Raw genomic sequence first — 71840 nt, 5'->3', positions numbered from 1 at the left:
AGTGTTTGAATGAATCTGTGTAAAATATTTTCTGTTGGTTAGTAGATTTCTTAAAAATATTTCATAAAAGTTGTTTTTAATGAAACAAACATACATTTGAGATTGTCTTATTTTTTTATTATTTAATTGAATTTATTTGTATCTATAATTTCATATTTTACATTGTTTTTGCTTATATTAAAAATATTATGTTAAATTCAGGTTCACTACAATGTAAATTTTTAATTACATGACTACCAAATGAATATTTTTTTATTTAAAAATGTGACATCAACAAAATTGACAAAAAAATTTAACGATATCAACAATTGGACTTGATTTTTAAATTTGAAAAGTAAAATGACTAAATTCTTGAAAATAAAAGTACAAAAACTAAATTGCAAATCTGTGAAATGTACGTAGACTTATGACATATTTTAACTTTAATACTACAAAACATTTATTATTAATATATGTATAATTGTAATGAATATTTATTATTAAAATATTAATATTGAATATTTTTAATAATATGTGAATAATATTATTTAAAATTATTATTAAAATAAAATTGAAATATTAAATAATTTATTAAATAATAAATTATATTTATTATATTAATAATTTATTATGTGACTAAAAATAAATAATTAAATATGTATGTTAATAATATTGAAAAATATAATATTTTAATAATTTTAAATATTTTAAATATAAAAATAAAATTTATTATAAATATAATAATATTAAGCTTGATTTAAGTTCATTTTTATATAAAAATAAAATTATCTATAGATGAGCTCTTTTTCGGAGAATGACTTACGCTTTTCAAAAGGGTAAGTCATTTTACAAGAAAAAAGACTTATTTTATATTGACCTGTAAGTCATTTTTCATTGACCAAGTTGTTTTCTGTGAAACAAACATAGAAAAATAAAAAAAATATTTTCAGTGAAACATTTTACATGTAAACAAATGGGCCTTAAATTTTGGAGAAGCATTGTAAACATATTTATTGATCAATAAAAATTCATTCCTTTTTGCTTTCCTATCTTTTGTTCTCTTTTGCTTTTCTCTTTTCTTATTTTTTACTATTTTTATTATTTATTTCATAACAAATAATAATTTTTATTTATTGAATTATTAATTGTGTTAAAAGAGATTTAAGGTTATCTTGGGTTTCACGATCCCTACTAAGTATTTTAGTATAGCTAAAAGGAGGGGTTTTTTACCCCAATATTCTAAAAAAATAAAATAATATCTTAAATGGTATCTCAAACTAATTAATTGTGAAAATGGTATGCTGGCTACAGTAACCAGGGGTGGTGTCTGACAAAGTGGCAGCACCACCCTAATTTTTGGCTACCATCATCAGTCAATCATTAGTCTGTTATCAATTTTAAAAAAAATATATTTTTATTGGTAGTGCCTTTGAATACAACGGCACCTGTATAGGACTTATACCAGGTGAAATACGAGTTTATTATTTTTTAATGGGTGGAGGAGGGGTGCTAGGCGACACTGGTTGGAAAAGGGATGTCAAGTGGCACCTATGTGGCAGATGTGACCGGACAATCAGATTTTTTTTCTAACGGCTTTTTTAGTTTCTCAACCAGATTTTTAGGGCCTTTGATGGGTAAATATTTTACCCTATATAAGGACCAAGTTGGTCCCCAACCATGGTTGTGGCTGTGAAAAGAAGAAAAGAAAGAGAAGTTTGGGGAGAAAAGAAAAGAGTATGGAAGATAAGAAGATTTTGTGGTGTTTGAAGAAGAGGAGGCAGGAACAACATTGGGACTCAAAGGTAATTTTTTTAATTATCTTTTACTTGTTTAGGATTTAGGGTTACTTTGTGGTGTTACAAGTAATGGTTTTGTTATATTTTGTGGCTTAGGGTTCAGAGGAGGCAACAATATATTTGAGTCTGGTAAACTTTTTATAACTATCATTTATTTGTTTAGGGTTTAAGATTATTTGTGGTGTTATAACTAATATTTTTGTTATGTTTTGTGGTTTAAGGTTTATAGGAGGCAACAATAGATTAAGCTTTAAAGGTGTATTTTTAATTAATTTTTTGCAAATATTATTTATTTATTTTATAATTCTTACTATTTGTCTTATTTTGCGATTTTGTAAGGAGAGGAGTAGCAGTAGATTAAGGTTTAAAGGTACATTTTTTATTTTTTTTTGTAATTACGCTATTATTTATTTGTTTTGTAATCCGTATTATTTGTCTGGATTTATTAGTTATGTTATGTTTTGTTGTGTTATTTTACATTTAAATTTTTTATTTCTTCAGCATTAATTTTTTATAATTATTATTTATTTGTTTGAATGCATTAAAAGAGAAGAAACTGTGTGTGACCCCCTATATGCCCCAAATATGGCCTTTTTACCTCAATAATCTAAAAAATAATTAAATACCAAAATGGGTCACCCTACAAATTAATTACCGAAATGAATCGTTTGCTACAATATTAAATACCGAAATAGACCGTTTGCTACAAATTTGTAAGGTGATCCATTTTGGTATTTTATTATGTTTTTTAGATTATTGGGGTGAAATGGACGAAAAACACACTAAATTAGTTGTCTTCAAGTAGAGAAATTATCATAATACTTTTAATTTTTTTATAAGAAAAATAAATGATTGATGCGATTTTTATAAGAAAAAAACATGTTACATTAAATTGATTGAATACTAATTAATTGAACTCAATTGACTTTACAAATTTTTACAATCTATATACGTTGAATATTTGTTATGTACATCTACATGCGGATGCATATATATTTTTTTGGTTGAGCGAGTTACATTAGATAGTTTCTAAAAAATAAATGATCGACTTATATTAGAGTTAGTGTATCCAAAATGATATTGTTTTCAATTTGTTTATATGGGTAAAAATATTAGTAATACTTCCAAAAAATAACAAATTGTACAAAATTCATTTTTGTTATTTGTATATTGTTTATTTGTTCAGGTGATGATTATTATTATTTTTTAAATTGCAGATATCCAAATGAGTTCTTTGATTAGAAAAAATGATCACGCAACAAATATGGTTAATGTGTCAGTAATAAAATTGTTATTTGTTATTCAAAGGTCCCCTTATAAAGTTGCACGTCATTTTTTATTTATTTGGGATATTTTAACTAATGCCGTAATTTAATATGATCAGGGTGAGTATTGCGTATTAAGGGCCCGTGTTAACGATCCGAATGAATGTATTATGCCATACTTGGAGGCATCCGGATTCAGGTTAGCGGCATTGATCTGCATGTTTGATTTGAAGGCTGACTTGATATCTGCTTTGGTCGAGCGGCGACGCTCAGAAACCCACACATTTCATTTGCCGTGTGGGGAGTGCACCATCACTCTAGAAGATGTTGAACTACAACTTGGGCTCCCAATTGACAATAGTACGGTCACAGATACAAGTATAGTGTCTGAACTAACGGCACTTTGCTATCACTTACTAGGACACTCGCCCGGTGATAATGGAGATAAATTTACAAGTTTGAGATTTTCATGGTTGAAGGGAAATTTCAAAACTTTACCAAGTAGTGCCATTGAGCGGGAGATGATGTACGTTGTTCGAGCATATATAATGTATCTTACAGGGGGTGTACTTATGCTAGATGCAAATAACAACAAGGTCTACTTGATGTACCTGCCCTTGTTATCTGATTTGACAACTGCTCATTCGTACAATTGGGGTTTAACAGTACTAGCAACATTGTATCATGAGCTTTATCGGGTGACAAAGTACGATACACAAGACATAGGCGGGTGCATGATATTGTTACTGTCCTGGGCGTTGTATAGGATACAATTTTTGGCATTAGTTAGTCATCAAACACGTCTTTTGTAATAGCCCAAATTTCAGCGATGTCGGAAATAGTGGTTCAAGACCACCAAATTCGAAAAATGAACTCGTAGATTATATTATTTAATATTTATGAGCCAAATGTAGCTTTTAAAAGATTTTTGAAATAGTAAATTATGTTTTATAAATACTTATTTGGTCAAGAAATTAAGAAAACAAGTATCGATATCTCGGTGTTATAAAATGAACCATAAATATTTTTAAAAAGTATCGATATCTCGGTGTTATAAAATGAACCATGAATATTTTTATAAATATTTAAAAAGTGTCAATAAGGTAGTATTAAAATTTCGTTAGAAAATTTTGACGTTTGGGTGATTAATTAAATAAAAAGGACTAAATTGAAGAAGGTGTAAAAGTTGCTAGAAGGATTAAATAGCTTAATTTTCAAATGAAGAAGGACCTAAAGTGAAAATAAGCCCAAAAGAGATATTTTGGGCAGCAATAGCTGAGAACAATTAGGAAATGGGTGAAATAAGGGTAAAATTCGAAAATTGCCAAAATTAGTTAAATAAGAATGTGACCAAATTGGAATATCTAGAATTCTCTTTATTTTCATCAGCTGAAAAACAGCCATGGAAAAGGGCTCAAACTGGTTTTCATACTCTAGCTTCATGTAAGTTTAATTCTTGCTTTCTACTTGAAATTTCTAAGATTTTGGACTTTTACAATTGGGTCCAACTTACTATGTCATTAGTTTTTGATTCCATGGCTAATTTTTAAAGTTGCTATGGATGAGTGCTGGAAGCATATCATGAATAAATATAAAATTTAAGCTTTAGTTTTGATATATGATGATCTTATCAAGTAAAATTGATGGAAATTGATTTTAGGACCTAATTATGAAAGAGTTTGGAATTACGGTCTAGTGCTAAAGTTCTGATTTTCAAGGGTTATAAAGTAGTTTAAAATGATAGACTAATGTATTAATTGAGAAAAATTAGCTCAATTGAGGGGTTAATTGAGCAAGGACTGAATATGAACTGTGAAATTTAGGGTAAAATGGAAATCAACATTTTGCATTAAAACTGTTTTGGACAGCAGTAGTAGTCTCATTTTGAAAAATCACAAAAAATTGTATAAATTGAATGAGAGGATGAATAAAACATGAAATTAAAGCTTTTTGAGTCTAGTTTCTTATAGAAGAAAAGATGTAAGCAATGGAATTTTAAATCATGAGATATAATAAATTTTGTGAGACAAGTCAAAATGATTTCAGGTTCCCCTGTTCTGACTTTGGAAAATCATCAAAAATTGAAAAAAATAATTAAGGTCTTAAATTTATATGTTTAGAATCCTGATTGAGCCTATTTTCAAGAGAAACAAATGGGAACATTATTCAAATATCGTACGATGAGATAATTAATTTTTAGTGAAGAAGGGCCGGAATTGTCAGACAGCAAAATAGAGGTGACTTTAAAGAATAAACTGTACTTATTGGCTAAACCAAAAATTTTGAAAATTTTATGGTAAGAAGATATGTAAGTCTAGTTTCAGGGAAAATTAACAGATCTTAATTTAGAGCTCCATAGCTCAAGTTAAAAATAATTTAGTGACTATGACACAGGTAGACAACTTTTGAATATAAATATAAGTAAATAGTGAAATTATATATAATGTTACTTATAAGCGTGTTATATACATTAAGGATGTGGAATGGAGAGGATGAGGAGGAAAATATGTGAGTGACTTATGCATAAATTGATCACATGCTTGATTATATTTGGTAAATGTTAAACTTTGTTAAAATGAAAAATGTTATAAATTTATGTTTGAATTAAATGTTATATATGTTAAAGAATAATTTGAATATTTGATATTGTCTAATAAATGAATATCCAATATTGCTTAGTAAATGTCAAGCCAAATATAAAAAACTATGTTATAAGTGGAACATGTGTGAAAGAATGTGGTAAGTATTTTCATGGTTATTATTGAGCTCATTCACATGAATCTGTCATTTGAAATTGTGATAGACAGGAAGAAATAGTGAATTGCATGCTTATGTATGGTTATATGTATTTATCTAAAACACAAGAAAATGATGGTTATATATTTGATATAAGGAAATATGAGACTACGATATATGAACATGGCATATATTTTACAAATGTGTTCGTTCATAATTATAGAATTGTGCAACTCAGGTGTACTATTTGTATAAAGATAGTATTTCAAATGATTGATGAGTAAAGCTCCAATGTGAGATAATTTGAAATCAAGACAAATTGTTATGAAAGCGTATTTAAAATATATAGATATGATTGTTATAAGTTATGTGAATAAATGATGTGTAAAAGTATATGTATATGAGAAATTTAATGAAAGTTGAGCTCATACATGTTTCTTAATATTTCTATGAATTATATGACTAACAATGTGATAAGAATAGGTATTAGGACTCATGATCAATTCGAATAATTATGATTTGCATAATTATGTTGAATATAGAGAAGCGGTAAGTTAATTACCATGTTATACGAATTTATTAAATATTACATGTTTACTTTGTTTTACTTTTTCCCCTAATTAATAATGATTCGGTAAGCTTCGGTAATTCCTCGTACCCTGTTCCAATGACGGATACGGGTAGGGGGTGTTACATCTTCCCACTTGTAAATAGATGATAAAATTTACGCATTACATCAAGAATCTTGCTTTTTATGAAAATTTGTTTTAACAAGTTTAAGTTTTTCGTAGATAGTATACTTGTTCGAGTATCGGGAGGTCCTATACGTTTGCGATTTACAGACAGATGATTGAGACACACGCCAGGGAGGGGGTAATTTTTTTTCTAAATTCATGATATGTAATTATTTTATTTATGTTATTTGACTCGTGTTACTATAATCATATTATTAATTGTGCAATTCTTCTGGATGCCATATTTCACCTCAAACATTGCGACTATTATTTCCCCGTCTGCTCACATCCATTCACACTTGTGGTGCATTAATGCACCCCTGCTAAATTTCACAACAGTCGACTGGTGGAATAGGGATCGAGTTCTGTAACAATTCGGGTGCAAACAAAATATTCTAGATGTTCCACAAAGTTTTGACAATGTCCACGGAATTAACAAAAGGGGGAAACAATGAAATAATTGGGCATTAGAACATCAACAATATTTTGTATTGAGGAACGTCTGGATGGGGTAGAGGCCTCGAATGTATTTTGATTTTGATTTTGATTTGTGGCTTTCGGTTGAGTACTAATATTGGTACATCGAGAATTGGAAATCATATTTATTTGGTGGGAAATTAATGCTAGTCCCTTTACGTATGCATCGATGAGGCCACCAACACCATTGACGAGGACATCTGCCTTCTGTAGCCCAACCCAAGCCTGAGCCCAAACCTGAGCGGTCTTATACACAATCTGGAGGTAGTTCTTATCATCTGAATTTAGGGGTAGATTTTTCGGGCTTGTCAAGTTACGCATATTAGTTAGAGATTCCAGGTTCTAGTTCTGATTATCCGGATCCAAGATCATCAATGACGTTTGATATCTTCAACCTATTACCACCACAATACTCCACCCCTCCTAGGTAAACCTTTGGGACATACAATTTTTTAAGTATGTTTAACACACCCCAATGTTTGCTGATGGATGTCGTGAACGATGCTCCGAATGAGGATAACAATGACCATCACGAGCACCCTTCAACGCCAACGCCAGACACCACAATGGTTTATCCCACGGACAATACCATCGAACCATCAATTTTAGCACGTGTAACATTATCTTTATTACATGCATTTTGTAATTGTAATTCAAATTTTCAAGTTTGTATAATATATAGTTTAGACATTTTCTCTGTATTTTAATGTAATATTAACTAAAGTGCAATCTTTTCATTTTATAGTTGAACATGTTTAAGCAATATCAAAATTCCATTATAATCAAATAAATTTTAATAAACCTAAAAGTATACACAAATTTTATGTAAAATAAAGTATTACTTCAACTGATAACAACATTTCACATACATTTGAATATGGAGTACATTAATTCATATTCCACTCGATCGAGATGATTGTCCAATATGGCAAGTTCGATGCGGGCATTTAGTCTGAGTATGACCATGTAACGACCTAATTTTCAGTGGTGTCGGAAATGGTGATTTGAGATCACTAAATTCGACAAATAAGATTGAACAAGATAGTAATTTAATATTTATGAGTCAAGTAAGAATTTAGAAGAATTTGTGAAATGGTGAAATTAGTGAATTAAAAGAATTTATTAGGTCAAACGGGTCAAAGATGAGGTATCGAGACCTCAAAGTTGAAAATTGAGCTATAAATATTTTTATAAATATTTATGGAGTGTCATTGAGTTAGTATTAAAGTTTCGTTAGAAAATTTTAACGTTTGGATGGATAATTAATTAAAAAGGACTAAATTGAAAATAGCGCAAAATTTGTTAAATTGTGAGTAAATAGCTTAAGTATTTAAAAAGATGGATTTAAAGAGCAATTATACCCAAAGGTTAATGGCTGGACGGTTTGGGTATGAAATAAGCAAGAAAACAATGTGAACAAGGGGCAAAATTGGAAATAGCATAAAAGTTAATAGTTAAATAATGATGTAATTGAAAAATCTAGACATTTCTTCATATTTTCTCAGCCAAAACGCCATAGAAGGTCTGGAGAAAGCTGGTTTTTCATATTTTTACATCATGTGAGTTTAATTCTTACTTTTCTTGATAATTTTTTATGTTTTTATGACTTTTACAATTAGGTCCACTTGTAGAATTCATTAGTTTTTGATTTTATGGGTGAAATTGGAAGTTACCCTGGATGGATAAGGGAATTTTATGATGAATTATTATGAAATTTAAGTTCTAATTTCATATTAAGGTGGTTTTATTAAGTGATTTTGATAGGAAATGATATTTAGGACCTAATTGTGAAAAAGTTGTGAATTGAAGGTTTCTGTTGAAATTAAGAATATAAAAGGTTTTTACATAGTTTATAATGATAAAATAAAGTGTTAATTGAGAAAAATTAGTTCAATTGATGGGTGAATTGAGCAGGGACTAAATTGTGAAAACTGTAAATTTTGGGGTAAAAGTGCAATTTCGAAATTTGAACAGCATAAATTGTGAAGTGAAATAGAATTGAAATGGATGCTAATGAAGGAATGATTTTATAATTATAGATCAAGAAAACGAACTGAATCGTGGAAAGGAGAAAATTCAAGAATAGTCCCTGAATTTCTACGACTTTTGCAAATTAGTCCAGGTAAGTTCATATGGAAAAGTTCAATGTTTTGATATGAAAATCTTATGATTGTTAAAGTATTTTATTGTTGATGAATACTATCAATTTGCATTAACTAATGAATAATGTGTAACTAAAAGTACAAATTAGTAGGAACAATGGATTTGAGTGCTTCTATTCTGTGACCCTGATGAATTGACGAAAAATATGTGATAAGTGTGCCCGTTTAAGACCATAGCTGGGCTATGGCATCGGTGCAATGTGATAATGTGACTCCGTATAAGACCATAGCTGGGCTATGGCATCGGTATAATGTGATAATGTGATTCCGTATAAGACCATGTCTGGGATATGGCTTCGGTATGATATGTGAACCGTGTAAGACCATGGCAAGGCTATGGCTTCGGTGTGTGATGCGTAATAATGTGAAAGTCCATAGTTTACTATGGCAATGTGATAATGAAGCACTTAATTCCCTTATTGTTCCTTAAATTGACAATGAAGTAAATGAGAAATGAGCCTAAGGGAGTTAAATTGTGAGTAGCCATATGGAAATTATTCCAATGAGTTATTAATGAAATTGTGATTTGGAGGATGAAATAGTTAAACTAATAGATATAAGATTGTGTACGATATTTGATATGATTTGTGTTTATATGCCTATGAGCTTACTAAGCTTCAATAAGCTTACTTGTGTGTGTTTAATATTTTTATGTAGATTGACTTGAAGTGAAGTGGGTAGATCGGATCAACACAACAGGGCACACTATTCAGATCAATTCTGGTAGTTTTTGTTTTATGTTTAAAGATTTATATGGCATGTATAGAGTTTGAATGAATTGAAGTAAAGATGTTATGAACTAGTTAACAATATTTGTACTAAAACAGTTTTTGGTAAGTAGCAGTAGTTTGACTTTGAAAATTCACCATAAATTGTGGAAATTGAGTTAAGGGCTGGAAAAAAAATGAGATTAAATCCTAATGAGTCTAGTTTCATATAGAGGAAACGGTGCATGCAATTGGATTTTATGTTATGAGATATTTAAATTGTGGTGAGACAGAGTCTGAATGACTTTGAGTTCCCCTGTTCTGATTTTAGAAAATCATTAAAAATTGCAAAAAAATAATTATGAGTCATACTATATATGTATGGATTTCTCATTGGGTCTATTTTTAAGAGAAAGAAATGGCATGGTTATTTGAATTTTTTACAGAGAGAAATTTGGTTCGAAGTGCACAGGGGTCAAAGTAGCCAAACCCTGAAATAGGGGAGGATTTAACTAATAAACTGTACTAATTGGACCAACCAAAAAATTATAAAAAAAATTGGTAAGTAGATATATGAGTATAAATTCGGGGAAAATTTACGGATTTGGGTTTTGAGTTTTATAACTCGAGATATGAATTATTTAGCAACTATGACGCAGTTGGACAGCTTGTCTGAAAAGTATGATATAAATTATCTAAATTTGGTTAAGTGCTCAAATAAGTTTAGTAGTGCCTTGTGCTCGACTCCGGCAACGGTCTCGGGTAAGGGGCGTTACAGACCAACTGTTCTACACACATTGTAATGTTTAGGGTCAGTTTTCTCCCTCAAGTCCATTTTCACCTTGAATCCGGATGACATGTGGGTTTCCTTTCGGCTTTCTACGTAACCCCTTATTTGGGACAAGCTTGAAAGTCGACAAAGGCACTTCCCACATTGATACATCACACAAGATAGAGAACTCATTTCCCCAAGTACGCAATTTGCGTTCCAGAATGTATACATCATCGATATATTGTTCAACATTAATCGAGGCGTGAGCACAAGCTGCAACGACATGCGTACAAGGGAAATAAAATGTTTGAAACTTTCTGCAGTCGAACCGTCTATTTTGGAGATCAACTCCGTAGGACCTAGGTAGGACGTCGGGTCGATGGTTGATGTATTCTGCAACTTAAAAAGTTTCTAACTGTCGAGAATATATTTCTACATTCATCGACCTTACTTTTTGACGGTTTGCATCCATTGCCTTCTTGACCTCTACGGCAAACACGTGTCCCGCCTCCATTTGCTTTACTTGTTTCAGCCCCATTCTTGGCATTAAGGTTGCCAGCCTGTAGAATGTAAGTAGGAAAGCAGATGAAATTGAAAGATGTCGTGTTTGCTTAAAGAAGGAGTTAACCACCTTTGTCAGGTTGGTAGTCATATGACCATATCAAGACCCATCATTGAAACTTTGAGCCTATTGCCACGGCTCTATGGTATTCAACCACTCTCGGAAAGGAGTATTCGTTTCACTGTGCATATCACCCTCAAGTCTGGTTAGCCTTTACCTGAAACAGTGTTGTTCTAGCTTGTACGTTTCGTATGTATTTCGAAAAGACATGTTACCTTTTCGAATTAAAAGTATTAAGAATATTTAAAAAATATGTTGAAATATATGTCAAACCCGTGTACATACAATTGCCTATCAACAGAAGCTCTTGGAACATTCGTACATGGATCTTGCACTCTATTTTCTTCACCTAATGAAGTGAAATCTTCAACTGGCTCCACATCAGCTAACTCAGAAAACAACTGAATCGGTTCGCTGTGGCCACTCTTAGTCCAACAATAAAGTGCGACCATTGCTTCCACGTCTTTATCGTCTATGAGTTCCATATCAATGAATTTAATGAGATTTGACAAAATTGAGAATTTGTAGAATAGTTTCAATATCTTCCTCCCACAACGTCTAATAATTTTTGCATTGATCCTTTTCTTCATATCATCAACTGTCACATTTCTATTAAGTCTCATTCTATTTGTTGGCGACATTCAAATATACAACCAACTGTTGTTGTTAAAAATACTTCATCGAAATAAACGCATGCGAAGAATTAATTATCCATCTTCAATATTAAATCTATAAAAATAATAAAATTTCTCAATATATATTTGAAAAACAATATTCAACTATAAAAAATATAAGAAAATAAAGTTAATATTGTACTAAGTTTACAAATTCTTCTTTGTTTTCTCCTCTTCTACAATTTTTTTTCTCCTTTCTTCTTATCAGTTAATTGCTAAACCGTTCAAGAAAGCATTGTTTAAATAGGGCCTAGTGCCGCCTAACACATCTCTTCCATCTGAGTGTTGCCTAACACATCTCCTTCACCGCTCCAAGATGTTTCAAACTCGTATTTTACTAGATAATACCAGTGTCGCCATATGTCTACCCTCCACCAATAAAATATTATTTTAAACCAATTACGGCTTAATGATGGCATGATGATTGTTGGGAAATTTTGGGTGGTGCCGCTACCTTATCAGGCACTACCCATAGCCACTGTTCCAAACACGATAAAAAAAACCCAAAAAGAAGTCTTTTAATTTTATTTTTTTTAAGTTTTTCTTTTTCTTTTTATTTGATTTTTGGTGTGGAACTTCTGGATGGACATAATTACACATAAAAGTAAATGTCAAAGATTAAAATGTTATTAATGTTACGGTTTATCTTAAAATTTGAACATTGTTTAATTAATTCCATTTTCTGGCTAATGTATTTTTTTAAAAGAATGTTATAAATAAAGAATTAGTTGAGAATAATTATTTTGATAACTATAATTACATTTTTAAATAAGAATTTATTTGATAAATTATTAAAAAATTAAATCTATAAGAATATTTTTAATTAATTTTATTTTATTTTATTTATTTTAATATTATATTATCATATAGAAACTTTACGTTTTAGAATATGAAGAAATGTTTAAAAATTAAGAGTAAAATGTAGAATATAAAATTTTTAATTTTTAATTTTTAATTTATATTTATCAAATAATTTATTTATCTTTCGATTAATTTTAAGTAATATAGCAAATAAATTTCATAACTTTAATTTAACATTTAAAGCTTCAATACTTAATTTTGTTTTTCTCAGTACTTAATTTTTTAATTTATCAAAAATATCCGAAAATTTTGATATTCTTAAATGGTGTTACTAAATACATAAAACTAAAAAATTGTATTTAAAAAATAATTTAATATTTATTAAAAATAATAAATTACAAAATAAAAAGAAAAGTTGAGCGAACGTGATATGTATAATATAGTAAGGATCAAATTGTATAAAATGTCATATATTAATATATAAAAAATATCTGCTAAAAATGCATAATACAAGGAGCTATTTTAGAAATTGACCTACATTAATATATAAAAAAATATTGGCCTACCTGGTCTCTGTTTGAAAGTTGAAAACTCTGATGCCTCGTTTTTCTGATCTATTCTCTACAGATTAATCAAATAGAAAATCCTTCTTCGTAATCAAAAGGCAGCAATTTCGCATTCTTCTGAGGATACCCATTTATCCAACATTCAAAGCAATATATCTTTATTTTTTGGGGGGTTTTTTGTTCTTGTATGTGTGTTTCTTCTGATACAGAAATGGGGGTTCCGGTGATCAAATTTCCAATCTTTATGGTGGTTAGAGGATTGGGAATAGTAATAACAGCTATTCTTTTCATATGGACTGTTCATTACAGAGGAGGATTGGCTCTCATCTCTGATAACAAAGATCTCATCTTTAATGTAATCTCTTCCCTCTTTTGCTTTTAGTTTGTTTTGTGTGTGTGTGTGTTTGGGTAAAGTAGAGAAGCAATAAATTTCATTTTAATTGATTTACCAGTTACTTGGTTTTGTTTTTGTTTAATGGGCTGTTTCCATTTCTTTGGTTTTTATTAGTTTACATATGGTGATTCTATGATTTTGTTGCCATTTTGCTTTATAATTTGTGATAATTTATAAGTTGAAAATTGTGGATACATTAAACATCAATGTTTCATTTGTTTTGACATCAAGACATATTGCCATTCTTCACACTGTTTAATTGTACAAGTAGTTTACAAGAAAGTGAAAAAAAAAATATTGATGATCAGCTTTAGTTTTTAGGTAAATTTTGTTGTTGCTATTGAGAATTGAACCATGTTTTTGAGCAAGTAAAAATGAAAAATTTGATTTCTATTGATATTATATCTTAGCATTTCAACCAATGAAGAGGAGTATCTTCTTTTTTCCATTTCAGAAAAGTAATCTTTGTTGTGTACTTATTGCAGGTCCATCCTGTTTTAATGGTCATTGGATTAGTGCTCTTAAATGGTGAAGGTGAATGCCATTTTCTTATTGTTATAAGCATGTTCTTGATGCTGCTGATTTCTATTATTCAGATTAAATTATGTCAATTCGACGAGATGAAAGAATAAATACGTATTGAGTGAAAAAAAGGAACTGTTGCATATCTAGAAATTGGTTGTTTTCTGAGAACTTATCCCTTTTTTGTCACTGATAGGTTTATTGAGGTTTTCTTGGGACTTGAGAAGTGACTTGCCTATAAATTATTAGTAGAGCTACTCTAATATTTTTATGTACCTCTAAGATTCTGCAGTTTCTTTAATTTTTCATGACATGATTTTGCTTGAAAATTTGGATTTGGATTTCATTTTCCATATAAATTTTAATAATGGAATGCATTCCTTGTGAATAAAATTAGTTCAGTTTCAATATAATATATATTTGAAAAGCATAAAAAGTATGAATTTGTCAAATTTATAAATTTCTTAGGAATTTCAAATTATGAATTTGTCAAATTTATAAATTTCTTAGGAATTTCAAATTCTCTACTAAAAAGGCATTTAGCAAATCTATGTATTTGAGAAATAAGCATGGATGTTACATTTTTATGTATGTTATCCCTTACTTTATACTATTTTTGAAATCCGAGTTCCAAATTGCTACCTAAGGGGATTGTCATGGTTTCTTGGAAGGATTTTGATATGAAAGTATATATTATGCCTTTTGTTTTATCTTTTGAGATATCATTGCTATTATGGAGGACTGTGGCTTAAATATTTTAAGAGTTTGTGGATGTTTTACATGGTACATTGATGTGAGTGGTTGTTTTTCAAGCCAAATACATTAACTATGATACATGCATAAGCTAATAAGCACAAGTTTGTTTTCCCCCTTCCTGTCTCTATACCTCTCCAGAAGCTGTTATACCTATTAGATTGATATTTTCAGATACTATATTCTTCGATTTGCTGGCTTCAAAACAAGTATAGATTTTCTTCATCTTCCATGCAGGGAAGAAAATAAACCAAGTTCCATTCAATTTCTCCCTTGGGTTTGTAGGGTTTTGTTTTCCCCTTTGTTGCTTCAATATTTTATCATCAAGTGTAACTCAACAGTCCATTTCTCGAAGGAAATCATCTTATAGTGACACTTAGAAGGATAGTTGCATCTGTTTTTTATTTTTCTTTATCCCTTTTTTTTTTGTCCTTTAGGAGGTATGATGTTGGGTCTAGTGGGAGAACATAAGGGATGGTTCTGTCAGTTTTTGGAGTCGAAAAGAGAATAATACGAGGTTGTACTTCCGATATTCTTTTCTCTACTGTTCTACAGCATTGAATCTCAACTGTTTATTTATGGCGGTCCACTTGGAATCCAAATTCATGGATGGCCTAGATTCTTTAATCATCTACAATTAGATGGTGCAAAGTCTCTACAGAGCCTTAACCCTGATTTGAAGTCGCTTTAGTTTAGTCACACATTAGTCATACTCACAACTGATTGTGCCAGATGCTCTTTGGATAATTAAATACTATTTTGGTTCTTTTACCCTTTTCCCTGGTTCTAGGACTTGTCAGCAAATTCATTATAAATTTATCTGTTCACACATATATCTCCTTTGATCTGCCATAGCATGGTGAAACTGCGACTTGTCTAAAAATATTTTGTTCATGAACAATATAACTTAATTCTACATTTGATCTGCCATCCTGCGTTGTTTAACTCGTTTGATATTTGTTTAATGCAGCCATGCTGGCATACAAGACTGTTCCTGGGACAAAAAGCTTCAAAAAGTTAGTTCATCTTACAGTTCAGTGTCTTGCTTTTATTCTGAGTACTATTGGTGTATGGGCTGCTTTGAAGTTTCACAATGATAAGGGCATTGAAAACTTTTACAGTCTACACTCATGGTTGGGCATAGCTTGCCTTTTCTTATTTGGCATCCAGGTTCTATTTTCTGCTCCTTTCCAGTGCATTTTGGCTTCATTTTGTGAAGTTACGGACCTTAATGATGTCTCGTATTTTACTTTATAATTTCTTCTCCACCAGTGGGCTGCTGGATTCGCAACTTTTTGGTACCCAGGTGGCTCAAGAAACAGCAGAGCTGCATTGTTGCCCTGGCATGTGTTCTTCGGGATGTATACGTATGCACTTGCTGTTGCTACTGCTACTACGGGTATCTTAGAAAAGCTTACATTTCTCCAAACAAACCGGGTAATATCACGCTACTCTACGGAGGCATTGCTAGTGAACTCATTGGGTATTTTGATTGTTGTGCTGGGTGGGTTAGTGATTCTGGCCACACTCACTCCTGTGAATGGCAAAAGTCATGTCCACAGGGGACTAGTGGAATGAATAGGTTATAGGTACAATCTGTGTTTGTATTTCCAGGGGATTAATGGAACCAGTAATGAAACCTTAAAAACGACTAGTACATGTTAATCCTCTAAGGACTTTTGAGGTGTCGATGGTTTAATATTTACTCTCTTTTCTCATCGATTTTCATTTTCAATTTAACTAGTTCCTCTTCTTTACCAACCATAAAGTTAGTTTGCTGTAAGTCGAGTTACATTGATGATTAAGGAGATGGCAAATGGTTCTTTCTTTGCAAACCATTTTTTGCAACTGAAAAAACTGAACTTGATTGGCTGGTTGAAGCAGTTCATCTAGGTCTACATAACCAAGAACAGAAACCCCAAACTAAATCCTAAAAGAAAAAAAGGGTAAAATAATAATATTGATATCATAAATTTTTCTTGAACCTTGATAGTTTACATTCGTGTTATCTAGATGTAGGTGTAACCACTGTTGAACGCAAATATTAAGCAGGACACTTATCGATTAACCAAAAGTCTATGATGTCGTAGGATAGTAATCATGAGATATGAAAAACTGGGTCAGCCCAAGAAACTGATAGGTTACGAGTGGTGGTATTGGTCAAAGTTGTGAGGTACTTAAACACATGATTACAAGAGTTTACCAAGTTTCCTATGGACCTTCAAGTCCTCAGTGCCGCACCTCGTCAACCGCCACTTGGACCTTAGCATGACAATGACGCAACACTAATATTGCCGCATTATGATGCAACACTTACAAGGCCATAACAGTAATTTCGCATTTTAATTCTTTGAGAAACAATTGTAGAAAACAAATTATGCCATGTAGTAAGCTGTTTCGATGCCCATTTTTTTTTTAATTCAGTTGTTGGCTGTTATTTATTTAGTAGGGGGGCGGGGGTTTCTAGATGGAAGTGGTATTTTTCTTTGGGCAAATTTGGTTAGTTTTGGGGTAAGATGGGGGTCGAATTAGTCTTCTCTCTTAACTTTACAAGTTTTGTCCCTGTCTTAACGGATTCAACTTTATGGTGCTACTTAGTCTACGGTTTTGACTTTTGTTCTACCTCTGTAGGGACTTTACTCCTGATTCTCTTCCTTTCCTTTTTCATATATCACGGATCAAATATTATCCCCAATTTCAATAAAATTTATGGGTAAAGTTTAATCGGATTCTCATTAATTTTACATATCACATATGTCTATTTAAACCCCACTTCACTTCATTTTTTTGAATTTTTATTTAATACTTAATTTTTTTAATTTTATTAAAATTTTTAATATAAATAAGCTTTAGGCGTGTGGACGTTTTGGCTGCTTGATTGAAGGTTTTGGGAAAGCATTGGTTCTCCCTTATTCAACTTTATCTTTTTCCTTTTTAATAGCTTTATCTTCCCTTTGAAAAAAAAACCCCTTTATCTGCTATTGCCAAAAATTGAAAAAAAAACTGTCTTTTATGTTAAAAAGAGAACACTCGTTTATCTTGTTGCTTCAAATGGTTTCACGAGAGATGAAGTCAATTTTTTTAAAAAAGTAACTTTTTAATAAATAAATTTTATATATACAATTCATATAATTAATTTTTATAAAAAAAATATAAACCAATAGTTTTATAAAAATCATTTAAGTTATAAATAATTAATATAATTACCAATATACTAAAATTCTTAAAAAAAATTTCATCTAAAATTATTAATAATTTTTCCAAAAGTAAAAAAAAATCTTCTACTATTATATACGACATGAAAGAATACATATAATATGGATGCATTATATTCATGTTTAAGTAAAATAATATCACGATCCTTTTTATCCTCTCTTGCACATCTTACTAATAGATATTTTATTTAAAGCAAATAGTTAATGGTAGAAAGTCTTGCAAATTTCAAAAAAAAAATAACAACAATAATAATATTCAAAATGCATGTGTATATAAAGATAATAAAGAACTAAAAGGAAATAGTATATAATATGATTGAATAGTTAATAGATTTTAAACTACTAACATAATATAATCTCAATTGATAAACATGTACATATTACTCTCTTTTTTTAACATTAATTTAATTATAAGTTCTTATATCATATTTGCTCTTTTAGATATAATGTTTAAAATTATTCATAACCCCTCTCAAACTTTAGGGTACTCAAACTCACGTCCTCCTATATTGGTAATAATGTCGATGCTAATCCACATTCAAATTAAAATAAATAACTATTTTTTAATTAGAGACTTTGGTTTAATATTACTTTGTTAATTGCCTGTTGGTTCCTTCATGGAAAATCTAGGTGTGTTCTATCTTGATCCATTATATTACCTTAGTTGATTGTCTGGAAAACTAGGTAGTTTTTTTTTTATTGGATCCATTATATCATGAGCGTTGATCCGTTCAACCCTTTAGTGCATTATTATTATTATTATTATTATTTTGATTAAATTTTGTTATTAGTTATTGTACTTTGTGAAAGTTGTGAATTTAGTCCTTATACTTTGATTTGATCAATTTTGATTTTTGCACTTTTTAAATTTTGAAATTTTAATCCTAATCCAATTAATAATAGTTAAATTTGTTCAAATAAGTTAACTATTAGTCATGTACTATGTGTACAATTGTAGATTTATTCAATTGGATTATTTTAATTCTCTATACTTTTTGGATTTTAAAATTTTTAGTCTTAACACAAATAACATTCGTTAATAAATTAACTGAATTTTCAGTGAGTAATATACAAAAATAACAAGTTGATATGATATTACACGTGATAATATGTTTATCACATTATATTTTAAAAATAACCTAACTTAATAAATTTAACAATTACCATTTTGTGAGGACTAAAATTTAAAAAATTAAAAAATTAAAAAATTAAAAAATTAAAAAATTACCAAATTAAATTAAAGAATGTAACTCTAGATCCCAACTTCTATCAATGTGGTATTTAATACGAGTTAGGAAACACGGTCCCAAAGGTATAAATTAGTTGGCCCCACATGATGGAAACTAGAGTCATTGTTTGCTGTAAATGATGGGTCATATCATGGTAGACTTCATGACATATTTTAATTTCATAGTCTTCCTTACTCTCAATTTCTTAATCTTAATTACTGCTGATTGGTGCTTCCACACCTACACCCTCGCCAAGAAGAAGAAGAGACTGCGATATTTCCTCTGCTTTCCCTTCCTTAAAATCAACAACCCTTTCTTCTCAGCAAATCAACATCCTTGATAGCTTCAGACCCAAGCTGAGACTTGTCAAGTTAAGCATTAATGGCAACCTCTGTGGGCCTTTCTCGTGTACTAACGCATAGAATGAGGTTGATGGAATCTCTGACAATAACTGGTATGAGTTTTTCTTCTTACAAGTCAAGGATGTTGCTTCTTAGCTGCTTGTTTGAGGGTTCTGTCTTTGTCCATCTTTTTTCTTCCCCCGAGTATTCATGGGTTTGGGACTGATTCTTCAGGCACAGATGACATTAAATTCTTGTCTTGTCTTTGCTTGTGTTGTGTTGAATTTGTTTCTTTAATAATAGACCATGCTACAAGTATTTTGCATTCTAATTCTGTAATTTTATGTTAGTTATGCAGATTTTGCTGGTAACTTAATAATTCCTGTGTATTATATTGTTTTCATCTTATATCTTTATGACATGTAGTGTTGTGTGGGGGTATTACGAGTTAATTGTCAATAATTTGGAGGCTTTGGTTAAAAGAAATGAGTGAATGTTGCAGGAACTTCCCCCATTGTTGGAGTAGTTGCAACGTTTATTTCCTTCCAGATTCTGGTGTGTATGTGCAGCACTGACACTAGGAATGCCCATGAATGTAACAAACCATTCAACTGCGGAATCGTCAAAGAGATAAGCTATCCGTTCCGGCAAAAGGGTAGCCCGGCGTATTGCGGGAAACCGGGATTTGAGTTGTTTTGTGAGGGCGGTAATCCCATGATTACAATCAGTTCACGGACTTACCAACTTCTGGTATACAATACCACCCTCAGATCTCTCACTCTTGAACCTATGTCTAATACGGATAGTGTGCTTTGTCCTCGCCGCCTTGTCAACACCTCTTTGAATCTCAGCCCTTTCCGCGCTCTTTGGAATACCCAGAACATATCACTCTATTACGGTTGCCCCATCGAGGCCAATCAGTACCAAGGCCTTACTAATCATCAGTTCAATTGCAGCATGAATGGAACTGATACTGTCGGCTACTACCTTGTTCCAACTGCCTTTCCTGACCTCTCCGTTGAAGCAAAGGATGCTTTGAGATCATGTCGGAGCAATGTTCTTGTCCCAGCCTTCGCTTCGATATTAAGGGTTTTGGAGCACGGTCCAAGTCAAGCTTATCTGAATGTGACCCTTCAAAATGGCTTTGGAGTGGAATGGGATGATGATTCCATCTCGGGTAATCAACAATCATTCTTCTTTATAATCACTTAAATCAGTACTTTTGCTACGATACGTAACTCGATTCTTCGATGGTTGCAGGGTCATCAGATGGTTTCACTCCAAAGTTCAAATTAGCCTTAGGTAGGTACTATATTGGTTAACATTTTAATTCAATTGATTACAATGAATGGCAGCTAGCTAATATTTCCCAACTTCATTCTTAGGCTTGGGAGTGGCTGGGGCTGTTGTTTTTGTAGTCGTCATTATGACAGTAACTTTCCGGATTAAGAACGAGACGTTGTCGAGAGGTATTTTATTGAAGTTGCAACGAGGAAAAAGGAAGCAATGGGAAAGGATCGAGGCATACATTTTGCAGTATGGTGCCGAACTTGCTCCCAAGCGATATTCATATTCAGACATCAAGAGAATAACCAAGTCGTTCAAAGACGAACTAGGTCAAGGTGGATTCGGAACTGTATATAAAGGTGCATTATCCGATGGTCGACTTGTTGCCGTTAAAGTCCTAAATGAAGCCAAGGGAAGTGGAGATGAATTTATAAATGAAGTGGCTAGCATTAGCAGGACTTCCCATGTTAATGTAGTGGCATTTGTAGGTTTCTGCTATGAGATATCAATAAGAGCTCTAATCTACGAATTCATGCCGAATGGATCATTGGATAAGTTCATCTGTCATCGAGAATCTCCTGATAAACCTGAACAGTTAGAAGTGAAAACATTGTATAACATCGCAATTGGAATAGCCAGAGGATTGGAATACTTGCATCAAGGTTGTAATACAAGGATTCTACACTTCGACATAAAACCTCACAATATCCTTCTAGATGAAAAGTTTTGTCCTAAAATTTCAGATTTCGGACTTGCTAAACTATGTGAGCGGAAAGATAGTATCATTTCCACGATAAGTGCTAGAGGAACTATCGGATACATTGCTCCAGAAGTATTCTGCAGGAGCTTTGGAGGTGTCTCCCACAAGTCCGATGTTTACAGCTATGGGATGATGGTCCTCGAAATGGTCGGAGAAAAAGAAAACATTCATAGTCAGACTAGTAACTCGAATTTTCCGGTATGGATTTACAACCGTCTTAAAGAAGGAGCAGATTTGAACCTGGAAGGAATGACAGCTGAAAATGAAGAACTAACTAGAAAGATGATCATAGTGAGTTTGTGGTGCATTCAAAGTAATCCGTCGGATCGACCATCGATGACTAAAGTTATAGAAATGTTGCTAGGAAGCATTGAAGCTCTGACGATTCCGCCAACGCCGTTCCTGTTTTCTCCTCCAAGATCACCTGAAAACACCTTCACAACATCATTTTTTGCACCATCCATTCAGACGGAGTACAGTGCATTTATTTCAACTACCAGTGTATAAAATTTAATAGCGTGTGTGATATATAGATGTGAATGAACCCCATTAACTTTGGCTAGTACATAGTTTTTAGTATTTGATTATCTTTTAGTATGCTGAACACAAATGTCTTTAGTGAATATAGTAATGATGAATGTAATTTAAAATAATTTGATTGATGTAATCTCAAATCTACATATATATATTTTTTCTAGTACATGCAATTAGAAAAAAATTGTGGTAATATAAGCAAAATATTTGCAAATTTTGATATGGTATTTGTTTTTTTTTTTTTTAAATTTGAGTTTTATGATTAATTTGATAAAAGTACATAATTATTTAATATTATTAGTAGTTAACTTTTATCAAACTAAGTGTAAAATTTGAATTAAACATTTGAAAGTTAACACTGTTATATTTTAGTACCCAAATATATATTTTTTGTCAAATACGTATATTAAATTAGACAAAAAAATAATACATTATTATATTAGAAAAAAGTGTGATACCTTAATATCAAATGTACTAAACCATTTTAATATACTAATCATGAAGTAAAATCTGATTATACATCAAATAAATTATTATCAATAAAAATATATTTTAAAACCTAAAAACTCATTTAAGAAATCACATGAACAGAGACCCAAATATCACTTCTTCTTTTTCTTTTTTTTTTTTCAATTTCTTCCATATTTCCATTCTTTCTTTCTTTCTATTTTTTACACAGCAAATGACTGAGTTAGTCTTCATGCAACAATAAATTGAGACAACTTTTGTATTAGGGTATATATAACCAATTTAGTGCTATCAAGGTTTGAGTTTCTCAATTTCAAACACTTGTTCAAACTTACGAGAAAAAGCCATAATTTATAAGGTTAATTTATTATTTGGTACTTGAATTTGGTTTAAAGGTTTAATTTGATATTTAAGGGTTTTTTTTCAATTTGGTACCTAAGTTTGACTTCAAGTTTCAATTTGAAATACAAGCCAAATGACATCATGTGGCTCAATGAATGTTTGACACATGTTCTAGTAAAAAAAATGTAGGCACTTAATTAGGACAAAGAAAAAATCTTAAATACCAAATTGAACTTTGAAGCTAAACTCAAGTACCAAATTAGGATGAAAAAACCTATTAAGTATAAAATTGAAAAACTTAGGTACCAAATTCAACATTAAATCCAAGGATAAAAACTAAACTTAAACTAAATTTGGAATTTACAACATATTTATTAATGACTAATTACATCTTACCAAATTAAGCAGTCGCATTTACTAATAATCCAATAATACAAATGATGTTTGAAAGATAGAATAAAAAATAGAAAATAAATGGGTGATAAGCTTATGAGTGATCATGCATTCTCATATAATCTGCATAAAAACGAGGCTGATTTTCTTCCTGATGTGTATTATAAGCGTATCCCCCATGGCTGGAAATATCCAATCCTGCAATTTCCTCTTCCGTTGATATTCTCAATATCCCCAGTCGATGCTGAGCATAGAATATAGGCCCCATTGTGACGCTAACCCAACCCAGTATCACCAAAAGCTCTATCACTTGGCACCCCAGCAGTCCCCAGCCCCCACCCATGAATAGCCCGTAAGGTCGCACCACACTGGTGTCTCCTGCCTCATAGGCTTGAATCACGAACTCCTCTTTTGCAAACAATCCAGTAAAAATCAAACCCCATGCACCACATCCCCCATGCAATTGGGTAGCCTCTAATGGGTCATCAAAGTTCAGTTTCGTTACCACTATATTCAGCCCAATCAAGACCCAGGCCGAGAAAAAACCGCAAACGATAGCGGCCCATGGCTCAACGACTGCGCAGCCCGATGTTATCGCGACAAACCCCCCTAGCACTCCGTTGCATACATCGAGTGCATCCCAATGGCCCACTAGTAATCTTCGGCCGAACAATGTTACAATTCCAGCCGTTGATCCGGCTAGTGTGGTTGTAACCGCTGTTCGGCCAATTGCGGTCCAATTACCTTGATTGGTTGTACTAGGATAGGCCACGAGGATCTTATCGAATGAGCCTGGATTAAACCCAAACCAACCGAACCACAACAAAAATGTCCCCAGAACCACTAGGGTTGCATTATGGCCACGCATTGGCACAGGCTTGCCAAAAGCATCGAACCTACCCACTCTTGGACCTTCAATTAAAGCACCCCAAAATCCAGCAACCGCACCTACCATGTGCACCACGCCACTCCCTGCAAAATCAATAGCACCAGAAGCAAACAGTGGATTGGTTGAACTGGCACTGAGCCACCCACTAGACGACCACACCCAATGAGCCACAACAGGGTAAACGAACCCACTGAGGAAAAATGAGAAAACCAGGTAAGCACTGAATTGGGTCCTCTCAGCTATTGACCCACTGGTAATCCCTGCAACTGCAATGGCGAAAGCCCATTGATAAAGAAAGAAAGAGTAATCAAATGAGGTATTAGGAACATCTTTGAGGGCAAAGAAGTTTGTGCCAATGAAAGGGTTGGAGGTGTCACCAAATGCGAAGGCAAAACCAAAGAGATAATAAGAGATGCTACCAACAACAGCATCCACAACATTTGTGAGCATAATATTCATGGCATTCTTGGCCCTGACTGAACCAGCACAGAGCATGGCAAAGCCAAGCTGCATTACAAAGACTAAATAAGCAGAAAATAGAAGGTAAACAGTGTTGATAGAGTAGGTGATGCTTTGCTCCCAAGACATCTCCATGATTGTTGAAGATAGAGATGGTAGTGTTGGTTGGTTCTAAATTGTAATTGGAGAAAATGAAGATATAGTTAGATAGTTAATAACATTGTATCTAGTCGGGGGTACATTGAATGGTAGCTATGCTTGTGAGTTGTGGTTGGTTGAGAGCATTCCATAGCTATGCTTGTGAGTTGTGGTTGGTTGAGAGCATTCCATAATCCATTCCATATATGGGGCCATTATAGGGTAGATAGGGCCAGTCTTGAAAATGGTTTAGCCGGGGCAAATTGCCATCTCCAATACTAAGGGATTGGATCATCATCCATGTTAAAACTGGGCAGAATGCCACAATTCCCGTAATTTATTGAAACCTTAAAATTAAATACTTCGGCACTAAAGGGTAATTTTAAAAAAAAAATCATGTTTCGCTTATGTCACCATCAGTTGTATTTTAATATCAACATTTTTTCCATGAAATATTATTTATATGCATATATATGCAATAATAATATAGGCTGCTGAATGGTGACGAGGCAAGCCAAGGGGAGCGACATGTCCACGACCTTCGACGATCCGAAGGTGCAAAACGGAGATCGGCGAGAGGAGGTTCGGAACTTTGGCCTTCGTTTCAGAAGACTCAGGGCCGGTTCCTTGAAGATCTAAACCGTAGAAGTAAAGCAGATTACGTTGGTGCTGAAATAGGCGCGAACGGACAAAAGACGACCACCCTTGGCGGAGGAGAAACAAACGGGTGAAGAAAAGAAACCTTTTTTTTTTTTTTTCTTTGGATGCTGAAAACAAATGAGGGAGAGAAGCCTAAAAATATGTTTTTTTAGCAAATCAAAAGTTACTAAAGCCTATTGTTGTTTTTTTTTTTTTTATTTAGCAAAAGCAATAATGTTTAAGAATTAGAAGTCGAAATTTTTAACTCTCTTAAATAACAAAATCCACAATATGGCTTCATAGAATTGTTGAAGATGCAACAAACAATACCCTCTAGAAAGGAATTATAATCCCAAACAAAAATGAAACAATGTTTTTAGAAATTCATAGATAAACATGTAAAAATCCAAAGATACTCTCTCCAAGATCATAACAACAGAAAGATCATTAAAACAACTTAATTGTATTAGAGAATAATAAAATTCAAATAAAAACAACCCATAAATAAAACGTTGGAAACTAAGCTACTTTAATATAAATTTGTTAGAGAAATAAATACCGAATTAAAAATAAAAAAAATTATTGTGTCGTGGTAAAACCACTACTTTAGAAATGAATTCGTCCTGATTGGTTTAATTGTATAGTGGATACACAAATGTTGAACACAAATGTTTATTTGATTATCTTTTAGTATGTTGAACACAAATGTTTTTAGTGAATAAAGTACTGATCAATGTAATTTAAAAAAAAAATTGAATGTTGAAGTTAAACTCAAGTGTCAAACTGGGACAAAAAAACTTCTAAGTATAAATTTAAAAAAAAATTAGATACTAAAGTGAATATTGAAACTAAATTCAACTATCAAATTGGGACAAAAAAAATTTAAATACCAAATTGAACATTAAAACAAAACTTTGGTATTGAATACTATATATTAAACCTAATTTATAACTATAAACATGTTTAATTATTTTAAATGGGTTGATGTGACTCATTCGATCCCCGTTCATATTTGAAATTACCAACAACCTATTCATTTTGCAAAGTAAGATGAAAGGTTAAATATTTTTATATAAAATCTAGAAAAAGAAAAAAATTTCGAACATCTCAAATTTATTATTTTATAGGAAAGTCCTCCTTTATTTTTTCATCAATTTTTTATAAATACGTTTATTATATAATTTTTTATATATATCTCGATGAGTGTGCCTAATCAGAAAAGAAAATGTATAAAGAAATAAAGAGAAAAGATTTTAAGCAGAGTAATTAATGAATAAAGCAGAGGCGTAAATCAAAGTAGTTTTGGTTAAAATTAATTCCAAGATTTTGTTGGTTTTTACTAAACTTAAGTAGTTTAGAATAGAATAAAAGAAGAAGCAAGGAAGGAAGAGTGTAAAGATGGTTGTTTCCCTAAATTTAAGCATTCATTTCGCTCTTCTTTTTCTCATGTGTTTGATTTTTAGATTAAACACAAAATTATTTGGTATGAAATTCAGTTCAGTAATCTATTTTGGTATAAAAAAAAAAACAATGGTGCTAATTTTTCATGATTTTATTTATACAATAATTTCATTGTTATCAAATACCTTGTTAATTAGAAATAAAAAGGCATAATTAGATTGTTCAAAAATCTGGCATCAACTATCTTAAAAAAGTCCCAACTTCACCAAGAAATTCCAACACATACGGTCGTAAGTTTTTTTCTTTTTTCAAATCTTCCTTTATAGTCATTAATCCTTGTAAATCCTCCTCTTAAGCATTGTCTTGCTACAGAACTTATTTGATTTAGAGATATCACCTTTGTAGTCAATTAAGAACAACATTTTTTGTACCATAAATTGATAGGTCTATAATGCAACGACTTCAACTCATTTATTTTCAGAATAAAAACTAGTAAGATTTTGTTATAAAGAAAGAATCCAAGTAGCCTCCATGAAATATATCTTCAACTAGAGATAAAAGTAGATTGAATAATATATTTTTATGAGAGTAAAAATATAAATTTACTATTGTATTGACATGTATCTCTATAATTTTAAGAGGATTAAATCAAATTTTAGAGGGTCAAACTATAATTTCATCATTTATTTACTTAAAGGCTAAAAATGCAATTTTATTTACTTAGAACATTAAACTCTGTTTGAGGATGTAAAAACATATAGCCCTTGATTTTAAAGGCGAATATAAAAAAGTAGTAGTTTTAACGATCCAACCTTCACATTTTATATTTCATTTATATAAATCATACATGTCAAATTTGATATAAATTAAAAACTTCTATCTATTTATTTTATGTAAAAAACATTTAACTATTTAATAAATGTTAATGTATATAGTACTTTAGATCAATATGATAGATACATAAGAACGGTTCAAAATTTACGTACATAACTAGTACAATTATATCAATAAATTCAACAATTAAATTATTAAAATATTAATTATATAAAGAAATATGAAAAAGTGTAAAATTACATTAATTTTGAATAGTATAAGTTGATTGTTAAAAAAAACTGAAACTTAAATTTCAAAAGAGAAAAAAGAGTTGAAATTTACTTAATAATAGGATTTTATGATTGAATGGAAAGACTGAAAAATATAAATAAAGAAATCTAAGTTACTAATAATAGATTAATAAAATTTTGATAACACATGTTACTCTTGTTTATAGGTTAAGTTGTTTTTGTCTCTTTCAAATATGTAGATTGCAGTAATGAAGGAATGGTAATCCAAAAGTTCAAACACCATATTTATACCACCAATTGTGGCGCTGATTCTGAATACAATTACTTATGTGAGAAATCAAAAGATATTTCTTGAATTACCTACCTTTCCTATCCAAAGAAGCATCAACCTTTACTTATATTGCACTCAATTCATACTTAAACTATCAAAATACATTAAAAATGCTCTTAAACTTTTTTAAAAAAGTAATTAAGTCTTTACTTTGTTTTTTTTAACTCAACTGTTAAAATATATAAAAAATGCCCTTTGACCGTTAAAGCTAACTGTCCCTAATTTTTTCAGTTAAAGTTACCACGTATCACAACCATAACGTGACATGTGACAAAAAATTGATAAAAAATAAAATTTATAAAATATTAAATTTTAATAAAAAAATATAAAAAATATTTAATTTTTATTAAAAGTTAGAAAAAGATTATAAAAATCGTAAAAAATTATAAAATATATAGAAATATAAAAAAATTGTATAAACTTTTATAAAGTTGTAAGAAAATGATAAAAATGTAAAGAAATATAAAATACGTAAAATAATTATAAAAATTATCATACCAAAAAAAGTATTTTATAAATTTTCTATATTTTTTATGGATTTTTATTTTTATCATTTGTCGCCACATTTCATGCTGTGTTGCAACACCTGATGACTTTAATTGAAAAAAAAATTGGGGATCGTTAACTTTAACGGTCAACAGTTACAGTTAATAGTTAAAGAGTATTTTTGATGCATTTTATAATTTTTTTATGATTTTTACAAATTTTTAATAATTTTTAATATTTTTATTAAATTTTAATAATATTTATAACTTTTATTGATTTTTATTTTTATAATTTTTTTATTACATGTGACGCAATGTTTGTGACACCGGGTGGTTTTAATTGAAAAGAATTAGGGGCAATTAATTTTAATGGTCAACTATTAAAATTTACGGTTAAAGGACCTTTTTGATGCATTTTGACAATTGAATGAAAAAAAGTGACTTAATTGCTTATTTTTAAAATTTTGAGGGTCTTGTTGATGCACTTTGACAGTTTAAACACCCAATTAAGTGAAAAAAAATGTAGGAGCTTAAATTTTTTTAAAAAAAATTTAATGGCATTTTACACTCTTAAGCCATTATTAAATGCTTTCTTATTTAAAATATATTATATATAATAGTATTTCTGAAATATAAAATAAAAACAAAATAATACAAGTGATTAATTTTTAGAATCTTTATAACTTGTATTATGATAAATACAATAAGAATAAAAAAGTTTAGTATTTAAAATAAACTTGAATTGATTATTATTTGTAATAATATATTTAAAGTAAAAAAAAGTTATTATTTCAAAATATTATATTAAAATATAATTTTAATTTAAAAATTAATAAACTTTGATAGTAAAATTTTAAATGGGCATCAACAAATACTAATGTTGTTCAACTATGGGTTATAAAATGTTTCATAAGAAAACTTTATATTTATTTTTGTGTGATTAAAAATATATAACTTTGAATAATATACCTTAAAAAAAAGAAATTTGAATAAGATCATGTAAATATTAATTTTTGATACAAAAATGTTAAAATAATATTAACATTATGTATTTGAAAGCTACTCAAATAAATATTTAAAATTACAAAATTTAGTTTTTAATATGTGTTTCTTAAATTCTAATTTAATTTACATGTGCTATTTGAAAGTAAATGTATTTGAAAGTAAATGGAAGAAAATACGGACTCTGGCATTACCTTACTTAGAAGAGTCAAAAGAGTCCTGCGTTCTGAAGGACAGTGGGAAATCATGTATGTTCTTAGAGAGCATAACTTAGTTGCTGACAAACTAGCGAAGATCGGCCTCTCTTGGCAGACCTCTCTTCAGACTTTTGAAGTCCCTCCTGATGTGGTGGATACGCTCATCAGGCAAGAGCAAACTTTTAGTTTATTTTAAAGTCTTTTAAAGTTGTCTTCCTGTTCATGTTTTTTTCACCAAAAAAAAAAGTAAATGTATTTTTAAAATATATTAGTTAATTTTTTAACGTTTGGTTAAAATTACAAAATATAGTCTTTTTTATTAGTTAAACATGATAATAAAAATTTTCAATTAATTAATTGAAGTTAGTATTAAAATAATAGAGATTAAAATATTTATATTAATTTAATAAAAATAATATTTTATAGATAAAAAAAGAACAAAGGATTTCTTAAGTAATTGAAAATATATAGAGACTAATATAGATAATAATATTAAGTTATTTCTGAATTAAGAATATCTATAAAATTGTAGAAAAAAACAATCCTCGATAGAGATGAAATCTTTTTACAAATTCCTCACCTAAATATACCCTTAAGCATAAAATTGTATCACTTTTTAGTATTTTTAATTATACCAGCAAAGTTTTATTTTCATTTTAAAAATCCTTACATTAATGTATATAATAATCTTATACACTATCAGTAGAGTAAAAAAAACTCCACAAATGAATATGTGTTGAAGCTATATATTTTTTGGGTATAATTAAATAATTAAAAAAAAGGCTTAACATCATCTTAAATCTGTTTGTAAAGTTTTTTTTACTCCATTAGCAATAGACAAAATAATTACTCATATATATATTTATATATTATAAGATTTAAGACCCAAAGTCTTATCATATGAATAATTATTATTATTTTAATAATTTTAAATAAATAAATTTTAAATTTTTAAGTAATATTGGAAATGGTTAGATAAATTTTAAAAATTTTGAGTAAATTTTGTGGGTAAAAAAAATCAAAAAATATAAAATTACTATAAATATAAATAGTATTATCATAAATATAAATATTATTTAATTATCATTAAGATAAATAATATTTATCTTAGTATTTAAATTTGTTATCATTAGATTTTTTTAAAAAATAATATCATTATAATTTAAATTTTGTTTCAAATTTTATTTTTAATTATTTAATTAAAATTAAAAATGATCCTAAAAATTTGTATTATTTAATTTAAATTTAAGATAATTAAATATATAATTTTAAAATTTTAAAAATTCTAAAAAAATCTAGTATAAAATTATTTTAAAAATAGTATTTTAAAATTTTCATTTTTAACATATACTTTTCTATGTTGATATTTTCTTTTCTTTTTTGTGCGTGTCATTAATTCTTTTAAATTCTTTGTATTTTAAGTAAGGGAACATTGGATTATTAATAATCGAGTGAAATAGATGCAGAAAGGCCCTGTCTTAAGCTTTATAACCCCCTACCGACTAGCTTTTCCAAGTCAAGTTTAACCTTAAAATTCCGTATTTTGCTCAGCAACCTTAAAGTTGTTAATAATTAACCAAAGGGATTTCTTTTGCGTTCGATTAATGTAAATAGCAGCAATAGAAAAAAAATATGAAAATTACAGCTTAAACATCATGCTAGCTATCACTATTTAAATCGATCCCTATTCTCTCCCAAAAATATGTATTCCTTTGCACAAGTATGGGCGCCATTGATAAACATGTTCAACCATTTCCTAGGCCATTTACAATGCGCGATCTTGTGTCTCATGCTATCACTTTCCTCATTGGTCTCTCACTAGGTATTATATTTAGTTTACAGCTTAAAAGCAGCTTCCCACGGCCTCTTGTAGTTTTTCAAGCCGCCTCCAATTTGGTCTCTAGTACTTCACCATCAGTTCCACCACTGTCGCCAAGGAATGGCACGTCCAATTCTAGCACTAGTATTTCATTGAAAGAAGAATATCAATCTGTGATGCACAATATGAGTGACCAAGAGTTGTTACTGAGAGCATCTAGCAGGGTTCCAAGACTACAAGAATCTAGTGGTCATCCAAAGATAGCTTTCATGTTCTTAACGGGAGGTCCACTTCCCTTGGCTCCATTGTGGGAAAAATTTTTCGGGGGACACCAAGGCTTTTATACAATCTACATTCACTCACATCCTCATTACAATCAAACAGTTCCTCAAACTTCCGTCTTCTATGGTCGAAGAATCCCCAGCCAGGTATAGTCTATATTTGTATGGTCGAAACTGGCTGCTTTTTGCATGAAACATTGAATTAATGGATGCTTTTCTTTTCTTTTTTTTTTGGGTGCGACATAGCCAGTGTATTGGGGAACTGCAACAATGATAGATGCGGAGAGACGACTCCTTGCAAGTGCACTACTTGATCCATCCAATCAACGATTCGTTCTTCTATCGGATTCATGCATTCCGTTATTCAACTTCACCACAATCTATGACTATCTCATCACATCAAATCTAAGCTTCTTGAGCTTATATGATGATCCCCGGAAAGTCGGTCGGGGTCGATACAATCCCCAAATGTCGCCCATGATTAACATCACCAATTGGCGAAAAGGGTCTCAATGGTTCGAAATGCACCGTGAGATGGCCTTACACGTTGTTTCTGATCAAACCTATTATTCGGTTTTCAAACGGTATTGTCAGCCACCTTGTTACAACGACGAACACTACATTCCTACATTGGTGAACATGTTTTATGTGGAATTAAACTCGAATCGGAGCATTACATGGGTTGATTGGTCGAGAGGAGAGCCTCATCCTAGGAAACATGGACCTGCGGATATAAACCACGAGCTTTTGAATCAAATGCGATATGGGTCGGAATGTATTTACAACGGGAATACAACTTCAATGTGCTTTCTATTTGCTAGAAAGTTCTCACCGTCCACCTTGAAGCCCTTGCTGAGTTTGCTTCATTTTCACAGTTGAACATGTTTGTTGCTCCAATATTAATGTTTTTAAACTAAATTGCATAAATGAAACAAAATTTGTGTTTTTATTTCAACTATACGGTTCAAATGAAAGATTTATTCCTTTTAAAGCACAAGCAGGCGGGTATATTGCAACATAAATCCCTCCTCACTTTCTCTTTTTTTTTTGATATAATGGAGCTTTCAAGTCCCGTAATTTTTAACCTTTGCTTTAAAGTGGTTTCCCACATAAAAATTGTGTGTTACTTTTAATTACGATATTATGTTTTATTTGCATTGATTGTTGATAAATGTTTTATTGGGTTTGCCATAATTATCGATTTGATTTATTGGGAATGAAAGAACTCCAATTTTGCTTCCACGTTGTTTCATCGGGTTCGACTTCGTGCCAACATAATTGATGTTCTTTTTCAAGAATTTTAAAATCTGTAGTTGTGTAAGTACCTTTTGTACTATCTAATATAATATATGAAATTATGATATGATTAAATTTTATTGACCAAACATGTCTTGCGAAATAAAATTTTTTAATTACAATACTCTAACATATAATTACACTAAGATGATGGAATACATTCTTATTGTATTTCTTAATTAACCTGTTAATGTTAACTCATAACCCATTTTTTCGTTGCGACTCTTTTCCATTTTATTGATTCCCTTTTTGTCGAGATTTGATTTGATTAGTTGCCTAATTATGTTTTTTTGTTTGAATTATTGAATTAATTTGTTCTCAGTTTAAAAAGATAAAAAAATTGAAAAAAAACATATGTGGATTAATTCTTTGTTGATTGAGCTTGAACCGTTAATTTTATATTTTATTGAGAAGCTCATTTCTTGTCTTGAATAAGTAGTAATTGAAGCACTTGTTTTTAATTCAACATTTGTTATTTTTTCTAGTTTGATAATTTATCAACTCGATCTCGATTATAACCAACTTTCTGACATTTTTTCACACCCTTAACCTAAGCCCCATTACAACCTCTTACAAACCTCTTGATTTGTGTGTCATATTATAGTGGTGGAGATTTGATTTTCAAGCAAGCCTATGGTAATGACATTTATTGTTTGATTGTTGAGTACATGTTTATCTAACCTTAAACACTTTGAGTGCTTGAGTGAATCTTTAATGAGGATGCCAATTTTTGTTGATTTTGAATGAAAGGTAATTACTTAAATAAAGGGAGATACCTATGTTTTTGTGCGTTAAAAATTGACTTGAATTGTTTGAATCTTTAATGCCCTTTTAGTTGAACTATCAATGCATGATTGTTTGCGAATTATTTTTGAGACATTATTGATGAGAATTAAAACTTGAGAAATATTAACTTTATTGTGAGTTGAGGATTTTGCTTGAGGACAAGCAAACGCTTAAGTGTGGATATATTTGATAAGTGATAAAAGTAACATATTTTAATCTCGTTCTTAATGCGTTTATATATGAATGATTATTTATGCAAATTGGTGAATTTGATGCTCCTAATCCTTTAAATTCATATTTCTATACTTAAGAGACCATTTGGCACTGAAGGGAGCAAAAAAAGAGCCAAAATCAGACAAATAGAGTTGTTTTCAGGAGTCAAACGGCCTGGGCCTTTCCACATGGGTTAGAAACACGGTCATGTGCCATACCGTGTTGGTTTCGCAACTTAAATCCCAAATGCACAGAAAAATGCAATTTTTAGGCTTTCTGAGAATTTTAAAGTCTATAAATACCAATTAGAAGAAAAGAAGGGGGAACCATTAGGGAATATCAAAGAAAACAATCGAAGAACACCATCAGAGCCAACTCTAAAGCGGATTTCCACCAAGATTGAAGACCACATTTTAATTTCTCTTGAAGTTTTTATGAGTTTATTTATGTCTTGTGGTTATTCTAACTTTGAGATGTTATTTACAATTATGAACTAATTCCCTAGATACCTAGGAAAGATGAAACCAATGATGAATTCTATTATTTAATTTTTGTTTTACGCGATAAATACTTGATTCTTGTTCTCAATTATGTGTGCTTATCTCTTATTTTAATATTTTCGGGATATTAATTCATGTTTAATGTGCTTAATCAGATGAGCAAAAGTCTCTGTTTAATGCGACAATAGGGGTTTTAATCAGAGGAACAAAAATTACCGAATTAGAGTCAAATCTAATAAGGGAATCCATAGATCGAATTAATGCGACAATAGGGGTTTTAATTAGAAAAAGATTTCAATTAATCAATTTAGAGTCAGTTGCTCTTACTCTCGAAAGAGATATTAGCATAATTTAGGGATTTCTACAGATCAAAACACCAGTGAATAAATCGTTTAAATTAGATTCATATTAATAAAAGAAGTCTAGGTGGATTCTTTCTTCGGTATTGTCTCTCTCTTTGGTTAAAATTCGATTATTTTCTTTATTCATTCTCTGTTGAGTTCTTAGTTAAATTAGTTTAATAATTTTAGCTTAAAACCTATCATGAAATAAAAATATTTTTAAACAAGTTGCTTTTCGAAAGAAAAAATACTTCTCCCAAATAAAAAAATTGACTCAAAAGTACTTTTATGAAAAGTTAAATTTTAGCTTCTCAAAAAAAAAGAAAAAAGCTTTTAAAAAGTATTGCTAGACTAAGCGATGGAGATCTCCGATGGAAAGGGCTGGTAAGAGCTTGAAGGTGGAGAGAAATGTGGGTAATAGTATAATATATGCGTATTGTGCAGTTGATGAAGAATTTTATATGTTAATTGGGTTTATTAATTGAATGCACATTTGGTAGAAGGTTTGAGTGACTTATTGAAGTGCAAAAGAGAATTACCCTAAAATCAGTATTTATCCAACTTTACTTTTGACTTTAATGTAACAAAACTATATATTATAACATTTTATAAAATATAAAATAAAGAAGTCGAAAGCCCAGGAGCAAAGTAATGTTTGAAACTTAAATCTAGGGATTGTCATGATATACATTCATAATTCTTCCTTTTCCCCATTTGAAAGCAACTATATCATGCATATAGCCCACCCGGAAGAAATCATTGTCTTTTCTAACAATCCAAACATTTTTCCTTCAACCAAATAATAGGTCTCTAGCCCTTGCTTGACTTTGTAGGTGGTGCACGTGAAAAAGCCAAACCATTTATTGAAAATTACTCCTTTTATCTTTTGTCAACATATTCTTTTGGCTGCTTGGAATGTGACACCCCTAATTTGACCCTAGTCGAAAAGTGGTTTCGGGGCCATAAAATCGAGTCATAAAAATAATTAGCCGTCATATTTTATGTTTATTATATGTGAATATGAATGTGTGAAAGTTTTAAGCTTCGATTTAGTAAATTGCATGTGAATTTAGTTAATAGGACTTATGTGTGACATTTTTGAAATGTGATAGGTTAATCTATAAGGGTCTATTAAAGCATGTATTGAAAATAATGGTTTTGCATGTCAAATACCCCTTTTTGTTAATAGTGGCCGGCCATGATGATGGCATATATTAAAATATGTATTAAATTTTAGTTAAATGGTTATTACTTTATATAAAAGAAAGAAAAAATTTTGGTTATGTTTTTGTTCTTCTTGCCGTGAACTAAAGGAAGAAAAAAAGGGGGAAAAGAAGCTAGGCATTCGGTCTTCTACTTGCTTAATTAAGGTAAGTTTTAGGTAAATTCTTTGATATTTTATGAAATTTTAGTTGATGGATAGGTCTTTGATTGAGCCCATGTGTGAATTTTGATCCTTGTGGTGATTTGGGCATTCGGTTAAGGTAGGAAACTTAGAAGATGATTTCTATTCCTTATGTTTTATGAGTTGGGAGCTTAAATTAAAGTTGAATAAGGGGAATATGTGTATTGAGGATTTTAGTAATATGGAAATTCGGTTATGAGAGTGTGTGTGTGGTCACTTGCCGAATGTAGGTGTTAAGGTTAGTAGGTTGGCTTAATTCTTGTATTAGAAATCTATTTGAGAAATTAGATAGGCTTTGAATGGTTGAAGTAACGAAATTAGAAACTCATGAACTTGATTTAAATACTTTAAATTTATGGTAGTTAAATGGAATAGAAAGGATCTATTCGGCCATGGAGGTTAAACACATTGTTAAATTGTTGAATATATGCTTTGGTTGTTAATGAATATTCGGTCTTGTATGAATCTCATTAATAACATTTAGTTATTAGATTTGGTATAAAATACTTATTGAAATGGTGGAATTGGATGACTTACTTATGGATTTTAGTTATGAGAGTCTCTTGTAAGTAGAGTTAGAGGGTTTAAAGGGTGGTGTTTAAAAATAAACATGTATATGGACCCTATGTATGTACCTTGTAATTTTATTGTAAACTTTTGGTTTAACTCGTATCATATTAATTGCTAAAATACTAGCTTGTGTGGAAAATTTTGTGTATGTTTTTATGTGCCGAATGTGAGTTAAAGAAAATGGAGCTCACTATGTGTATCATGGTCAACCTTTGATAACTAATATGTCTTGATTCGTAAATTGAGTTAAAAGATTATATATGTTCGATCTAGCCTAAGCTAGGCTTGACTTGTAACATAGTAATGATTGACTGAACGTATATGTGTGAGATAGTGAGGATAATTGTATTTCTTGCTTTGATTAAGTGAAGTATATGAAGTTGATATACTTAATTTACTCAATTAAGCTTAAGAGCACATAGGGACAATTTCGGATAAGAGAAAAAGCTACCTAACTGAATAGTCGATCTGTAATCGTTCGACAAATTCCGAGGTAAGTTCTTAAGTATTTGAGTTTGGTTCCTTTGTAAGTTTTAAGTTTTTAAATGGGATGAATATGAATTAAGTATATACGTTAAGGTCAATGACTTTTCTAAATGATGGCATATATGATATTATGTTTTAAATATGTGAATGAGAACTTTACAGAGTAAATTTGTATAAATCTGCTTGGGACAGCAGCAGTAGTGTGTTTTGGAAAAATTACCATAAATTGTGGGAATTGAGTTAAAGGCTGAATAGATTATGTAATTAAAACTTGATGCGTCTAGTTTCGTATAAAAGAAATCGAGTAAGTAAAGGGGTTGCCGATAATGAGATTTTTTTAAAGTTGTGTAAGACAGAGTCAGAATGGCTTCGAAATCCCCTGTCCAGTATTTGAAAAATCATTATAAATCATACAAAAATGATTATAAGATAAGATTTATATGCTTAGACTCCTTAATGAGTCTAGTTTCAAACAAAATAAACGAAAACATATTTTGAATTTTGTACAATGAGAAATTCAATTCTTAGTGAAGAGTAGTCAGAATAGTCAAGCAGTAAAATAGGGGAAACTTTAAGAAAAATCTGGTATTGATTAGCCAAACCAAAAATTCTGAAAATTTTGTGGATAGAAGATATACGAGTCTATTTTCATGGAAAATTAACCGCACATCATTTGGAGTTTCGTAGCTCCAGTTAAAAATAATTTAACGACTGTTGCTCAGGAAAACAGCTTGTAGAGAATATGTGATTATGTTGTAAACATTGATAAAACTTGTTTTAGTTGCTCATAAGCTATTGATTAAACCCATACGTGAATTCTAATTTGTGACATTATAAAATGATATATGAGTGTTAGATGGATCTTTGATATTAAAATTGTGAAATTGTAAGTTTATAAGTATTCGAATATGAAATGATAGTATGGCTTGAAATTGAATTATTCAATGGAAAATGATAGATGTAGATTTAGCCAAGACAAAGTGTATACATGAAAGTTTATGTGGTATATGAAGTATATTTGGATAATTGTGATGTGAATATATGAAAATTTATATTTTGATTTAGAATTTTATGTGATGAATGTGAATGTGTATATATGAGATAAGGCCAAATGGCCAATGTGATGAACGTGAAAGTGTATATATATATTGTGGCCAAATGACAAACTGTGGAAGGTGTGTTTTATTAGATATTTGATGAGGCAAATGAATTACAAATATGATAGTCGATGTGAATGCTGTAACATGTGAATAAATATGCATGAAACTTTGTGATGTAAATCCGGGATTTAAGACCCGATGACTATATGTGGTGACTATGTCCGGGTTAAGACCCGCTGACTTCGTCTGGAGATTCCATCTGAGCTAAAGGTCTCGCCGATAATCCGAGTAGAGTTTAAAGCTATAAGACTTCGCAATAAGAATTGCTTATGAATATATTCAATGCGAAAGGTTAAACAGGTATGTACTCCGAGTTTATATGTGAGCTTGATTTGAACTAAATCATAAGGTAGTTATGTGATGCATACGTGAGCAATCTATGAGACTATTCCTATGATTATGTGGCATCGGATTAGTGTGAAAGGTTATGTGAAATTATACAATATATCTATGTTACATGAGCTCACTTTTACGTGAAAGTTTATCTGCCTATTGTATATGATGAGATGTGCATATTCGGTAAAGGGATGATATACCCAAAGGAAGAGTGAAATAAAAATACGAACAACCATGTTATAATTTGATTGTTATCTGTTGACACTGCTTAAAACTTACTAAGCATTGTAATGCTTACTTCGTTTACCTTGTTTCCTCTGTTTTATAGATTTCATTTGGAAGCTACAGACTCGGGGATCGTCAGCAACTTGTTACACTATCACTATCCACTGCTTGGTACTGTTATGTTTTGGGTTATTTTATGGCATGTGTAGAATAGACCAGTGGCAGAAGAATATTTTGGTTAATGTATATAAGCCATGCGAAAATGACATATTTTAAATGTGTACTTATAGAAGTTTAAATTGTATCACTGGCTGTCTTTAGTATTTATCTAAAGGAATGTTCTTTATTTCAAAAAAAAAATTCAAAATTTTTACTGTTCTGATATGAGTTTCAAGTCCGGTAATGCCCCTTTACCTATTCCGGCGACGGATACGGGATAAGGGTGTTACATGGAATTTGGATGCATGTGGAGGTATAGTCTATATTAGAAGAATGTTTAAATCAATAACTCTACCTTTTTCCTTTTCTTCTTTTTTAAAGACTCGCACCAAATGTGGCACATCTTGTTGAATACTACAATGCATGATTTTATGTATCTTGTTCCTAAGAAATCAAAATAAAATTTTGGCTACCTTTGCAATTCAAAGAAGCATCAAGCACTGCATTTTAATTAATACGAATCAATCAAGTCTTAAAGATGAGAAAAATTGTAGATGCAGAAAGCCCTTGTCTTAACTTTAATTTATTTCCTCCCAATTCAACCTCAATAAATTTCATAACAATTATATTCACACAGTTTCAATATTTATGGTAAAATGAAGCAATAGAAAAAAAAATGTTTACGGTTTGCTGTCACCATTTAAATCGATCCCTCTTCTCTCCCAAATAGTCCTTTGCACAAGTATGGGCGGCATTGAGAAACATGCTATTCAACCATTTTCCAAGCCATTTACAATACATAATCTTGTGTATTATGCTATCTCTTTCACCTTTGGTCTGTCAATTGGTATTCTATTTAGTTTACAGCTTAAAAGCAGCTCCCCACGGCCTATTGTATTTTTTCAAGCTGCCTCCAATTTGGTCTCTAGTACTTCTCCACCAGTTCCACCACCGTCGCCAAGGAATGGCACTTTCAATTCTAGCACTGGTATTTCATTGAAAGAAGAATATCAATCTGTGATGCACGATATGAGTGACCAAGAGTTGTTACTGAGAGCATCTAGCAGGGTTCCAAAGATAGCTTTCATGTTCTTAACGGGAGGTCCACTTCCCTTGGCTCCATTGTGGGAAATTTTTTTCGAGGGACACCAAGGCTTTTATACAATCTACGTTCACTCACATCCTCGTTACAACCAAACAGTTCCTCAAACTTCCGTCTTCCATGGTCGAAGAATCCCCAGCCAGGTATAGTCTATATTTGTATGGTCGAAACGGGGTGCTTTTTGCATGAAACGTTGAATTAATGGATGCTTTCTTTTTTTGGTGCGACATAGCCAGTGTATTGGGGAACTGCGACAATGATAGATGCAGAGAGATGACTCCTTGCAAATGCACTACTCGATCCATCCAATCAATGATTCGTTCTTCTATCGGATTCATGCATTTCGTTGTTCAACTTCACCACAATCTATGACTATCTCATCACTTCAACTCTAAGCTTCATAAGCGTATACGATGATCCAGGCAAAGATGGGCGGGGTCGTTACAATCCCCAAATATCACCTGTAATCAATGCCGCCGATTGGCTAAAAGGGTCTCAATGGTTCGAAATGCACCGCGACATGGCCTTACACATTGTTTCCGATAAAACATATTATTCGGTTTTCAAACAATACTGTCGGCCACCTTGTTACAATGACGAACACTACATCGCTACAATGGTGAACATGTTGTATGGGAAGCTAAACTCCAATCGAAGCATTACGTGGGTTGATTGGTCCAGTGAAGGGGCTTATCCTAGGAAATATGGATATGCTGATATAAACCATGAGCTTTTGAGTCAAATACGATATGGATCGGAATGTATTTACAATGGGAATACAACTTCAATGTGTTTCCTATTTGCTAGAAAGTTCCCACCATCTACCTTGAAGCCCTTGATGGGGTTGCTTGATTTTGAGTATTGATATTGTTCATTAACGATGCCAAATGTTGCCTACTGACATTAGCTGTTCACCTCAAAATTTCATAGCATAGGTTTGAATGGACAACTTTATTTGAGTTAATAATGATTTTTTATTATTACCAATGCTTAGTGAATTGTAAATATATTTAAATGTCAATTGCAAATGTTGATTTCATTTTAATTTATTGTAAAATTTCACCTATTTATTTTACAACATCTAACTTAACACTGATTTAGTTTTATCAATATAAAGAAAAGCAAAACAATATAAAATAAAAGTGAAACGACAACGACGAAGCAATAAATATATATATGTATATATAAACCTTTATGGAAAATGGAAAATGTTGATGGACACAAGGTTGGGTCTAAAAAGAATTTTTAAAATTTCAAATTTAAAAATCCATGCATGTTCACTTGATATAACAAATCCAGATCAAAAAATAATTTTTTCAAATCAGTGTTTAAAGGAAACTGAACACACTTTTGAAAAAAAAAAAAAGAAAATCAACTTTTTTCAAATATATATTGGCAACCGTAAGTGCTCCGCCACTGAAAATCGGAAACTTGAATTCTCCGGCGATGAAAGCTTGCCGGACATGAAAATGAAACAGAAGAAACGGAGAAGAAAGAAGAACAATCATTTTTGGAAATTCGATTAAATAATGGAGAAAAAAATTCTTGAATTTTATAATGAAATTCATTCACGGGTTAATGTCATGGAGTCCTTTGGTATTTTTTGGTTATTAAAGATTGCAGCATTTTAAATTTATGTTGTTCCCTTCAGATTTTTTATTTTTTTGAAAATGTTCAACACTGAAAAGAGGAAAACTATTTTAAAACCGTGGGCTATATTTTTTTCCCTTTTAATTTAAATGATTGACTGAATATCAATAGTAAACCACTCAAAAAAATCATGGCTAATTTTGAGAATAGTACAATACCGGCAAATTTTTATAAATATGTTAAAAAAATAATTGAGAAAGTAGCTTGAAAATTTTAAAATTTATCAATTTATGTTGTTTTTGGAGAGAGAAAGAAAAACGCGTTTTATAGAGCGTGTTTTCACTACCATATCATTGAAAACGTGCCCCTATAGGATGCATTTTTAAGAGAGAGAATAAAAATGCGTTCTATAAGGCCCTGTAGGAAATTAAAAGTTTGTATATTTATGTTTGTCCATGTTTGAGATAGACATAATTATAGTTTTAAGGAATGTTTGAATTTACGGTGATGCCATAGAGCTGGGTGACTTACAAATTTTATTTACCATGTGAATATGAAGCCGACACTCAGGAAGTCGAATCGTGTTGCAACTCAAGGTCCTAGTTGGCGATGATTATACGGTTTGGGGTTGAAGTGTAATTAGGGCTTCAAGTTTACAAATGTTATGATGTCAAATGATTGAGCATAAATGAGGCCTAGTTGACAGTGGCTATGCAGGTATGACAACCAGTTTTCTCTCGTCAGAGGAGGATGCTTTATACCCTGCAGGGAGCGTTTTTTCTTTGGCCATTTCAATCACCAAACTTGATTGCTTCTGAAACCTACAACTCGGGATAAACTTGATTGGGGAAAATGTAGAAATCACGAATCCAATGACTTCAGTGTGTCCACACAACCCAAGAGCATCAATGAGAAGAGCTAATTAAATTACTTACTCATGTAGTGAAAATACTAACTTATTCGTTTATTCATTAATTTTTTCTATAAAGTGTAAGTTAATATTAATTATTAAAGTAATATATATTACAATACTCAAGCCAAAGTTATAATCTTTTTCCAAACCTTGTGAGCAATTATTTGCTTTCTCAAAATATTGTACTTAACAAACGGACGGAGAAAAACTTAAATAAAAAAGTAACATAAATAATTGTAAATTTTAAACTCACAATATGATATGGCACAAAACAAACCAATTTAATAAATTTGTTTAGTATATTGTAAATAAGTATACATTTGAGATGTAAAACAAAGTATACAATTTGGAAACATTAAAAATAACATAATCATCGGCGTCTCGAATATATGCCACAACCAGGTGGGCGTTAGGCATGCCTAGGGTTTCGTCTCACTATTTGAATTGGTGGCTCCTCATCGACTTCGTCTTGATCTTCACGTGCATGTCGGGGTTGATCACACCAATTATCTCCTTCTGATTGAGTTGGCGGTTGCAAGGATGACCTACCTTGATAGAACATCGATGTTGGGGGTGTTTGCAACACTATCGACAGCTGACTATTTTGTGTTGAATGGGCCTATTGCAGATAAATGGTGGGAATTGTCGGCGATATCGGATGCTTCAATGTTGCTGGCAGGATAGGCATGTAATATGATGTTGGGGTGGCGATTGTGCAAAATAAATTCTTGGAGAAGATGTTGATACATGGAATGATTGCGTGTGTTGTGGTGCTTGTGGAAAATAAACTGGTGTTGAATGTGTTGATGTAGAGAATGATTGCGTGTGATGTGATGCTTGTGTAAAATAAACTGGAGCTGAAGGTGTTGATGTGGGGAATATTTCGTGTGCGTATTGTGATGGTTGAATCAAATAAACTAGATTGGAACAAAAAATAAATGAACCATACTAGCCGGGAGGTTGCACGGCAATTGAGTCCTCCGATGCAAATGGAGTAGATGTTTTCAAAAAATTTAAAGAATATTTATCTTAATTCAAATAAAGTAAAATAATATTACTTGGTTTCGTCTAGATTATAAATGTAATATTTATTGTATTTTAACTTTATAAAATATATATTTTATATAATATATTGCTTTTTTAGTACAATATGGGAATAAGAGAGGAGGATGACACAGTTCAAATCTAAGTCAAATAAGTATTTGACAAGAATTTTAATCATTGTTCCGTACAAGTCAAGACTTTACAACGATATATTTCTAAATCTAAATTTTATACAACATTATTTTTAAAATTTATAATCTTACAAATTAATTTGTTTACTCTTATTTTATATAACCAAAATTTATTATTATTTGATTCTAAAGAAATAGGAATTATAATTCAATTATTTAGTTAGAAATTTATATTTGAATATAACATAAAATTCATAAAATAATTAGAGGAGTTGTTTTTAGAAAATAATAAAAGTTTTTTAGTGAGGTGATATGATAAATACATATTAATTAATTCTTTCTCATGCCATTTGCCAACTTGTAGATTAGAAATTGAAGGTCCGCCTCCCTCATTAATGTGCATCTCAACTCCTTAATAATTCGTGGGTCTCCTTGCTATAAGAGAAACAGAAAAATTGGTGAAGATAAAGGAAAGGGAAAAATGCTTAATGAAAATTTAAGGATATAACTTTTAATTAATGTTGTTGCGTATCCAAACCTTAATCTATCAAGACTTGAGGAATTCAGTTCATTTTTTCCACCAAATATACAATTATTCTCTATCTACGTTTCTTCGGATTTAATTTTCCCCCATTTTAACTCACTTTTGGATTAATATTTAATTTTTCACATTAAAGCAGATAGTTTCATTCATACTTTTTATATATCATGAATTTTATAATTATTATTATATAAAAACATCTGAAATCAAATTTTGGGTGGTTTGAAAAATGGAAAGGGATAAATGAATTTTAATTTGGTATAATGATATATATGAAATTTTTATTTTGATTCAATTACATTTAAACAAATGAATACATATATTTATTTTTATATTCAATTAATATACTTGTTTGTGTATGTAATATATCAATGTAAAATAATACTAATTCGATAATATTGTTAATGATTGTAAAAATTGAATCAAACTAAAATATCATGTATTGTAAAAATTGAATCAAACTAAAATATCATGTATAAAATCGCACAACATGAAAATTCTTATATAAAATTACGCATTGTATCAAAATTTATGTATAATTTTGATACTTTTTTGGTGTGTGAATTGAATACAACACTAATTGCAACCATTAATAATTTTTTTTTGGTGATTTAGTGAATTACAATAACAGGGTAAAGTCCGAATAACAAACGCGACTAGCGCGACTCAAACTCATATCACACCTAGGGCGGTGAACACCTTTGACCATCAGGCCATCACATGGAGTTTCAACAATTAATATTTTTCATCAATTATACATAATTTTGATTGATATAATAATAAATTAATTCCTTCATATTTATATCATGTTAATTTAGTTTTGATTCTAAAAAGAATGTCAAAAAATGTATAAAGTTTTAAAAATTCTAAAATCATCAAAAAGAATTTATCTATCAATTTTATATAAAATCGACGGACAATATTAATATTATAATTAATTATTCTTAATAACTCACATTTGAAATTAAAAAAAAAAAGAAGAAGATAAAATTGGTCCAGAGAAGGACTAATTCAGTTAAAATCAAAATTGAAAGGGAAACAAATCCCAGAAAAGTTGAAATATAAAAATAGCTGAGAGGCATAATGGGAGATTCCTATACAAAATCCATTAGGCTTTAATCCTTAGTGGACCCATAAATAATTGAAAATGGGGGTATTATGTGGAACAATTTCAGCGAGGAATGTTGATAAGACGGGGCAGTGTCTGTCCGGACCTATTACGCAGCCTGCTTTATCACATCACTCCGTCCTACTCGATGAACCCAATTTTGGAAAATCAACGTCCAAGGATTAAAAACGCAATTATTCATATTACTTTTTATTATATAGTACATGAGTAGTAAACAATGAACTTGACAGAGTCGTATGGGCCATTTTTTAACTGACAATCCAGCTAATAAGAACTTAATAAAGATTAGCTATATATACAGATTGTTTCTGACATCAAACCTCACACAAATCTTTTAATTTCAGTTTTTCTTTTTGATCCAAAAACCAAATAAAATCCCTCCCCCCTCCCCCTTTATTTGTCTTGACGTCTTCTTTCCTGGGTTTAAATCTGTTGTTGCTCTGGTGACTGATCATCGCCGGTTGTATTCGGTTGCACACCAATGGGAGACGAGTATTTGCAGCAGTTCTTGGATGAAACCACTTGGTACAATCACATTGTTTTGGGATACCTTTTGCCTACAAATCTATGGTACCCACTTCCCCATTTCTTGCAGACATGGCTACGAAACTACCTTGCTGGGACTTTGCTTTACCTCATCTCTGGTTTCCTTTGGTGCTTCTATATTTACTACTTGAAACGCAATGTCTATGTTCCCAAAGGTATTCTTTTGTGATTTTAAATCTGGGTTGGGTTTAATTATTGATGGTTTGGTGTTGATCTTAAATCGTTTTCATTCTAGCTGTTGTTTTTTATTTGAGATTGTTTTGAATCTGGAATTTCATCAGTGATTTTTCAATTTGGGAGTTGAATCAATGATGAAATATATGGATCGATTGCATTATGATCATTGTGGAGAATATTATGAGCCTAAAAGAATCTTACTCTTATCCTGTCTATATGGATTACATAATCTCAAAAGCTATTAGGTTCCAAACAACACACTACACCTAGGTTAGTTGTAAACTATGTTAGTGTAGGAGCCTTTACTTATTATATCATCAATGCACTTGTTGCAGATGCTATCCCCACAAATAAAGCCATGCTCTTGCAAATTTATGTTGCTATGAAGGCCATGCCATGGTACTGTGCTCTTCCATCTCTTTCCGAATACATGATTGAAAATGGCTGGACAAAATGTTATGATAGAGTAGGTGAGGTCGGCTGGCTTCCACACTTACTATATTTGTCTCTTTATCTCGTATTTGTGGAGTTTGGGATTTACTGGATGCACAGAGAATTGCATGATATAAAACCATTATACAAGTACCTTCATGCAACTCATCACATCTACAACAAGCAGAATACACTTTCTCCATTTGCTGGTAAGTTTCTTATCTGCGTACTTCACTTGGTTTATAGTTGCTTCCACTGCCTAAACACATTTTGGCTGATAACTATAGAACACAAGATTTGACATATTTAAGTAAGAGAGGATCCATAATTGACCTGTTTTAGCCCAACGGTGCCTTGAATTAGATATAAGATTAATCATTGGTCTGAAACTTAAAGATGTATGCCACAAGTTACTCTAGATTTAGTGCCGATTGTTTCTGCTTTCCTGTGGGAGTGCATACCTTAACAAAATCTTTGATACATGTAGATTTCAGAATTATAGTTATATGGTAAATAGAATTATTTCATGTAAGGTCTGTTTTGCTGCTATAGTATCGATGTCACATTAATTAATCCATGTTAGTTTGGACTGCCTACATATTTGAGATACAGAAAGCAGACCATTCATGTCTTAATGGCCAGTGGTGTGCTGTAAAAGCTTGTATGTTTGGGTGCCTACTTTGTTATTTAGTTCTGAGATTGGGGATACATAGAATTTGATGCTTTCATTTCGGGTAGTGGACCTATGTCAGTTCAAAATAATTTAGAGAAAATGATTTGGCATATTCCTTGACAAAGGTGATGGAGAAGATTCACCCTGGTGGTAACTGTAAGGATGTCAGTAGTAGATTCATGCCCATGTTAGACACATACCGGTATCTGACTATCACACTGGAGGCTAAGTAACATGTATTATAAATGATTTTACCTCTAAACAGTACTATTGTTCCCCCCTACCCCCCTCTTATTTTTTTTTTCATTTTCTTTTCAATTTAAATGAACTGAAGCAAGTAGGTGATAGTGATTAACAATTTGCTTTTTGATATGGGTGAAAACAATTTGTGTTGTTTTCAGGTTTGGCTTTTCACCCAGTGGACGGAATACTGCAGGCAGTACCTCATGTGATAGCACTCTTCATTATACCAACTCATTTTACAACACATGTCGGACTGCTGTTCCTCGAGGCCATCTGGACGGCAAACATTCATGATTGCATCCATGGCAAACTATGGCCTGTGATGGGTGCTGGGTACCACACTATTCACCACACTACGTATCGCCATAACTATGGCCATTACACCATTTGGATGGATTGGATGCTTGGAACCCTACGTGACCCTAGTGACGAAGAAGGCAAGAAGGTCACGTAATTCCCTTCGTGCTCATCTTGACATTTCCTGTTTTTGTCGTTTTAGATTCTCTCTTTTTTTGAATAGGTCCGCATGTTAATGGAGTCTGAGATGTTGTCGTAGCCTGTGTTGGTCGTAGGTTTTTTAAATTATCCTCCACTGCAAACATTGTTCTGCTTTAAGCTACATTGGTGTTTATTATGGGAGCTCGGATCTCCTGTTTTCTTGAGTTTTAAATCTAGATGTTGCTTTTGGAACTTGAAACTCCAATAGTCCCAGCCAGTATTTAATTAGCAATGTCCTTGGAATTTGTGGGGGCACAACCCATATTTAATATTTCTCTCCTAATTGGAGATTATGTTAGCCACAACAAAAGGTTCTACTTGGAATCTAATGAACATCAAATTTTTACTTGGATGGAAATACGAATGCTTCTGAAGCTTACAGTTTCCATCGCAATTGGAATGTAACCTGTTTTGTTCTTGTCGTATAATATTCAATTCAACGTCAAAAGAAATTGTAAATTTTTTTTAAGAGTATCTTTAGCCAATATTTAAAGAGATAGATGTAATCACTTTCTTTGGTTATAATCATTGAATGTTGTTTCTTTTTTCGTAACAATTTCTAGCCACTCTATTTTCGCAAAACAACATTTAAAATCAATTGAATGTAATTGTAAAACAACATTTCTAGTAACGCATCTTTCCTTTCTCTTTGAAAGAACTTATCTATTTAATTGATAAGGGGAGGGATTTCAATCATCCTTTATCATTACACCATAACCTCAGTAGCCGCTCATATTAAAATTTATTTCTTTCCATAAAAAAAAAATAAATTTATGTCCACTACTCCTCCCGCTTCCATGCTTCTGAAAACTGCACCAACAGTTACCTCAAATTACCCCTTCTGATTATCTCATTATCTTCTTTCTTCTTCGTCTTTTTTTTTTTTAATAAAATTATTTCACTCTTAAAGCGTGTACACGGGACTAATTTTCTTACGCAACATCTTGCATTTCATAAACCAACAGAGTTCAAACTACCAAAAATCTCTTCTTTCCATATTTCAAGCAACATAGGTATACGTATACGTCACTAGAACTAGTTGGCTCTCTCTGGCCTTGCAAAATAATGGAATGCTCATGAGATGAACATTAACCGGCTTCAGAGATTATTGCTGCATACCTTTGGATATTGTACAAATTAAGTCGTCGGATTCAGAGCAAGCTCTATTTCTTCCAATGATCGCCCCTTTGTTTCCACAACGTTACCAGCTATGTACAAGACAGCAACAGCGCACACACCAGCGAATCCCAAGTACACTGAGCTGATGCCAAACTTGTTCACAACACTCAAGAAATAAAGGCCAATGACAAAGTTGGAGATCTGTTGGAATAAAAACACATGCCACAGATGGAATCAATAAATACCCAATTGGTAGAAGACTGCAAAGATATTGAACACCAAACATTTTCAGATCATGTTCTTTTAAACACAATATATAATCATATTACCCGGTTTGGAGGTGTTGAATGTGGGTATTATGTTTTGGGTATTCTCAAGTTTTCTGTTCTGAGCTTCTCCATATTTTTGGAGAAATTACGCCCGTCTACTCATGTCCAAAAATGTATACGAATATACTGTATGGATACTTAATGGTAATAAAAAGTCCAGGTAACACAGATAAGCAAGAACAAAAACAGTTGGTCCTGTCACAGTATCTACATTTACAAACTTGCTTTTACGGATATGCATGAATATCAACAGCTTTGGGCAGGTTCTCGATGGTGACTTACCCAATGCGTGCCAAGTGATAAAGCCACTGCTTTAGCTCTAATTCTGGAAGCAAATATCTCCGGCAGAAGAAGAGCAGGCACAGGCCCAGCACCAAGTGAAAAGGATAAAACGTAGCTGTGTAGAAGATATCGAAGCCAGGTTTAGATCTTATTAGACAATAGGAGATAACAATAGCAGGTATCAAAATAAGAAGAAACTTTCATGGGCTTCATTAATTGTATAAAAAGCATCAGCTCACAGAACGGTTCCGACAACGGCTAGTGTGCCAGAATAGGGAGCCAGGACCTTCCAAGTGAATGACAAAGAAAGTAGCAACATTGAAGCAGCCTTCATGAGCCAAAAGATGACAGAAAAATAAGACCAGTGAAAAATAAAAGTTCGTTAGTTTAAGAATCAGATGAGAAAATTGGGCATCAAATCATTGTGTAATAAATAATGACCACTTATGGTGACCCAAGAAGCAGGTCTAACAAAGTTTTCAGAATTAATAACTTTTGCATTTCCTCAAAGCCAACTAATGTTCCCATATTATAAAATGTAGGGCCAAGCACATTGGAAGAAATAATACCAATAATAAACACACTGAAATATCACACCCATAAATGGGTACTATTCAACCATTGGAAAGTCAAACAAAATGTTATGATGGTATTCTTGCTCATCAAAACCACTAATTCAGTCAAAGAATGGGCTATTTTTATTGTCTGCGAAAAGTACAATCCATTCAAACATCCATGAATCAAAGGAAAAATATAGGCTCCAGATAATAAATGCTTACTGAGGGAGTCGTTTTACATGCAAGTAAATGTTAATTGCTTTATTCATAGTTTGTATAAACTACTCATTTACTGAAACCACCTGTGAAGTATCTTAGATGCTAAAGTGCACTACTTCCAAGCCAGTTAAAGAGAAATGTACTCCAATAAGGCATTGCAAATAATATTGAGGACCATAAATAAATAAGCATGATTTTATAATCTGAGCCATGGTTTTGAAACCATAGAGAGAGAGGAATATCAACAGAGTATTACAACAATTCAATCCTTCAACACAATTTAGTAGAAAAAAAAGAAAAAGTAACTCAATATACTTGGAAACATCTTTTAGACAATCTAGAATAATTATCCTAGAGTTTCCACAGTCCATACCTACAACCTAGCTAGAGTTTTGCATACAAGAGAAGTTACAATCTTTAACAACATAGTATAATTTACCAATTCTAGTATAAAACTTCAGATGAAGTCTTTGCATCAAGGTAAGATCAGTTTCAATTTAAGAAACTTGATCATAATGTAGGGGGAAAAAAATAAAAGAAACTTTATGCAGTGAAGATACATGAGAGATGGCATGTTTATGTATCTGAAGGCCCAAAATGCAAATGCAGTTAGTTTCAAAGAGATTAGCAGTGGAGTCCACACTCTCTAATTTGGAAGAAGAATTGCTACAAGCCTACAACTTAATAAACCTACCATTCCAGAAAAACTTGTCATCAGAAGACTTTTTCTCCCTTGTCTGTCCATCAGAGAGGATGCAATAGCTGAGCCTGAAAAGCATATCAGAAGCGAGGGATGTTAAGTATCCTATGTTAACTTTTTTATTTTCCCCAAGAATTTATATTTTTGGGAAATAATTAAATACTAACCAATGACATTTGATGCCCCAACGAGAGCACTTGCTGCAACATCAGATGCAATTCCAGCACTACGAAACACAGCTGTAGAATAGTATACTACAGCATTGATCCCAGCTAACTGCTGGAATAAGAAAAGTGCAGCTCCAACACTCACAACTGCAGCAGGACAAAAGTCAAGAAAGGGCATTACCATTATACATTAGAAAGAATTAAAATACTTGAAGGTCTGGTTCTCAGGATAATCAGTTTTACCCATGTGAGTAGTGATCCAGAAATCAGAAGAATCATGGGCTATATTGGTTAGAACTAGGAAGAAGTCAAGTTTAAACAAAAGGAGTTATATCAACACATCAAGACAAAAATAAAATACTGCAAGGAAAAGGGCAACTAATGGTTAAAACAAAACCTAAGCCTCACACATTAAGTATTTGTGTCTTTATTTTGTAATCAAGAAACACTAGATAAGCTAGTGCAACCACTGTTCTTCAAAACAAAAAGAGAATACTAATTGAAAGCATATTTTGTCATTTTGATAATATTGAACCTTCAAGTTCAACTCCTACATGGTACAAAAGTTTGACAAAGCAATACAAGAATTTAACGGATCTTTTGTATACCATCTGATCTTTCTTAATATTGTCCAGTAGCATAATTTTTATCAATAAGCCTTATAGCACGGTATAAAATACACCATGTCCACCTATGGTACCTTTCAAAATTCGGGTATACCTTTCCAGTAACGGCTACTAAATAGATCAAACCATCCTGCTTCTTGTTCTGTAGAGCCCTGACCTGCAGTTCTTAACTCATACATAATTTCAGCAACTCTTTCCTTCCCATATAATGTTCTTATAGCTTTTTCAGCTTCAGGAATTTTCCCTTGCTGCAAAATTTGTCTTTAATCAATAAATAGTCATTATGTGTATAAAATATATATCTAAGTGAGATGAACGGAAATACAAAATAGAGCGACCAAGTAGTCCATTAAGAAACCTGAAACAGCCACCGAGGACTTTCTGGGGAAAAAGCCATTCCTACAGCCAATAAAATAGCAGGGACAATAGCAATACCAAACATTGTTCTCCACCTAAATAGGAAAATGCATAAATAAGGCAGAAAAAGATAGTGCAATGGAAATGCTTAAGCAGAAACAAAAATTTACTTGCAAAATAAATCTTAATTCTTAACAACATTTTGGCACATCATGCACGACATTATATTATGTATAATGATCAAGGCATTTACCTGACCTATTCACTCAATCTCCATACAAAAGAAAAGGATCCAAAAAATAAATATTGATCAGAAAGCATACCAAAATAATTAGCTATTACGACTGGTCAGATGGAGCTTTTTTCTTACTTTTATTTATTTAGTACAACTTTTTTGGGGAAGATAAGATTTGCACCAAGCTCTTTTAGCAGGGGAAAAAGGAAATTAAAAATATAGAAGAAAAGGGATAAAATCAACCATGACCAGGTGCCAATGAGAGGAAGAAAGGTCTTTAATACTAGTAAGGGGAAATTTATTATCAGATATAGCTACTAAAAACAGAAAGAATTTTAAGAATCACTACTTTTATACCAAATTGAAGCTCAAATTTCAGAAATTTCTACCTAAGACTCTTGTCAAAGGTTAGAAGGGTGAAACTCTTTAGGTGCATGATTGAATGCATGCTCAGTAATTTCCAGACAAATTGTTAGAACGCAATTTTAGGTAGCAAATTCCCCAATCAATGGTGGATTCCCAACTTAGACAGTTGAATTTGGGTATGAAAGAAAGGGGAGCTATTGCAAGCAACCTATTGGGACTAAAAAAGAACATGGGAATTAACACCATTCCTATGAGTGCTCTTTTTTTGAAAAGCCAAGAGTGGTGGCAGTCCCCATTCAAAAGAGAAACTCAATGGCTTAATTGCTGAAGAAGACAAACCGCCAGATGAAACCACTTTGAGGGTCAATCCAAATGCCATGTTTGTAGCAAATGATCCATGTGATACAAGTATAAGAGTGCTAAGATAACATACCACAGTGGGTTTCCTGCTAAAGGTAATCCAGCCACTAATGCTGCAAGAATCCCAATACATATAAAAAGTTGATTTATAGATCCAAGTGCACCACGGATTTCAGTTGGCGAGATCTGACCAATTGAAAGAATGTCAGCAGAAGGTTCCAGAAACTAGACAACTAGAGCAAATAATAAGATCAGAAAATTTTACCTCAGATATGTAAAGAGGAACTATAGCAGATGATATGCCAATACCAATACCAGCCAGAAAGCGGCCAATTATCATAGTCTGGACTGTCTGAGCTGTAGCACTAAGATCAATTAAGGCATTTTAAAGCATTAGTTTTCAACAAACTTCTGACAGTTGAAAGCTATTAGGAAATGAAATGACACAGACGTGAGAAATGCTCCAATGATAAGTGGAATAGCATCTAATTGAAAAGTCCTTGTCCTGCCAAATTTGTCTGCCAATGTTCCCCCAGTAAATGAACCAACAGTGGCACCAGCAAGGAGTGTGCTGACAATCCACCCTACTCAAATTACCATAACATAATAATAAGTTGGCTAGTTGGTATTTCAAATATTCTAGGAACAAACAAGGGGGAGAGAGAGGGGGGGGGGGAGAGAATGAAAAAACAGAAGTAGAAATTTAATTTGCATATTAACTAGAAGATCACAATACATGCCTTGCATGACAGTATTTTCAGCAATTCCCAGATCCTTAGATAGATACTCAAGAGCACCATTTACCACCCTGAATAAAGAAAAAAGAAATAGAAGGAGAGAGAGAAATTAGAAGCATGTAGAAAAATCAAAAGCCAAGCAAACAAATAAGCCATGTGACAAAAAATATGGCAAGCAACTGCCAAGATATTAATCCAGAATTCTTTGCATAAATTTCCGCAAGAAATTTCTTTTTCTAGAATATAATAAATGGGGGGAGTCATATAGTTTGAATATTTCCAAAATATTGGAAATATTCACCACCATCCCTTGTTGCATGTGCTTTATATTTTCAGAACTCTACATATATGAACCACAGAGAACCTCTCTCAAGCTTTGTTATTGGTAAAGTATGGTTATCTGTTTCTAAATCACAAATCACCTAAGTATATAATTGAAATGCTAAAATCACTAAATCAACAAGTTTAGAACCAGGAAACAAGAGCATGTTCCTCCTGAGTTGAACTGGGATATATACCCTAGATGGTAACCAAATAACATAGCTCCCAAACACGCAACACCAACAAATGGCAGAACTGCCCCAGAAGATTTCGCCTGAGGGTTGATCGGTGTCAAATCCTCAATGTCTCCACCTGCAATATAATTTCAATTGCCATTTATAAGGATAAAAAAGCAGGTTAGAAAGACTAACTTATTTTGCAATGGTTACAAAACTCGGATGCTTAGCAAATGATCCATGCACAGGCCAGTGCATGTCTGAATAGGAAGAATGCCTTCTTCCAACAAGCTAACCCACTAACACATCAGTGTCCCATATAGTAGGAAGCATCTCATAAGCATACATCCATCACAACTTAGCAAGTTAATAAATTTTAGTATTAAAACATGTGCTTTTCAACTTAAACTGACACAAAAAGATTTAGCAAATCATTTCAGCAAGAATAAAGTAAGTTCATCCAATTCACCATCGCAATGCTGCTATAGAAGATATAAAGCCCACCAGCAACCTCATGAAACAAATGTTTACAATTTGCTCTAGCACTTAGAAAAATTTAATAATAAGGATCCATTGCTTATTTGTTCTTGCACCTATTTGTTTCTAGAAACAAAAAAAAAAGAAAAAAAAAGGAAGCTTGGAATTTGGATACAAAATCAAGTACTATTCCTAAATAACCAAAGTAAAACGTTAACCTTTTAAACACCAAAATACATTAGTTTTCTTGCATAAAGAATAATAATTAGAATGCGTCACATTTAGTTTTAATTAAATAAACAATTTTACTTTTACGACGTGCTTTTACTTTGATTTTCCTAGAAGCAAATAAGCAGGCAGCACAGTTAACAACAAAACAGCACCTAATGATTCATTCCTTTACGTGATGCTCCTTATAATTCCCGATGTAGATTTAACAATTCATATACACATATTGTTCTTCTTCTTCTTCTTTTTTTCAATTTCATGGACGTATTTGAATTATATAAATATGATACTAATATGAGTTACATATGAGATGCTCCTTATCCTTGTCGAATTCATGTTTTTTTTTTTCATGTTCCATTTTCTTATATTTACCGTTTTCGTGTATCATGTCCACAATTGACATATCAATCCAATGCCTCCAAAGTTTTACCATACAATAAAAATTATGAAACATTTGATTAATAACTTTTTGTTAAAGGAAAAAAAAGAAAAGAAAAGAGCAGCAGATAATTAACAACAGCAACAAATCAAGCCATTCTGTATCACTAGCCAAACAAAAAATCGATTTCACTAACATGCAATTCTTTCATTAAGCAATTTTCCTCACCTAAAAATTCAACATAAATTCAATAAACAGATTCAACCACGACACACAGCTTAAAAGTGAAAGGAAAACGAAAACGAGAAAGAGAAAGAGACCAGAGGCTTGAGCTTTGATCGATCGAGATTTGACCGAAGAGCGAACGGCAGTTTCGATACCATTTTTGGCACGTACAAGTCCTGCTCCCATCGAAACGTCACCTGATCTTAAACCGCTGCAGGTGGAACCACTTCGGATGCAAAAATTGCGATTCAAAGTTAAACTCCGTTGCCTAACTTCACCAAAGCAAGGGAATACTCTCCGTTTTGAAATCTCAATGCCGAAATTCCCTCTGACTAAATGCGACGACGCCTGCATCCTGAATTACCTGATTCACAAAATAAATAAGTAACCGACCAATCATAAAAGTAAAAAAAATTAAAAATTAAAAAGGATAAAAACGGAAGCGCATTTGGAAAGCGGAATCAGTGAGTGAGAAGTGAGAGATGGATTTACCAAATCCGAAGGCGGAGCTGAGAGTGAGTGAGAGGACGAATCAGATTCTGAGTTCTGTTTGGAAGACGACAACAGCCTCGGAAAATCTGTTGAGAGAGAGCAGCAATGGAGTTACTGTCTGTTATGCTCAGTAAAAGCTTAGCAACAAAAGAACAAACTTGGTGGAGATATCAATCTATGAATGAATTATCCTCTTGTAATTTCATTTTCTGTACAAACTTGGTAAGCCAAATGACCCATTATTAATATAATAATGACAAAGATTTGCGTTGTTTTAAGTTTATCAACTGAGTGGACCAAAGTATGTAATTATTCTATTCAAATAGTAAATTATAATTTTTTTCCTTTATAAATTGATTTTAATTATCTGACGTAATCTAACTCTTAAAATATAATCTGTTATCATATTTCATCTCATTTAGAATTTATGTTTATTTCGGTAAAAGGGAAAACTAAAGTTTATGTATTTGTTTTGGCTTATATTATATTATAAATTTTCAATAAAAATATTATATACTTGTAAATATAAATAAATGTTAAAATTATTAATTATATTCAATAAATATTATTTTAAATAAATTTATAAAAATGATTTATGATGCATGTATATAATTTAGTATTGGTCAAAACAAACCAAAGCATATTAAATAGCAAAAGAAACCAAATTTAAATTATTTCATATCTAATCAAATTCAAAATGTGATGAATAAATTGATTGTGAAGTAAATTATACTCAAATAAAAAACGTGGAGATTCGATCCAGAAAATGAGTAAATATTATTATTTTATTAAAAAATAAGGAAAATGAAAATGGCGGAGGGACTGTTTTGTGTTTATAAAATGAAAACGTTGATTTTGGATTAGATTTGCAATGCGTTGGAGATGACGTGGACACACCATTTTTTGTTTTTCTTTTCTTTTCTTTATTTTAAACTATTTTCAATATTTTTTATATGATTTGAAAATTAATTAATATTTGAGATGATATCTCAAAGCTCAAACTTATATAGTACTTTTAGTTTTTGGGTTATGCTATTTGGACATTTTTGGCCTAACTAATTGGACTTGAATAAAGTTCATTATGGAAGCCCAATTTATAATTAATATATAGTCTATGATAATTATTTTGTATACTGTGTAATAAAAAAATCATAATCGGAATTAAAAAAAATTCAAATGTTTTAAAATTATATTTTAAAAATAAATTTTAATTAAAAAAAGAAAGAAAGACGTGATGACTTCGTAAACCCGTTGATAATTATTTTTTTTAAATTCCAGTGCGGCTCTATAAACTGATTCTCTGTTTTTCTATTTCTTTTTCTCTTGGATTTGTGGTGGTGTTTTTCTTTTTCCCATATATCTTCAATTTTTATTTCATTTTATTTTTACTTAAGCATATGGAATATGATAAGGTGACGAAAGGCAATTAAAAAGTAATGCGAGTGCTGCCATCTAACCAAAGGCAAGCTTAGGTGTATCTTTGATTATGTCTTTTGGCTTCTTACAAGTAAATTATTTACACAACATTTAAAAAAGAGTTTCAAGAGAACCAACCATTGATCAATGATTTGGCTTGCCAACACAGATGCTCAATTATATATTTTTTATATATACCAACTGATGAATTAAAACATAACTATTGATGTCTGAAAAAGCATACATTACAAACAAATCTTAATTCACATAATAAACTATCGAACACCTTATCTAAAATTAATTGGAAATTATAAGTAAAACATATGAGTTACATTATTATCCAGCAGTAAGTAAATATATATATACCCAAAATCAAGAAGCATTTCCAGGATAGCAGTCACCAACAAACTTGCACTTGCTCTAAAGAGAAACAAAATGAGGTCTAATAATCTTGAGAAACACATCATGGAAAAAAGTTAATGGGAAAAAGGAAATTATAGAAAAAAAAAACCAACATGTGACAACCATGAAAGCAGTGGTACCTGTCATTTTGTTTTCCCAAAGCAGGTTCCATGAATTATATCTTTCCACCCCCTGGTCCCCGCTCCCCCCCCCCATTGACATTTCCATTTTCTTTTGTTGTCTTCTTAACCCCAATCTCTATTTGCATTTTTTCTCTCAAATGGGTAATTAACAAGGATCAAATCCATGTATGGATCATATCATTTCCTCTTGCAGCTGTTCTTAGCTTTGTTGCCATTGAAGAAGATCGAACCTAAACCGAACAAATTACCAGAAGGAACATTGAGAACAGGATGAACACCATTACCGTAATAAGGCTTATAAGCAGTCTTCTTCAGTGGAGGCTTTTGATGATAACTTGTGGAAGACTTGAAAGATGGATTAGTAATAGAATTAGCAGCAGCATGTTTATGTGAATGGATGTGTTTAGGGTTATTTGGCGAAGGGTGTTTAGCATTTGGTGTAGAACCAGTTGAATTGCTTCTTGACAAAAGTGGTAAAGGACATAAGCTTCTGCCATAACCACTCCCACAGCTGAAGCTACTACTCCTTTTGAAACCCCAAAATGAAGTTGGCTTTGAACTTTGCTTCTCTTCTTCTTTCGAGCTTTCTGCTGCTTTCTGAGGTGGCAATGGCGGCGGTGGTGGTGAAGAAGAGTGGTCAATTTGTTTAGAGGGGTTGCTCTTCTTGATGTCAGTGGGAAGGATTTTACCGTCGGAGAAAAGTTCATCGGCGGAGGGGGCTTCTTGTTCGAAGGTTTCACCAACGCCGAAATCAAAATCAACGCTTGAATTCAAGGAAGAAGGCTTAGAACGGAAAGGGCGTTGTTCAACAGGGACATCATCGAAATGACAAAGATTAAGAGAAAATGAAATCCTTGGACTGATGCCACAATTGTCTGAGCAAAGTTCTACTGCCATTTTTGTTCCAATAATAAGAAAATCAATCATGCAAAAACAGAAACTCTGAAACTTTGCATTAAAAACGCTATTCAGATAATGACATGCAAAAAGGAAAAAGAATTTAAGAACCAAAAAATGCAAAAATCAAAGCATGTCAGGGGAAGATTTTGTTTGGGATAAAAAGGGAAATGAAAATGAAGAAATGATAATTGAAGGTAGAAGGAATCAAGTGAATAGCAGAAAATAAATGACCAAAAAAATAGACATATTTGCAGCCTTTTATCTCTCAGAGTCAGTAGAGGAATAGGAAGTTAGTTAAAACTTTACATGGTAGAATAATCTGCTGCCCGCTATTATTCTCATACATACAGCTAGACATTTTTTCCCTTAATTCATGGCCTACGTCAAGATTTTATCACTTATATAATTATTATTAATACTAAAGGTTTTAACGCATGTGCGTGGAAATAACTACTTAGCAATTAAGTGTGTTAAAAATAACAAAACAAGTTTAAAATAGTTCAGTTGCTTTTGGAAGATTATCGCGTGTTGTAGACACAATTTCAAAATCTCACATTTTGATGGGTTCGACAATATCTGCCAACAAGGTCGCTCATAAGCTTGCACGAGCAGCCTTATCTGATGCGAATCCATCTGTTTATGTTTCTATTCCAGCATGTGTTTTCCATGTTTTACAGAGGGTGCGCATAATCCTGTTATGGAGGGGCTTTAGGCTCGGGTGTATAGAATAAGCCTAATAATGATTTGGTTTTAGTTTACCTTTCCTACTTGTTTTTGTGCATCTTATTTCATTTTTTTCCTTAATGAAAAATTTTGACCTAAAAAAAATACATATGCAATACGTACGAAATTAAAATAAAAAATAATTTAACTTTTGAGTAAAAAGAAATGTAAATAAGTAAATACATCAGATTAAGAATATTAAATGCATTGCAATTATTTATTATAATATTTATTTTGCTTGAGTTGATATTGAGTTAACTTGTGACACCAACTCAAGTAATGACATTATCAATATATACAAATAATATAGGTGAAACAATTTGTGTAACAAATTTGAAATGTATAAAGATATTAAGATAAAATTGTGGTTGAAACGGTAAAAAATAAAAGATTTCATAGATATTGGTAAATTACATCTAAGGTCACTAAACTATTAGTAAGTTTACATTTTGGTCACTCAACTTCAAAAAGTGACAAAAATGGTCATTGAACTATTTAAAAAGTTTTCATTTAAATAGTTGGGTTGTTAAAACTGTTGTTGTATGACTTTTTTTTTATTTGCACCACCTGCACCAATGGAAAGCTTTCATTCCCTTTTTCTTCTAAAGTTCATTTTTTTTTTATGAATCAACTTTGAACGTCATGAATGTGCAAATCTAAATCCAAACAACCATAGCTTGGAGCTCACTAGATAGACTTTAAAAAGAAAAACCCAATGACTTAAATAAAAACTCTCAAATAGTTCAAGGACTTAAATGAAAACTTAAAGAATAGTTGAGTGACCAAAAAGCAAACTTACTAATAATTTAATGACCTTGGGTGTAGTTTACCTTATAGATATTGATGGCATGGATTCAAATATTAATATTTGTAATCTTTGTATAATTTATTTAAATAGTGAAAAGACAAAAGTACATTCATAATAAAATAAGTTATTTAAAATATGTAAGATTATTTTAATAATTTCATTGACCAAATTATTATCAATCACACACTTAAATAACAGTATAGATATTCAATTATTTTTATATAAATTACAGTATTTTAATTTGAATGAGATATACACGGTATTAAAGAAACTCAAATTCTAAAGAGTTACCACAAATGATCTTTGATATTTTCTTTATTCTCTATATAGTTTTTAGGTTAATTACATGGGTTCCATAAAATGTCATGTATTAATTATTGGGTAAACTATATAAATATTCCATTTTTGTTTTGATTATTCAATTATAATTTTTATTTTAATTTAGTCATTAAATTTTTCAAAATTTTATTTTTTAACCACTTTATTATTAAGTCAGTAACAAAAGTTTAATATGGGCTTTTTTATTAGTCTAATAATAAATTTAACCTTCAATATATACACATTCTATCAATTTAATCCTAATTCTAAAAAATTTCCAAAAAGGAACAAGAATTAAAAAAAATTGTTAAAAAAATATAAAAATGGTAAAAAATTAAAAATGTATAAAAATTTTATAATATTTGTAAAAATTATAAGAATGTTATAATAAATTTATTTGAAATCCTAAATTCTTTACTTTTCTCCTTGAACGCAAATTTATAATAATTATTTATTTGAAATAATATAAATAATCCCAATCCAAACCTTCCCTTCCTCTTCTCAACTCTTAGACACTATTTCTGTAACGATCCAATTTTTAGTAGTGTCAAAAATTGCAGTTTCGAGACATTATTTCTAAAAGATCGAGTCCGTAAATGTTAAATACGAATATTTATGAAGTTAATATAAAAATATATTAATAATTAATCAAATAATTTTGTCGAATTAATAGTTAATTAAGTCTCAGAGATTAAATTGTAAAAGTTCAATCATTATAGAGTTTTAATTGTCAAAAGGCTTGGGGACTTAAATAACAATTAGCCAAAAGGTCTAAAATGATAAGTAAACCAATTACTATTATAAGGTAGTGGACATTGATGATGTTGGCCAGTTAGTTTAAGTAAAATACTAATTAATATTATTAACACGCTAATTAAGTTAGACTAATTAATTTATAATTAAGGTATATAAACTTAAGTTAGTGGAGATGAAAGTGTTATCTTACTCATTCTCATTTCTTACCGTCTAAAAAGAAACCTAAGGAAGGAAGTCATTTTCATGTCTTTATATTCATCCATCAATAGTTAAGGAAAATTAAATCATTTTTCTTGTAATTTTTATGAATATAGGGTCATGAGAGCTTAATTTAGCTAGGCCATGTACTAATTTGTGAAATTGTTAACATTTTAGAAAGTTTCCATTGTTTATTTCTTGAACAATTAGGTGTGAAATTGATAGAAATAAGCTTAGTTTATGAAAAGGGCTAAATTGTTGGTTTCGTATATTAGGGACCAAAATTAATAAAATATAAAACTATTATAAAATTTTGGTAAATAATGGAAAGTAGGATGTCACTATTGAGTATATGTGAAAACGAATTTTAATCCGAAGTTCTAGATCGAAAGTTATGATTTTCTCAGGTTTAGAGACTAAATTGAATAAATTGAAAAATATGTATGACTTTGTATTTAAATGTGATTTGATATGGAATTTGATATTTTTTCATTGTTGAATTATTACTCATAGTTAAAGATTACGTCGAGTTGTCGAGAAGGAAAGGAAAGGCGAGCATTCGGTTTGTAATTCTATCATCCGAGATAAATCTAATTATTGCATATTCATGTTAAATTGCTTAAATTAGTAATGAGGTGAGTATATAATACTTGTATGAGTTAAATTGTGCTGATTGATATGGTCTATCGAGATAGAAAACTAAATTGAATAAAATAAAAAGTAGTATGATTTAATTGATATGTGGTACCTAGATGAAATTGAGTTGAAACATGTTATATGTTGTATTGGAATGGTGAATTGAAAATGATGGAACGTGAACTGAACTATGTGATGAAATTGGAAATTGGTTACCCTATTAATTGTACAGGTATATACTTCGGTTTAGCTAATGATGCACTACATGTGCTAGTATTTTTGCTTTAGTTTATCCTATGATACACTATTTGTGTCAATATATTTGTTTCGATTTATCCGATGATGTACTATATGTGCTAGTATGATTGCTTGATGCACTATGTGTGCCAACATTGTAGGGGTACTGAGGCCTTTGTTTTGGAAAGACTTGATTTAATCAAGGTTGGATGACACTTTGTGAGTATTATTGGAAATACTGAAATATATAGACTTATTTAGCACCTTCTGAACATTAATTCATGCAAATTTCAAGTATTTTCTATCTAATTTTGTGCTTTCATTATAAAATAATTAAATTGAACATGATTTAAGACACATTGATAACATGTTAATTTGCATGACATTTTATGTTTAATTCGGTTTATTTCTAAATTGATCCATGCTAAATTAGTGATTTTATGTTTTAATCTTGTCAAGGACGCAATTGAGACACTAAGAGACAAATACAAACAGAAAAGGACCAAATTGAAACACAATTAATGAAATGAGGCCGAATAAAAAATGTGGAGAAAGCGAAGGACTCATCAGAGTTTTTGACTTTGTAAAATCCAAAACTAGAGGAAAATCTTATTTTATTATTTATTTATTTAATTTTATGTTAAATTAGTTAAGGCTAAAATTAGTAAATTCTATGTATATAAATAGGGCCTTAATGTTCTTAGAAATGACACATCTGATTTTACATTCTGATTTCAATTTGGAATTGAATAGAATTATTTTCTTTTTTCTTTCATCCTTTAAAGTTAAACTCGATTTCAAGTCAAAGTGCACGTTGGGCTGGAGTCGTGTTTGCTGACGGTTGGAGAAACGAGTCGACCATGCTGTATTCGGATCTTCGAGAACAAATCAAGGAAGAAGTGATCGGGTTTAAATGACCCACGTGGTTGAGGTTGTTGATTTGAGTTGGGTTCTTCAGAGCATAAGGCTGCCGGAATCTTGAACTGGGAACACGTGTATCTCGGTTAGATAATAAAGATAAAGTAAAGGAGTTCTCGCTTTCAAATTCTAGAACCCCCCCAAAAAGGTCTACTCTTTACTCAAGTTCCAAGAAACATTTCATTGATTGATTCTTCTTTTATTGATTTAGATTTTCTTAATTCTTTATTCAATTCAAAATTAGGACATAAATGAAATGTGAAATTCTTGAGTAGTCTACTTCCCCTCGAATGCTGAATCCTCTTAAATTAAAGGAGTGTCATAAGGGATTTACTTGTCTATGTACCCTTCCATTCGATCTCTTAGGTCCTGCGGTACCTCGACGATTATACCACGATGCCCTTAACTTAAAGCCTAAGCCTATATGCGATGTATAGACTCCTGCAACCATGACATATTTGTTTCCGGCAAGGTTAATTTGCAGGTCGTACCGGGACCAGCTACAATAGGTAGAATTAGTGGTTAGGGCGTTCTTAAATGCTGTTACCAGCTTATCGTTTGAAGGAGAAGATCAATTTTCAAGGATCGATTCTAAAACTAGAATCTACTGAGTCTAGGGCTAAGGCTTGTTATCTTTGATAAGAAATTCCAAATTTAATTTCCAATTCAATTTCTAATTTATTTAATTATTTATTTACGTTTTTCAAATTATTTAGTTTCTAAACATTTTCAAAACCACCAGATTTATCTGTTAATTTTTTTGCAGGTCCGTTTGGAGTCTTGGGTACAACCTTTGTCATGACCTTCGACACGACAAACTTTTTGTTCACAAGATAAACGCAGAAGTTGATTATAACATCTAATTCTGTGGACTTGACCCTACTACCACTTTTTAATACTATTTAGAGTTATTTTGTAGGAATTATTTTTTGTGGTTTCGACACCCATCAAATTTTGGCGTTGTTGTCGGGGATTAGAGATATTTTCTCTAATTTTTGTTTGTTTACCTTATGACCAGATCAGAATCGAGAACTATAGAGTTTGAACCAGAAATTGAAAAATTGGCCCGACAACTACAAAGAGAAGCCATACGACGTGGCAAATGGCCAAATCCCGAATTCGAAACCATATCATACACCGAGGAAATTTTCTCGTTCGACGAACTAAACAAGATGGCCGAACAGACAATACGCCAACTCGCTGTGGCACCGATTGAACAACAACCCTTATGTATAACCTATCCGGCGGGAGGAACGTCGTTCGAGTTAAAGCTGAGTTTGATTCATTTACTATCCACCTTCCGTGGACTACAAAACAAAAATTCACACATCCACCTTAAGGAATTCCATATGGTGTGCACAAGCATGAAGCCTCAGGGAGTAACCGAAGACTAAATCAAACTTCGTGCTTTTCCTTTCTCACTAGCCGACTCTGCTAGAGAGTGACTATTTTATTTGCCTCCGAGATCTGTCAACACATGGTCTGACATGTCTCGTTTGTTTCTTGACAGGCTCTTCCCTGCAGCTCGAGTGGTCGAACTAAGGAGAGATATCATGGAAATTTGTTAAAAAGAGACTGAATCGCTCTACGATTACTGGGAACGATACAAAAATTGTGTGCAAGTTGCCAACAACATGGACTGACTGAACAGTCACTCTTGCAGTATTTCTATGAGGGATTGCTTCCGATGGAAATGAAAATGATAGATGCCGCAAGTGGAGGGGCACTTGTTAATATGACGCCTCAAAGAGCTAGAGAGTTGATCTCAACCATAGCTGCTAACTCTCAACAATTCCGACCGGCTACAACACCCATAAAACGGGTTCATGGGTTAAAATCTTTATCTTTAAAAGATAAAATCGATAAGCTAACTAACGTTGTTCAAACTTTGCGTACAGATAAAATGAGAGCCCAGCACGGTTGTGTGGAATTTGTGCTAAGCCAGACCATCCAACGGACTCATGTCCAATTTTACATAAGGATTTGACAGAACAAGCAAATGTTGTCGATAACTTTCCAGGACTGGCCTAAAGGCGATATGACCCCTACTTGAACTTGTATAATATGGGTGAAAGATCACCTAAATCTAAGTTATGGGTCAAACCCTCAGTTCAATCAACCGTACCAACAAAGGTCGCCTTAGAATCAAAGTTACCACCCCCAAAGTCATCTTTGGAAGGCATAGTGGAAAGACTAGCCAATAGTACTGAGAAATTTCAACAAAAAATTAACATACATTTACAGGAATTGGATAAGCAAGTGAGCAAACTCGCGCTCACGGTTAGCTGTTTGGAGTCCCAAGTTAAGCTGTCATCTCAAATTGAGCCAAACCCTCAACACAATATAAGTGCTATGACGTTGAGGAGTAGGAAGGTTTTGGATTTCGTACCTGGCGCGAGTCGTGCCCACAACGCCAGTCGAGATAAGAAGAAACTTGACATAGAGGCTCCAGTAGAGTCAACACCACAAAAATTATTTGCAATACCACCTTTGTTTCCTAGAAGACTAGTCCAATGTAAGAAGCGAGAAAAGAAGGAGATCTTTGACAACATTCGAAAGGTAGAAATCAACATACCTCATCTTGATGCGATTAAACAAATTCCACTGTATGTAAAATTCTTAAAAGAATTATGCACAAGTAAGAGGAAGCTCTTGGGCAATGAAAATGTGAGTGTTGGAGAAAATGTCTCTGTCGTTTTACAAAGAAAAATACCACCTAAATGTAAGGACCAATGTATGTTTTCTATATCTTGCAAAATAGGTAGTGTCGATATTAAAAAACCATGTGTGACTTAGGCGCATCAATTAATGTTGTGCCTTTGTTAATTTATAAACTACTTAATACGAGTCCTTTGAAGGAAACAGGTGTAATTATTTAGCTTGCAGATAGATCTGTAGTGCATCCAGAAGGAGTGCTAGAGGACATTCTTGTTAAGGTAAACGAGCTAATATTTCCTGCAAACTTTTACATTATCAACATAGAGGATGACAACTTGGCCAATTTGTCTAAGATACTTCTTGGGAGACATTCTTGAGTACTGTACGAACGAAAATTGATGTTTGGAGTGGAACACTCACCATGGAATTTGACAGTGAAGTGGTTAGGTTTAATGTTTATGATAATGTGGGACATCCCAATGATAAGTTACAAATCATCCTTACAGGAATGTAAATCTCGATGTTAAGCAATAGGAGTTATCGATAATCCAAAAACCAATACGTGAAGCTGTCATGAAAGCCTCAAAATTAGATCTGAAATCATTTCTAGAACGTACAAGGATTCCGATAGAGAAAAATGCAAAATTGAACGGAGAAGCTCAAAGACACCTCAATCCACTAGTAATAGGGGAATCTGGGTAAGGCTTCAAAGATAGTGGGTAAAGGTCGAAACTTTTCTGCAAGAACATCCAAGTGTACAAGATGGAAAAATTAATTCTCAATTAGCCAAATGGATAACATTTATGGTCGTCGAGCTAACGACGTTAAACAAAAGTGCTTTTTAGGAGGCAACCCAAATATATTTTTAATTTATTGATTTTTTTTAAATTTCAGTTTAATTTGGATTAAAAATAAAATGAATAATAACCAAATTATTATTTAATCAGGTTAATGTGCTATTTTCATGTACGTAATGGAGGTTATCAAATTTCCCAAAATTAGATGCTGATGATGGCGTGGGCACACCGTGTTAAATGCTAAATATTATTTCCCAACGCCGACAACATCATTAGAAACACATGGGGAGTATTTTTAACCTTTCTCTTTGCTTGTTGCTTGAGTTACTGAACTTTATTGCATATTAAACATGCTTGAGGACAAGCATAAATTAAGTAGGGGGTTGAATAGTAAGTAAATAGTAAATATGCATGTTTTTTGCTGCATGTCTCTCCTTTGCATACGTTCAATCTTATGCTAGAATTATTCGATAATTTATTCTGACATTGAGCCTCAATCTCATTACTTAGTCAATTTGGAAAATTGGGAAAATTTTGAATTAAAGTGTTCGAGGTATCTAGATTAGTCGACATTTGTGTTTTAGGTTGATATATGTAACTAGATTTCTCATATAAATTGATTGTTTGAAAAAAAATATTCGCTTGTACATATATAAATAAATAAAAGCTCAAGTTATGAGTGAAAGTTTCGAAAACGTGACCGAATTGAGTAACCGGGATAAGGTGCTTGGGTTGTCATTTTATCTCGCGTAAAAAGGTTCGAGTGACAAATCGATAAGTTGCAAACATTCCATTAACTGAGCCTTCAAGAAAAAAAAGACTGTTTGAACTGAGTAACCGGGATAGAGTACTTGGGTTGTCATCCTAGTTGGCATAAAAAGGTTTGACTGTGTCTAAAAATCTTTATTAATGCGTAATTAATTAATAATGCCTTGCAAATTTTGGATTCAAACTTAGTTTAGTGAAATGATTTAGTTCACATATTTCAATTTTATGACACTTGTTGATTAAACTATATATCCTGAGCATTTATTTATTTTTACCTATGTTGTTTACATTGATTATGGATGCGAAAAAGAGGCTCGACTTTTAATAAATTGTAGAATATTTTCTAATGTTTGAAAAAACAACATGCTTGAGGACAAGCATGAGCTAATAACATGTTAATTTGCATGATATTTTGTGTTTAATTCGGTTTATTTCTGAATAGATCCCTACTAAATTAATGTTTTATGTTTTAATCTTGTTAGGGATGTAATTGAAACACTAAGAGACAAATATAAACAGAAATGGACCAAATTGAAACACAATTAATGAAATAAGGCCGAATAAAAAATATGGAGAAAGCTAAGGACTCATCAGAGTTTTTGACTTTGTAAAAGCCAAAAATAGAAAAAAAATCTTATTTTATTTTATTTTATATTTATTTAATTTTATGTTAAATTATTTAAGGCTAAAATTAGTAAATTCTATGTATATAAATAGGGTCTTAATGTTCTTAGGAAAGACACATGTAATTCTACATTCTGATTTCAATTTAGAATTGAATAGAATTATTTTTTTTCTTTCAATTTGGGCGTGAATATTTTGTTGTTCCATTTACATTTTTTTGTTCTTTCAAAATTGGTCTAATTGCTTTCCAAGTATTTTTTTCCTTCCTAACTTCTACCACCTTTCATACAAATCCAATCACCTTCCACAACCTACAAGCATGATTAAATCCATGTTACACTAAATCCTATCTTAGCTTTAGGTTGGTGTTCTTTCCGGTCGGGGACTGTAAGATACTAGTTCGTACTTAAAATGCTTCCAATTGATATTCATTTTTTCCCTAAGTATTGGGATAGACAAACCATCCTTTAAAGTTAAATTCGATTTCAAGTCAAAGTGCACGTTAGGCTGGAGTCGTGTTTGCTGACAGTTGGAGAAACGAATCGGCCATGCTGTACTCGGATCTTCGAGAACAAATCAAAGAAAAAGTGATCGGGTTTAAACGACCCACGCGTTGAGGCCGTTGATTTGAGTTGGGTTCTTCAGAGAGCAAGGCTGCTGAAATCTTGAATCGAGAACATGTGTATCTCGGTTAGATAATCGGTAAGGGTTGGTTTGCAGGTCGTACAGGGACCAGCTACGAGAGGAAGAATTGGTGGTTAGGACGTTTTTCTCTGCTATAAACCAGCTTATCATTTGGAGGAGAAGATCAATTTTCAAGGATCGATTCTTAAACCGGAATCTACCGAGTCTAGGGCTAAGACTTATTATCTTTGATTACAAAATCTGAATTTAATTTCCAATTTAATTTCTAATTTATTTAATTAATTATTTATGTTGTTCCAATTATTTAGTTTCTAAACATTTTCAAAACCCCCAGATTTATTTGTTAATTTTTTTGCAGGTCTGTTTGGAGTAGTGGGCACGACCTTTGTCACGACCTTCGACACGATGAACTTTTTGTCCACAAGATAAATGCAGAAGTTGGTTATAACATCCAATCCCTGTTGATTCGACCCTACTACCATCCTTTACTACTATTTAAAGTTATTTTGTAGGAATTATTTTTGGTGGTTTCGACGCCCATCACACATCTTGAATTTTAGTTATTTTGATATTAAATTTATGTAATTCTGTCAATTTTGAGCAACTTTGCGCAATGAGAGCAAAATCAGCTTGGAAGTCACCTTGGGAAGATTTAATTGTGAGGATATTTTCGAAGTTTTAGCTGATTAATTAGCAACCATGGACGCCTAAAAAAATTGATTTTGAACCTCTACAATGCAATTGGCCCAGTTCTCAATTATGGTGATTTAAGTAGATAGCTTTATGTAAGGAAAACGGGCTTAGAAAATTCAACTTGAAGGGGACTAATCCACAAGAGAGAGCAACCTGAGCCGACCTAAGTTGCTGCCCAAATTAGCTATTTTAAGTTGATTTTAACAATTGAAAAACAATCTTAAACTTTTTCCTCTTACCCGTTTCAACCCCTTCACTTCTTAAACTTTCACATTCAAGCACCTAGCTAATTTGGCAAAACCATCTCAACCCCTCTCTCTACTATCAAAGGCAGACCATAGGAAGAGGGTATTGACTGCTATTTTTAGCAAATGGAAGCTACTCTCTTCATGTATGAATACCACCCCTCTCACTCCTCATTACATTATCCCATTCATTCTTCATTTCTCTCTTCATTTCCTCTCCATTTGAGCTTCTTTTTCTCTTTTTTCCATACCCTTTTTCTTCCTCTTGAGAAATAGTTTTGTGAGGCCTTGAGAGCAACCATAATTCAGCTATACTGAGGATGCTTGGCTTAGTTGTGATGACAAGATAGAAGATCCAAAGAGGGAGCAAACAATTTATGCCTCAGGATCGTTCAAAACCGACTAGAGTTTCTTCTTCCCCTTTAATTTTTGTTCTTGTTTAATTCATAAACATGATTTCAACTAAGTTTTTTCTTTCTAATATAATCATGATTGCTTAGATTCGTTTGTGTTAGAATGATTTGATTTTTGTACATTGCTTTCTTCAATTCTGTTAAAAGTTATTTAGTGCTTTTGATTAATTTATTCATGCAAGTAAAATCACTATTAATTTTCTTATGCATGTTTAATGTGAAGAGATTTATGAATTAATTAATTCATCTGAACAAGGTTTTAATTAATTGACAAACTACTTGTATGGTGTAATGTTTAATTATGTAGAGATTAATTTTGTAATAATACCAAAACTATTATTACCTTACATAACTCTGTAATATGTTTTGCTTATGAAATTTTGTGTTTGTTGAACATAGAAATATGTGAAATCGGTTTAGTAATAAGTTAAATATTTTACTAAATTCAGTTAGGGTTAAT

The 71840-nt window shown here is 31.7% G+C and overlaps 7 protein-coding genes and 1 pseudogene across 10 annotated transcripts; 5 read left to right on the top strand and 3 right to left on the bottom strand.

Moving 5' to 3' along the window:
• Nucleotides 1-13229: 13229 nt before the first annotated feature.
• On the top strand, nt 13230-16678 carry LOC107934211 (probable transmembrane ascorbate ferrireductase 2). Of its 2 annotated transcripts, XM_041117550.1 has the most exons (5): nt 13262-13646; nt 14171-14219; nt 15931-15976; nt 16082-16130; nt 16233-16678. In XM_041117550.1, exons 1-5 carry the CDS (start codon nt 13479-13481, stop codon nt 16536-16538), a joined length of 618 nt encoding a protein of 205 aa, XP_040973484.1. In that variant the 5' UTR covers nt 13262-13478; the 3' UTR covers nt 16539-16678. The 2 variants fall into 2 exon arrangements, with proteins under 2 accessions (XP_016722078.1, XP_040973484.1); XM_016866589.2 differs by having other exon boundaries at nt 13230-13646; nt 15931-16130.
• A 2894-nt stretch (nt 16679-19572) lies between these two features.
• On the top strand, nt 19573-22492 carry LOC107934233 (LEAF RUST 10 DISEASE-RESISTANCE LOCUS RECEPTOR-LIKE PROTEIN KINASE-like 2.5). Its single transcript, XM_016866610.2, has 4 exons — nt 19573-19858; nt 20248-20922; nt 21006-21047; nt 21131-22492. The coding sequence occupies exons 1-4, from the start codon at nt 19786-19788 to the stop codon at nt 22297-22299; spliced, it is 1959 nt and encodes a 652-aa protein (XP_016722099.1). The 5' UTR covers nt 19573-19785; the 3' UTR covers nt 22300-22492.
• Nucleotides 22493-23478: 986 nt separating this feature from the next.
• Nucleotides 23479-25948, bottom strand: LOC107934212 (ammonium transporter 1 member 3). The gene has a single exon (XM_016866590.2). It carries the CDS (start codon nt 25010-25012, stop codon nt 23624-23626), a length of 1389 nt encoding a protein of 462 aa, XP_016722079.1. The 5' UTR covers nt 25013-25948; the 3' UTR covers nt 23479-23623.
• Nucleotides 25949-31740: 5792 nt separating this feature from the next.
• LOC107934221 (glycosyltransferase BC10) lies at nt 31741-33187 on the top strand. The gene is made up of 2 exons (XM_016866598.2): nt 31741-32381; nt 32481-33187. Exons 1-2 carry the CDS (start codon nt 31857-31859, stop codon nt 33111-33113), a joined length of 1158 nt encoding a protein of 385 aa, XP_016722087.1. The 5' UTR covers nt 31741-31856; the 3' UTR covers nt 33114-33187.
• Nucleotides 33188-40455: 7268 nt separating this feature from the next.
• Nucleotides 40456-41678, top strand: LOC107934220 (glycosyltransferase BC10-like; annotated as a pseudogene).
• A 4550-nt stretch (nt 41679-46228) lies between these two features.
• On the top strand, nt 46229-48922 carry LOC107934227 (delta(7)-sterol-C5(6)-desaturase). Its single transcript, XM_016866605.2, has 3 exons — nt 46229-46862; nt 47220-47525; nt 48391-48922. Exons 1-3 carry the CDS (start codon nt 46643-46645, stop codon nt 48684-48686), a joined length of 822 nt encoding a protein of 273 aa, XP_016722094.1. The 5' UTR covers nt 46229-46642; the 3' UTR covers nt 48687-48922.
• Nucleotides 48923-49657: 735 nt separating this feature from the next.
• LOC107934226 (plastidic glucose transporter 4) lies at nt 49658-57326 on the bottom strand. 3 transcript variants are annotated; one of them, XM_016866601.2, is made up of 14 exons: nt 57083-57326; nt 56686-56954; nt 55303-55417; nt 54788-54855; nt 54499-54631; nt 54313-54412; nt 54121-54233; nt 53088-53181; nt 52824-52977; nt 52104-52250; nt 51931-52004; nt 50700-50788; nt 50461-50575; nt 49658-50050 (listed from the first exon to the last, which is right to left on the bottom strand). In XM_016866601.2, exons 2-14 carry the CDS (start codon nt 56942-56944, stop codon nt 49868-49870), a joined length of 1644 nt encoding a protein of 547 aa, XP_016722090.1. In that variant the 5' UTR covers nt 56945-56954; nt 57083-57326; the 3' UTR covers nt 49658-49867. The 3 variants fall into 3 exon arrangements, with proteins under 3 accessions (XP_016722090.1, XP_016722091.1, XP_040973483.1); XM_016866602.2 differs by having other exon boundaries at nt 56686-56945; nt 57083-57324; XM_041117549.1 differs by lacking the exons at nt 49658-50050; nt 50700-50788 and having other exon boundaries at nt 57083-57324.
• Nucleotides 57327-58668: 1342 nt separating this feature from the next.
• LOC107934215 (uncharacterized) lies at nt 58669-60504 on the bottom strand. Its single transcript, XM_016866593.2, has one exon. The coding sequence runs from the start codon at nt 59968-59970 to the stop codon at nt 59221-59223; it is 750 nt and encodes a 249-aa protein (XP_016722082.1). The 5' UTR covers nt 59971-60504; the 3' UTR covers nt 58669-59220.
• Nucleotides 60505-71840: the final 11336 nt, after the last annotated feature.

Source organism: Gossypium hirsutum, chromosome A07, assembly GCF_007990345.1.
Source record: "Gossypium hirsutum isolate 1008001.06 chromosome A07, Gossypium_hirsutum_v2.1, whole genome shotgun sequence".
NCBI lineage: Eukaryota > Viridiplantae > Streptophyta > Magnoliopsida > Malvales > Malvaceae > Gossypium > Gossypium hirsutum.
The sequence above is the reverse complement of the archived record's forward strand: the minus strand, read 5'-3'. Positions and strand labels throughout refer to the sequence as shown.

Coding starts and splice junctions, on each gene's coding strand:
- LOC107934227 (XM_016866605.2), top strand. CDS start 46,643: ATGGGAGACGAGTATTTGCAGCAGTTCTTGGATGAAACCACTTGGTAC. Junction 46,863..47,219: donor CAATGTCTATGTTCCCAAAG/GTATTCTTTTGT, acceptor CACTTGTTGCAG/ATGCTATCCCCACAAATAAA. Junction 47,526..48,390: donor TACACTTTCTCCATTTGCTG/GTAAGTTTCTTA, acceptor TGTTGTTTTCAG/GTTTGGCTTTTCACCCAGTG.
- LOC107934215 (XM_016866593.2), bottom strand. CDS start 59,970: ATGATTGATTTTCTTATTATTGGAACAAAAATGGCAGTAGAACTTTGC.
- LOC107934221 (XM_016866598.2), top strand. CDS start 31,857: ATGGGCGCCATTGATAAACATGTTCAACCATTTCCTAGGCCATTTACA. Junction 32,382..32,480: donor GTCGAAGAATCCCCAGCCAG/GTATAGTCTATA, acceptor GGTGCGACATAG/CCAGTGTATTGGGGAACTGC.
- LOC107934233 (XM_016866610.2), top strand. CDS start 19,786: ATGGCAACCTCTGTGGGCCTTTCTCGTGTACTAACGCATAGAATGAGG. Junction 19,859..20,247: donor GGAATCTCTGACAATAACTG/GTATGAGTTTTT, acceptor TGAATGTTGCAG/GAACTTCCCCCATTGTTGGA. Junction 21,048..21,130: donor AAAGTTCAAATTAGCCTTAG/GTAGGTACTATA, acceptor CTTCATTCTTAG/GCTTGGGAGTGGCTGGGGCT.
- LOC107934211 (XM_016866589.2), top strand. CDS start 13,479: ATGTGTGTTTCTTCTGATACAGAAATGGGGGTTCCGGTGATCAAATTT. Junction 13,647..14,170: donor ACAAAGATCTCATCTTTAAT/GTAATCTCTTCC, acceptor TACTTATTGCAG/GTCCATCCTGTTTTAATGGT. Junction 16,131..16,232: donor TTTTCTTATTTGGCATCCAG/GTTCTATTTTCT, acceptor CTTCTCCACCAG/TGGGCTGCTGGATTCGCAAC.
- LOC107934226 (XM_016866601.2), bottom strand. CDS start 56,944: ATGCAGGCGTCGTCGCATTTAGTCAGAGGGAATTTCGGCATTGAGATT. Junction 54,234..54,312: donor TTCCTCTTTACATATCTGAG/GTAAAATTTTCT, acceptor TCAATTGGTCAG/ATCTCGCCAACTGAAATCCG. Junction 52,251..52,823: donor TAGTAGCCGTTACTGGAAAG/GTATACCCGAAT, acceptor GTCCTGCTGCAG/TTGTGAGTGTTGGAGCTGCA.
- LOC107934212 (XM_016866590.2), bottom strand. CDS start 25,012: ATGGAGATGTCTTGGGAGCAAAGCATCACCTACTCTATCAACACTGTT.